This window comes from Papaver somniferum, chromosome 3 (genome assembly GCF_003573695.1).
Source record: "Papaver somniferum cultivar HN1 chromosome 3, ASM357369v1, whole genome shotgun sequence".
Taxonomy (NCBI): domain Eukaryota; kingdom Viridiplantae; phylum Streptophyta; class Magnoliopsida; order Ranunculales; family Papaveraceae; genus Papaver; species Papaver somniferum.
In genome coordinates this window covers 152,498,462-152,570,550 of record NC_039360.1, presented here as the reverse complement: position 1 = coordinate 152,570,550, position 72,089 = coordinate 152,498,462, and the positions used below count along the sequence as shown (strand labels likewise).

Below are 72,089 nucleotides of genomic sequence, written 5' to 3'. Positions count from 1 at the left end.
AAAAATATTCTAGCTAGTGAACCCTTAAAGAATTTCACGTACAAGATGAAAAAAGTGTCCAAGAACATATTAAATTTGTCCCTTAAATTAGATTGTGAATAAGTGCATAGTTCGCGAACTCTTAAGTTGGTTCGTGAACACAAGAGTAAATTTGCAAAATGTAAAGTAACACCTTGAAATTGCATAGTTCGGGAACTATTAAGTATCGTAATGTCTTGTGAATTTTAGGGTTCGGGGACATCAAGTTTTGTATAGCTCGCGAACCCTTGTTTTAGTTCGTGAACAATTTGATGTTTTCAAATATATATAAATTCGCATTCATAGTTTCTTGAACAATAAATAGTTCTCAACCTCAAAAGCGATAATCCTATGATATACATTGCTTGAAATTATGTCTCCTGATTTATCAAGTATAAGCTTCAACTCAAAATTTCGCTTTGCAATTCATCAATTATATTAAAGTCATACGACATTGTCTCAGTAAATGGTAAAAATGATGAGTAAATAGGATAGTCAGTCTTCACATACCTTTGTTGATGAAGTCTCCGTAGATATATTTGTTGTTCTTCTATCGTCAACTATTCGGTGAGTTCTGATGCTCAGTCCGAGACTAATTTTATTAGAATATAAACCAAGATATAGTCTTATGCAACTAACATAAATAACAAGCTTGACATACAAAAACTTATGAGTTGAACTGAGTGATGCTTTAACATGGTCAACATTACCTATTACAACACACTTGTGCATTGAACAAGTAGCAGACCAAAAGGTGCACTATTATATAAGTGGTTCAACTTGTGCATTGACTAATTTAAAATGAAAAAAAAAAAAAACATGTGGCTTAGCCAAGCATTATGTTAGAGCACTGCTCGGTCGAACTCGCAGGCGTTGATATCTCAAGCTTGTTTGTCAAGTTTAGTTGCCAAAACTATAAGTCTTGATATCTAGTCTACTTATAGCTAAGTCTCAGATTAGGATAGAAAGTGTAGTTGAGCATTATACTTCACCGCGTTCATCAATTGAAGACGAAGAACTACTAAGGGGAGCTTGTGGAACTTCATCAACAAAAGGTATGTGGAGACTTGAACTCATATATCACTCCAAAGTCTATCTACTTTATCTCCTATTTGAGACAATAGTCATATAGATATATAGACTTCAATTATACACATTTGATATTTCGAGTTGAGTTTAACTCGCTTACATATTTCTCGAAATATGTGTTGGTAAGATTTCTCTTTAACCAAGTTCATCTTATATTCTTGACGAAAGTCAAAAGATGATCATGTGAAAATCTCCTTGTAACATCTTACATGATGTGTGTGAGATAGTCATTTGATGTAGACTCGGAATGTTTCGTATTGATCATTCGATCACTTGAAGATTGCTTTGAAGCTAATAGTTTGTGTGAGAAAGCTATTGTCGTCTTCCGAGAATGTTTCAATGGTTGAAATGAGAGTTTAGAACAATTGGATATAAGCACAGTATGCTTACTTGCATATGTGTGATACAATTCCGGGAACCATGATATACATGCCCGTATGCATACTGATTGGTTTAGTAGAGGTCCGGGAACTAAGTACGCATACCGGTACGCGTACTGGCGTGAGGTTCAAGTTCCGGGACTTTACTGAGTTTGGTGGTATGCGTACCCGTTCCTATACTGGCGAACCCAAACTTAGTCCGGCCACTAAGGTATGCGTACCCGTTTGCATACTTGAGTGGATAATGTTCTAAAATCGGTTTGTTCATGAACTAATATATTTATATAATAAAGAATACAATCTTTTGCAAACCGTGGCTATAATGTTCATGACTTGATTCGAGTGAATCAAAATCGATTTTGCTTTAATTGTGTCTTGTATAATTCTATGAGAATATAAACAATTGAACAACTATAGAACTAGTTTCATTTGAGTCATTTGAACTAGTTATGGTTAAGATGAATGAGGTTGATATGAAAGTGTTCATATGGATATCTATTGTTGAGCCAACAAAGGTGTACACGTTTAGGTACGGTTACTCATATCTAAATGAAGTCACTTTTCACTTGCGTGTAACATGCTAAGTTCGATCTAACGGTTTATAGATATTATCTTGAGTCTAATCATGTTTTCATCTAACGGTGAATATTGAATGCTTTGTTACCAAGGTAACTTTGATTGCAAACCCTGATTTCAAGACTATACACGGGAGAACTCGAGCAACAGGGAAACCTAATCCACACACCTCCTGTGATACTAGTTGCGACTAGAATCGATTCTCCTTTAACCCTAGGTTTTTTTCCGAAACCCTGTAGGTTAACGACTTGAACACTTCATTGGGATTGTGAAGCCAAACCCAATATTTTATCTGTAGTTGCGTGTTCTGATCTTGTTGTTTTCTATCGTGATTGAGTACTATCTTCTCTAAGATTTGCTCGAGATTTAATCTCCGATAGGCAAGATAAAAAGTAGTCATCTTCGTATCATCGTTTGTGATTCCACAATATCTTGTTTCACTACCATACGATAAAATTTTTGTGAGGTGATTGATATTCTAGGTTATTCTTCGGGGATATAAGTCTGGTATATCAATTGGTTCTTGTTCACCTTGATTTATCAAAAGACGGAAGAAAACTCATAGGTTTATACATGGGAGACAGATTTATCTATTCAATAGACTTTTATGTGTGAGACAAATTGGTTTATCAAGTCTTCGACTTTGGGTCGTAGCAACTCTTAGTTGTGGGTGAGATCAGCTAAGGGAATCAAGTGTGTAGAGTCCTGCTGGGATTCAGAGACGTAAGGAGCGCAACTGTATCTTGATCAGTGTGAGATTGGTTAGGGCTCAACTACATTCCATTCCGAAGTTAACTTGGAGTAGGCTAGTGTCTATAGCGGCTTAATACAGTGTGGTGTTCAAATCTAGACTAGGTCCCAAGGTTTTTTCTGCATTTGCGGTTTCCTCGTTAACAAAACTTCTGGTGTCTGTATTATTTCTTTTCTGGATTATATTTGTTTATATAATTGTGAATCAATTATATAAACAACCTTTGGTTGTTGATTAAATGGATTGACACTTGGATATTGGTTTTTGATACCGTCCAAGTTATTTCTTATATTAAATCGGGCTCGCAAATTCCTATTTGTTTGATTGCATATTGAATTGAGAAATTGAGATATAACTCTTTGATATACTTTTCTTAAGATTGAGTCTGATTGTCTAGTTGATTCTCTTGAAAGTATATTGGAGTTAGGCCATACAGATTTCTAAGAGAAATATTGGGTGTGGTTGTTAGACCCCCTCTTTTTCAATTTGGTATCAGAGCAGGAAAACACGTTTAAGACCTCATAAGTCTGTGTTTGTAGCAATCTGACTATATGGATGAGTCTATCTCTAAAAACGTACTAGTTCAGAAATTACCAGATGATTTTCAAAGCTTGGTTTCACCTGAGAGAACTGTAACATCTAAGTCAATATATAAACATTCTCTTAATGTAGAAACTGTTGATAACTGGGAAACACGCCTAGAAGAACAGTTGGATGAACTTTCTGTTGAAGGTGATTCAGATATTGATAGAGATGTTGATGAGGAAATCTCAGAGTATGTGAAGGTTTTGAATTCGTTGGAAAATAAGAAGATGACAACTTCTCATGTCACACCTCTTCTGACTTCTCTCTGTCGAGAAAACAAGAAATTGAAAAGGATTTACGGAGGTCTTTATGGTTGGAATCGCTCTTGTGAATCGGTACTTAGAGATTTCGAGGAAAACTTGAATAGAAAGTCACTTGAATGTGATAATGTTTATCAAAAATACTTCTTGTTGGAAGACAAAATTGCAGAAACTGAAGCAAGAATTAACTCCCAGCAAGCAAGTTTTGATAACAGAGAAAGCGCTTATCTCGCTCGAGAAAAATGCCTTGAGGCTGATTTAGCTGCTGCTCTTGATAAAATCAAGATGTTGGAAGATGAATTGAAAAAGTTCAATACTAGTTCAAGCAAATTAACCACTATGCTAGGAGCAAGTAAAAATCATCGTGATACACGAGTATTGGTCTATAAGGGAATAAATGCTCCAAGTATTAGCAAAGAGGTAAAATTTGTCAAGGCTAGTGATTCTTCTTAACAAAAGGTTCCCACTGATGGAAAAAGTGAAATACCTTCACCGGTGGTTAAAGTTCGAAAGAGCAGTGTATATCAACCTCCAAAGTCAGCACATACAAATCGAGGTAAGAACATTCCTTATGTTTTCCACTATTGCGGAAATAAAGGTCACCTGGAAAGGAGATGTCGTTTTCATATAAGGAATGAGAAACTTCATGGTGTTCTTGTTTGGGCATCACAAGAAGTTGTGAAACCAAGATCATATGCTAAGGCTAATCCCACTAAAATTACAGGTTGTAACTTTCCAATCTTTAGGCAAAGGAATCATTGCTGTGATAAACCTTAGATTTTCCTATAAACGTCATACGAAGCCTTTTCACAATCGTAATGGTTATCAAAAGGATAACTTCACAAAGACGAAGATAAGATCCGATGCTCCCATTTGGAGAAAGACTAACTTGCAAAAGAGTAGTCAATCCAATTCTCTTTCGAGAAATCTTGAAAAGAGTAATGGGAAGAAGGTTCCAGTTGTTTTTAAACGCACTTATAAGTGGGTTCCAAAGAAAGTCAATGATGCTTTGAGTGTGAAAAGGAATGGTCTCACAGAAAATTCCATGACTATAGAGAAGGCAGTATCCATGATGTTGGAACTTAAAGAGTTCTTTGAAAAGATGGATTTGGATGTGAAAGGTTCTAAAAGCGATCTCTTTCATGACAATCCAAAAGTGAAATGGAATAATCCAAAAACCATAGATGGTGAAAAGTCCATAGTTGCGGAAAAGTCTGTTTCAGTCACTTGTGGTGAGCAAGACATTGTTCACCTCAGCACAACTTAATTGTGTTGTAAGTGCATCCTCACCAAGGAATGCTCTGTTATGTATACGGCAAGGGAAGCACGAGAATTGGGGCACACATATTGTGTCAGGTATGATTTTGAATCTTTGGTAACGCCATAGAATTCGATTGGATTCTTCTAAAAAGGTATGTCTATAAACTTCATAAATATTTGTGTTTTTATTTATTTGCTTAGTACTTATAATGATCCATGTACCTTGCTTATCGTGCATTTCTACCTAACTTGATATGTGTTTAAGGTTCTTAAATGTTTAGGTTTGAAAATAGTAGTTCGGGATGTTTGGACTTCATGGTACACATACCAGGTATGCATACCATCATTTAAAATCAAAATCCAGGGATTTAGTACGCAAACCTGTTTGCATACTGCTCCATGTCACGAAAATTCGTTTGCAAACCGGTATGCATACTGGCCTGTAGACGTCGATTTTCAATAAACTTGTTTTGGCCGTAATTTCTTCGCCCGAACTCGGAATGACCTTATTCTTTTTGAATTCTTTTTTTCTTTGAATTCTTTTCAAAATGGTGATGAGAAGTCCTGAATTTGGATGAGTTAAGATTGGTCTTTGTCCCGACTCATGTTTTTGAGTGTTTTGCTCCGTTTCATCGCACTTGTTCCACTTCTATTGGACTTGGGCACTTGAATTCTTGGAGTACTTCTCTTCTAAACTCATTTGTAGTTTTTGGAAGATGATTTTTCAGTATTAATCTTTATGGTTTTATATTGCAACTTGTTATGGGATATGTGTGTTTGCGTCCGTGAACTATGATTGTCCCATATTTGCTTAAAAGTTAAGTCTATCATATGTCTTTATTGATAAAAGATAGAATGAAATTTTGACAACAAAAGTTAAGCCAATTATGTCATTATGTAAATATTGATGGAAGATAGGATGAACTTTTTTTTACAAAGATTAAGTCTATTACATGTCTCTATGCAAATATTGATGAAAAATAGAATGAATCTTTGAATATTCCGCAATATTGGTCTTTCCCTGTTCCACATCTTTGTGTAAATACTGTGCGGCTCCGTAAGTTCTCTTTTGTGAGCATTTCCGATTAAATTAATCATGGGTTCTCTTGTGGTTAATTTGATTGAATATTTTGGATAAAAATTCATGTTTCGCGTGATTTTTTAATGTCCAAAGAAATCCTTCTTTTCTTGTGAAAGTAAGGTCGCTCTTGTTTTTCTTTCGGGAATGAAATTTTATGGGGGAGAGTTCTTAATTGAACTTGTGCTTAATTGCCAAATCTTTGTGGGGAGTGCGGTTGTGGAATATTGTAGAAGTTTTCTTGTATCTTTATAAACTCCTTGATGAATACACTAGTTTCGTCTATGTGAAATCATCAAAACAAAGTTGATATGTTCTCTTTTGTTCATGAAGTATCTCTATGGAAATTTCATTAGGATCCCACTAGTTTTCGTACCTTTGCCTATTTATATTGACTAAAGGGGGATAATTAATGTGTAGTTCACACTATAAATACATATGGTCTACGGATCATTATGTAAGGGGGAGTGGTTTTCATGTGAGATGAATTATTGACTAAGGGGGAGTTGTACATATCACCATAGTATTGTTGCCAAAGTTGTGATACAATTGGACTTTGATGATGTGTAATAATACTATGACACTGTATAACAATGATTGAGAGCTACTGTTTTCTCATTGTTAAAGTTGCGGATCTTCAACAACTATAATGCTGAGTTGAACACGTTCAGAATCACTGGAGTACTTGGAAGTGACGAAGATTTCGAGTAATGTTGAAGAACCAAGGAAATCAAGCATTTGGATGAAAAGCTACAAAGTTTATTTATTTTGTCATCCATATGTATTGATAGTTTTGTCACTAAAATTGACAAAGGGGGAGATTGTTAGAGCACTGCTCGGTCGAACTCGCAAGCGTTGCTATCTCAAGCTTGTTTGTCAAGTTTAGTTGCCAAAACTATAAGTCTTGATTTCTAGTCTACTTATAGCTAAGTCTCGGATTAGGATAGAAAGTGTAGTTGAGCATTAGACTTCACGGCGTTCATCGATTGAAGACGAAGAACTACTAAGGGGATCTTGTGGAACTTCATCAACAAAAGGTATGTGGAGAATTGAACTCATCTATCCTGGCATGAAAATATTACTCTAACTGGGCCTTATCCTAAATAAAAAAAATTCATAGCAGGAAAGCGAGCAACAAGCTGCGCCGCAAGCCCTTTTTGAATAGCAAATCTTATCCTCTTAAACACAAACTCTCTCGAATCAGGAGTCATGACATTACGATGCATGACTTTTTGAACTCTCGTGAGAAGTCCAACCGCCTCTAGTGCCAGGTACCCAAAAGTTTCAAAGGAAAAGTGAATAAAAGCATGTCCATTATCAATACACGCTTTTTCATGCTTCACTATCTTACCCGAGGAAGCTCTCAAAGTTGTCTGTTCAACTGTGAAAGAACCGTTTCCAATACCTACTAATGGAGAAACCCCAGTAAGGTCAACAAACGCATGTTTTCCGATGGCCCACCCAAAAATAAGAACATTTGCTGGCCTGAGTGTTGATCTCCCTTCAAGTGGATCCATCAAGAAGTTGACAGCCGCTTCTTTCTTTGCTGAAATACCAGCCTTCCATAATACATCATATAAGGTATCTCTCACATGATCATGTCTATATTTAAAACTAGGATCCACCTTACAATGAACTGCATGTTCCCCATATGTATCTAAGAAACCTGTAATGCAAGTAGGAGAACGTGAATCAGGAGGGTATAGGGGAATCACTAACCTGTATTTAAGGATGGACCGGTACTCAAGGGTGACATCTTCTGCCCAAAAGTTTATCTACTCAATCTCCTATTTGAGACAAAATTCGTACAACTATATAGACTTCAAATATACACATTTGATATTTCGAGCTGAGTTTAACTCGCTTACATATTTCTCGAAATATGTGTCTGTAGGCTTTCGCTTTAACCAAGTTCATCTTATATTCTTGAAGAAAGTCAAAATATGATCATGTGAAAATCGCCTCGTAACATCTTACATGATTTGTGTGAGATAGTCATTTGATGTAGACTCAGAATGTTTCGTATTAATCATTCGATCACTTGAAAATTGCTTTGAAGCTAATAGTTTGTGTGAGACAGCTATTGTCGTCTTCCGAGAATGTTTCAATGATTGAAATGAGAGTTTAGAACAATTGGATATAAGCATAGTACGTGTAATTGCATAAGTGTGATCCAAGTCCGGGAACCATGGTATGCATACCCGTATGCGTACTGATTGATTTAGTAGAGATCCGGGAACTAAGTACGCATACTATTAGAGCATTGCTCGGTTGAACCCACCAAGCGTTGGTATATCAAGTTTGGTTGTCATATTTTAGTGAATCAAAACTCATTTAAAGAGTCGCTTGATTATTTACTAGAGTCAATGATAAGCACGTAAGTGCTGCATTTTATACCCATATTTATTTTAGCTAGGACTCAATATTTTAGCTAATGACACTATTTTAGTACTTTTGTAGAAAGTACAAGTGAATTCCAACAACCCGTAGAATAATAGTTGAATCAGGATTTAAATTAGCGTTTGCGGCTAAATTCACCAATAAGACTCACGGTATAGAGGAGTGACTAGGCTAGCTGTATTTTCATTGGTGCACCAGCTTATGAATCTCATGGTCAAGGCAGTGAGTGGGGACAAAGGCTTTCTTATCAAGCGTGCTAATCCAATGAATGGACATGGCATCGAACTTAACATCAAAAGAATTTGGACCAGGAAATCAGTGAAGGAAATCTCTCGTTTTGCAATGGATTTGTATGTTTATGAATGGATGTGATGTCGACGGCAACAGAGCAATAGCGAGATAAAGTGAAGTGAACTTTCCAGGAAGTTAGATGGAAATAAGAGTTTGCTGGTAATGTTGTCATGGGTATAACCCATTTGCTGAAGCTGAGAGCAAGCTACTGGTAGAGACGGAAAATAAAGAATGTTTAGGTAGCATGGATGTTTTCAGAAAGGGTTTTGAGCTCGAACTGAAGTTGGAGGAAATTGTGAACACAGAAATAACGATGGTATCATCGTGTTCACAAACAATATTCACATTATATACAAAATCATTGAAGAGAGTAAAATATATGTAAAATAATGTAAGTTCGAAGCCTATCAGACTCTGAGCCTTCGGGCTCGTCCTCGTTTGGACAATGGAGAGTAAATTAAGTTATTCATACGATCATACATATAACACAACAAATCTAGATAAAACATATAAAACAGAAGATAAAGTGTTGAATGTAAATGAGACCGTGATTTACGTGGTTCAGCACTAAGGCCTACGTCCACGGGGGTAGTTGTTTCACTATGCATTTGGAGATTACAAAGATAGTCGAATGACTTTGAAGTGAATAACAAAGCTAGGGAGAAGATAAATCTACCACTTACTCTTACTATTTATATCTCTTCTGTTCTTATCTCTCACTCTCACTAACAATTGGTCGACCCCTTCTCTCTTAGAGGAGAGGGGTATTTATAGGCATCCTTAGTGGGGACCTCTTCTTTATGCAGCCAAATCCTTATCATCTTGATTTGCGCACCAATCCCGATGGGGTCTTCGTTATATTCCGATGGCTCCAGCGTTAATATAGGATGACGAAGAGTTACCTTCTTCTCCACCATAGGTAGCCGACACGTACCCTACGTTCTTAGAGTTTAATGAGGGTGGTTGGGCAGCCTGTGTGCGCCAGACAGATGTTTGTTGCCCCTATCACTTCCTTGTCAGTGAGACTCATCCCGGCCCTTGATCTTGGATCTTCCTCGGGATGGAGTAAAGCAGATCCTTGAGTGTTCTTCAGTACTTCGCGGTAGCCTATTCTTCCACTATCCCCTTGATTCTTAGTCATTGGATCATCATGATGATGATCATATGCAAATGATAGATGCCCCTTGGGTGTTGAGACGTGGTATCCTTCTTTGATGTTCAGGCGCCAGGTGTCTTCCACGTGTGATATCTTGGAGAATGATGAATAATGTGTATACAATTTGCCCCTTTTCTTCTAAATTGGATGTTAGTCAAAGTTAGAAGAAAACTGTCTTCACAGTTTCTTCCTCTCTCCGCAATAACTTCCCCTAGATTTTAGGGCACGTCTCCCACCCCTGGAAATAACTTCTCCTTGAACCGTGTGACGGTTTTGTGTTATAAATATGAGAGAAGTTGTGAGTGAAATAAATTTTATTCTCTTCTTTCATTCTCTAGTAAATTCAGAAACTCTTCATTCTCCCTCTTTGTTCTTTTGCACTTAACTCGATACCTTTCTGGTCTGAGTCTGACAAAATTTTCAGAGGTTTATTAATTTAATTGTTCATCAGGTGCTTGTCGATCTCCTTTGATTGCTACTAATACTTCTTCTTCAGGTATGATGTTCTTACTGTTCTTCTCTGATCGATTTCTTCTCTGTTATTGTTTCTGGGTTTTGTGATGAAGAACATGATATACGAAAGTACATATACTTACCCCTTTTCTTTATCACAAAACCTAGATCTTCTCCGTGAATCGTTAGAGTTTGATTCCCTCGTATTCTTGTGATCATATTAGGTTTGGGGTTTTTAGATTTCCTAGAATTTATCGATATTGATTATTTGTGAAAAATATCCCTGATGAACTGTGGTGATCATGAATTTGATCTTTGCTGATTCTTCTACCCCCAGGCATGGGTGATCATCAACGGGTTCCACACCATACTCCACCATCGAGTCCATATCGATTTCCTTCATCTAGAAGTCCTGACATATCGCCGCCGAAGGGTGGTCCACCTAAGTCTTCTCAACCAGACCTTCATACTCATAGGACTTCGTCATCGTCAGGTCACAGGGTTTCATCTACGAAGAAGGGGGATACATGGTTAACCGTCCCTCAACTGATCTTTCTCCTAAACGTACTGAACCGACGAATGTGCCGCCTCCTTCTTCTCATCGTGCTGAGTCGCTAAATGTATAGCCTATTCGTTCTGTTGCACCGGATACGATGCCTTCTCATAAGCCTACGGTTCCATCATCTACTGCTCCCCTGAGAGGAAAATATGCTAAAGGTGTTGCGCCTAGGGCAGACCCGTCTAGGAATCAGTCGACCAAGAGGAAATCTTCGGATATGAGTCCTCCGAAAAAACCGTCGTCGACTAAAGATGCTGGTTCTGACGTTGCCCCAGTTATACGAAGTGTCTCGGTTGGTAAGAAGAAGGTTACTTATAAGCACGTAGATATTGAAGTATTTAAGGTAAAGCATGACCTCGAGGCTTTTGACGTTAAGTTTTATGCTCCCGATGATGATCTTACTTATGATATGATTACGAACTATAAATACGATGATTTCCATTTGTTGACGACCGTGGGGGCCTTCGAAGCTGGCCTCATGTTTCCCCAGTATAAATCGGGTGATTCTTTCTATTAAGATGCTTTGGCTCGTCGTGAGGGTTCTACTCCACATACTCACTGCCGCTCGGTGGGACAGCTGACTGGGAACTATCTTCGAGCGCTTAAGGAGTGCTACCTTCGTAGTAAGGGGAAGATGATGATGACCTGCTATGTTCCCAACCTGGCTGAGAAAGATTGGTATACTCCTGCGAACATCAATGCTTCCTTCGGAGAGTAGGAACCGTAAACCATGGAGCGTCGGCCTTCGTACTATTGCTGCTTCTCAGGGTGAAATTCGTCTCCTAAGTGAAGTAAGTGATTCAAAGCTCCGATACGTCTCTGGTGCCAAAGGGACTCCTCAGCGAAAACTTTTTCCTGCTCGTGAGCGGCTCAAGCGTGATCATGATTATGAATGGCATGCCACCGTTATCGAAGTTGTTGGTCCTTGGGCTTATGGATTGGGTACCTGATCAGCATGGATGGCGCCCCATTGCTGGTAGTCAACCTCGTGATAGTGCTCAAGCTCGTTATGATGACTTTTGTCCTTGGCAGTTAAACTTTGCCAGTATGAAATTTTAGTACGCCTTCGATGCTGCTGATGTAGACGAAGAAGAAAGTTCCGACGCTACCCTTCCTCCGAAGGGTGCCGCCACTGTCAAGGTATGGATTTTCGTGAGAATTTAATGTGTATACTTGCCCTTTTTTTCTTAGTTTGATATTAATCAAAGTATGAAGAAAATTGTCTTCGTGATAACACGATGTTATGTCTTCAGCTAATGAAGAAGAAAAAGATAGGTCCAGTTCAGTCTTGTACCGCTGCTGTTAAGGAGACAGAAGTTCCCGGTGAGGTTACCAGCCCAGTGAACGATGAGTACATTGAGTAAGAAGAGGAAGATACCGATGATGAGGAACGCACAAAGACTTCTCCACACAATCATGAGGATGGTGAGAATATTGGTGGCGGAGCTACTGAAGAGGAGATTTCCCCTGGTGGTCAAGGAGATATTCCTGCTGATGATCCTAAACTTCCCCCTCCCCGAATCAGAGGAACGAAGATGTTAATCTTCAACCAAAAATCCCTGCTGGTTCGGCTCAGGAGTTCTCTTTTGGCAAGATTTATTCCTCTGAGGGAAAAATTGATATTGGTGCTGCCTTGGGGATAGCTTCGCACTTCTCTATGGTCTCTCCAAACGATGAGTGGGACGTCCTTGCTGAGACCGGTAGTGAGAAAGCAACTGAGATAGAAGAGAGGTCTGATGGTGAGGACGCCGAGGCCCTTGCTAACAAGGTGGCCGAAGCCAAGAAGGATTCCGATGGTCGAAGGAACGTTGCTGATGGTGGGACTTCCACTGATGCATCTTCGGAGAGTTTTAAGAGGGTCGTGATGCATGATGGTGATGATGCCACGCTCGATTGGTTGATGAAGAAAAATCTGATGTTCGTGCCTAACCCTGCTCCAGTAATCCCTGGTGAAAAGAGTTCTGACGCTTTTACCCGTCAGAGAATGCAGTTATCGTCCCATGATGAGGTTGCAGAGATCTGGGAGAAGGATTTGGGGGATACTTCTACTAGTCTTCTAGTCGATCCACCATCCTCCATTGCTGATATGATGGCGATAGCAGACGGGTATCATTACGGTTTCCCTCAGCAGCGTTTTCTTGAGGTAAGTCGTCGAAAATACCTCTAAGCTGAATGATGTTAAGTTTTTTTACTAATCAATAATTATTTGTTTGTTATCAATGTAGATGATGAGGAGCGAACACTGCAACCATACTCTATACCAGTTTTTTAAGGCGAAGGCCCTTAAACTGGAGGCGAAGCTTCGTCATAGGGAAGAGGAGTTGAATGCTGCTGAGGCGCTCATTGCTGCTAAGGACAAGGAGATATTGGATTTGAAGAATCAGCTGAAGGGGAAAGAGAAGTTCGGTGCCTCTGAGGAGAAGCTTCGTCTTGAAGTTGCCTCGGTTCGTAGTGAATTGGAGAAGGTTCGCAGCGAGTCTTCGTCTTCCAAAGGTTCGTATTCTTTCCTAGCTCTCCTATTTGTCTCTCCTTTTCGTCTTCTTAGTGTGCTGTCTGAGTCTCCCGTCCCTATCTTCAGCGGGTGATGTCAGAGAGTTAGTATGGCTTCGAAGTGAGAGGACTCTACAAGCTTCTCGGATCAAAGATTTGGTGGAGAAAATTAAGGACGAGGGTGAAAAATGGAATTCCCGGGCCGATGAGCATAATGTCCAGGTGGCTGAGTGGCGAGAGAGGCGGATCCAAATGGTTGATATGCAGAATAAGTATAATATCGATCGTCGCCAGTTCAACAGTGTTCTACTGTGGACTCGTGAGAATCTGCGTGAGGCTCGTGAGGATATTTCTCGTTTAGAGACCAAGGTAATAAACTTGGAAGAAGAGCTGCGTCAAGATCGTTTGTCTCATGACCCTGAAGTTAAGGATTATATACATCGGCTTGTTCGGGAGAGGTACGACGCTAGAGATGAGGCCCACACCCTTAGTAATGCTATAAGTGCTTCTCAGGCTGATGTTGCTCGTTTAGTCGAATCTGAGAAGGACCTTGAAGTTAATTTGTATAGGCTAACTAAAGGTATAGAAGAAATGAGTAACGAAGTCAATCGTCTTCACCATCTAGACTCCATGAATCAGGTAGAGTTGGATGAGTGTCAGTTTGCTCTTACAAATCTTCGATTGGATTATAAGAAAATTTCAGATGAGTATGACTTTCTTGAAGAAGCCTGGGACGCTGTAGTTAATCAATATGAGATAGCTTCGGCTAATGTCGAAGGTATATATTTGTTTGGTCGTGGGTGACTTTATAATTCTACTTTTCTAACCTTGTTTGTGCCTTCCTTTTTCAGAGCTCGAGGGACAGCTTAACCTTGCAAATGAGAATCTTAAAGAGGCTCAATCTTCCTTAGTGCGCCAGGAGGGTCAGACTAAGTATTATGAAGGGTTGGCAGGATCCCGAGACGAATCAGCAAAAGAGGCAGCTAAAGAAGTATCTCGGTTGAAGTCTTCGTTATCGCTGTCTGAGCTCAGGGCCGCCGTCATTGCGCATAAGGCTCATTGTCAGCTTGCCGAAGAGATTAACAAGACCTTATCTAAGTTCGAGCAGGGCCTTCTGAAGGACTATAACATTGTCAAGAAGTACCCCCGTCGTCCTATTCCTGAGCCCCTGACTTGTATCTCTGATCCTTCTTCGGGAGGAAGTGTCCCCTCGTTTCAGAAGAAGAATCCAGATGATCACGTCGGATCTTCTAAGGAGAAGTAGGTTTCAATGCATGTTATAGAAAGTTGATCTTTGTTGATTACTTGGCTTTGGGTCATTTTTTGTGTATCTTGTTTTAGCTCTTGTTTAATTCTTGATTAATTCTCTGAGCTTGTAATCAACTTTTATGGAATGGATCATCGTTTGTTTAGATATATACAACTCTGGATCATCGTTTGTTTGGATATGTTCAACTCTGATTTATCTGCATGGTCAATTCAATTACTTTTTTATATGGTGAGCAAATCTAGTTTAAATAATAAATAAATTGAGTAATAGGAAGTGTTTGATGGCAATAACGAAGATAGGCACCTTCGTTACTGACTTTGGACCTGTCACCCCGCTGTCTAACCCTTGGCCAGAGGATTACCAAACGGTGGGAGTTGATGCAGCGTTCCCGGATATGTAATGCGTTATTGAAATATTTACATGCATTCATTCCGCTGAACCGCTGCCTTTTTGATTGGTTGGGTATCTCTTTCTGCTGGAAGTCTTCCCCATGGTCCTACACTCATAGACGCTGATAGGGGAGTCCCGAGAGATTGTATATGGTTACTTTCCCCAATAAGAATTTCTGCAAAAAGCTTGTTTGATTGATAAGGTGAGGTCTGCTATTCCTCGTACAGAGATAGAAACATGTCAAGCGGGCACGCTTCCTTCTTCTTCTGGTGCTCTTCACGCAGATGCAGAACTGTGTTGCTTTATGGATAGTATGGCTTGAGATATTTCGCATTCCACGGGTGTCTGAGGATTTCTCCTTTTAGGTTGCGCAGGTAATAAGATCAATTTCCCGCGATATCATGTATTACAAATGGTCCTCCCCATGTTGCCGCTAACTTGCCCCACTTTTTCTCTCGTTGGTATTGGGGTATAGTTCTCAGCAAATACTGTCCTTCTACAAAATTTCTAAGCTTAACCTTTTTGTTGTATTCCCTTGATAATCTTCGTTGATAATTCTCCATATTTTGTAGCGTTGTCTCTCTCCTTTCTTCCAGATCATCGAGTCTTTCCAACATCATGTCCGTTGTGAGGTTCTTTTCCCATGCTTCGGTCTTTGTGGTTGCCATGATAATTTCTGTTGGGATGACTGCTTCGGCCTCGTAAGTGGGGAGGAATGACGATTCACATGTAGCGGACCTTCGTGTGGTTCGGTATGTCCATAACACGTTGTGTAATTGTTCACACCATCGTCCCTTGTGTTCGTCCAGCTGTTTCTTGAAAATAAGAGCGAGGGTCTTATTTGTAGCTTCAGCCTGGCCGTTACTTTGGGGATAGATATGAGTTGATTTATTCTTCCTGATTTTGAAGGTGTCAAAGAGCATATCTATGTTCTTTCCCTGCAGCTGCTTTCCGTTGTCAGAGACGATCTCTGCGGGGATGTCGAACCTGCAACTGATATTCTGGAAGATGAATGTGAATACGTACGAGTCTCGGATTCTATCCAGGGCCTTGGCTTATACCCATTTTCTAAAGTAATATGTAGATACAATCAAGAATCGTCTTTTCGGATCAGGGGTCAAACGATGTATATGCCCCATTTTGAGAAGGGCCAAGGACTATCAACCGAATTCAGCTTCGTTGCAGGAGCATGGATCCTTTTAGAAAACCGTTGGCATTCCTCACACCTCCTAGACATCCTTGCGGTCTCTTGTATCATTTGTGGACAATATATCCCAGCATTTTTGCTTTGTCCGCTAGTGGTCTCATTCCACTATGGTTTCCCGCGTCTCCGTAGTGTATGTCTTTCAAAACCCGATGTCCTTCTTCTCTTGATAGGCAGCGTAGCAGCGGTCCGAGAAAAGACTTCTTATATAAGATTCTGTCCCGAAGATCGTATCTCCCCGCCTTTGATTGCACCTTTCTAGCTTGCTTCAAGTCCGCAGGCAGCGTTCCTTCTTTAAGGAAAAGATGAACTTCGGTTCTTCAATCTTCTTCGTTTTTGAAGTCTTCGTCTTCGTTAGATTTTGTCATAATATCATCTTCGTGAAATTCGTCGGCGATGTGCTCCCCTACATCTTCGTCAGTGATATCCTCCCCTACATCGTCTTCACGATTTGTAGCGAAAGATTCCCGTGGAGTAATCGAAGGATCGTATACTCTCGTTATCTTGATTGCCTTGACGCTTTCATCTTTCAACGTGGATGATATGTATGCTGAAGCATCAGCATGCCTGAGGTCTCTTCTGTATAAGTGCCGGAACTTGATGCTAGGTGCTTGGGATGCTAGAGTCTAGACCAATGCCATGTACGCTGAAAGGGTCTTGTCGTAGACATTGTATTCTAGTCATATTTATCGTATGACCAGTTGTGAATCGCTTGTCAGGCATACATCGGTTATTCTCATTTCTATTATTAAACGAAGAGCATGTATTACGGCTTCGTATTCTACGATGTTGTTGGTATGCCCCTTGAATTCCAACCTCAGCGCGTGTACGATCCTTTCCCCAGTGGGGGTGGTGATTATGATGCCTATGCCCGCACCTTCCCTATTCCTTGATCCGTCGATGAAGACCTCCCATCGTCTTTGGTTTGAGGGTTCGAGAACATCTACTGGATCTTTCCCGTCCTCTGTTTCTGGTATGCCCCTTACTTCCTCGTCATTATCCAGGGGTAAATCTGCTAGAAAATCCGCCAGGACTTGTGATTTTTGGGCATGTTGAACTGATCAAGATGAGTATTCCATTTTGCTATCCTTCCTACTTTCCCAACGCTCTTGAGAACAACCTCCAACGGTGCTTTGCACGGAACACGAATGTAGTGAGTCAAAAAATAGGTTCTTAGCTTTTGGGTTGCCCATACTAGTGCCAAAATGAGCTGCTCGATCTTCGTATAATTTCTTTCTGCCGTGTTGAGAGTCTTGCTGACGTAATAAATTGGTTGCTCTATCTTCGTGTTCGTCTTGACCAACACTGCGCTGACTGCATCCTCCGTTGCTGCTATGTAGAGAGCCAATACCTCATCGGCATCAGGCTTTTGTAGGATCGAGATCGTGGCTAAATATTCTTTGATCTTTTGGAAAGCTTCTTCGCATTCTGCGGTGCATTCAAACTTGCTCCCTTTTTTGAGGATGCTGAAGAAATGTTTGCATTTTTCCGACGACCTGGCGATGAATCTACCCAGAGCCTCTAAGGATCCATTGAGTTTTTGGACTTCTTTCAGGTTCTTCGGGGATGGCATCTCTACGATGGCCTGGATCTTGGCGGGATCTACTTCGATGCCCCTCTTCGTTATTAAGTATCCGAGGAACTTCCCTGAGGTGACACCGAATGTGCATTTTTCCGGATTTACTTTCATGATGTGCTTCCTCATTGCTTCAAAGATATCCCTCAGGTCTTGATGGTGGTCCTTGCGCAGCTTACTTTTGACAAGCATATCATCAACATACACTTCTAGGGTGTTCCCAATCCATGGCTTGAAGATAGCATCAACCATCCTCTGGTATGTTGCCCCTGCATTTCTAAGTCCGAAGGGCATCCTTGTGTAACAATAGAGGTCGTGCGGGGTGTAGAATGATGTATGTTTTTGATCTTCTTCTGCCAGGGCTACTTTGTTGTAACCAGAATATCCATCCATGAATGATAGTTCTTCGTATCCTTAGACGGCTTCCACCAGTTGATCGATGCTTGGGAGCGGGTAACTGTCCTTCGTACATGCCTTATTGAGGTTGGTGAAATCGATGCATATTCTTACTCCTCCGTTCTTCTTTGGCACTATGACCATGTTTGATATCCACGTTGGATATTTGACTTCCTTGATGAATCCTTCTTCAAACAATTTGCAGAGCTCCTTTTCGATTGCTTGGTGATACTCAGGTGCTACCTTTCGTACTTTCTGCCTGAAGGGTGTGGTGCCTGGCTTAATACGAAGTTCGTGCTGGATTATCTTCGGATCGATTCCTGGCATGTCTCCCAATTTCCATGCGAAGATGTCTGCGTATTCCATGAGTAGCTTGATTAAAGCTATCTCTCTATCTTTATCCATTAAGGTTCCTATCTTGATCATCTTCGGGTTTTCTTCGGTCCCTATATTGGTCTCCTTCGCGGGTTCTACTGATGTGAACGTAGGATTCGGTTCCCCTAGGAGAGGGACATTCTCTCATTGCTATTTGGTAGGCTCTTCAGCCTCCTTAGTTGTTGAGATACTTGCCTCAGTATTTAGAACGATGATTTCCTTCGTCAGACTCTTTCCAGAGATTTCTTCGAGATAAAGATCAATTGCTTTTTCCTTCACAGCCTCTTTGTTTCGGCTTCTTCGGGATTTTCGCTGCTCATCTTGTCCGTTATTGAGTTGATTTTGTAGAGCCTGGCATTCTCGAGCAGAGACCAGATCTCCTTTTATTTCCATTGCCCCTTCGGGTGTTGGAAATCTAAGGTACTGATGATAGGTCGATGCCACTCCTTTGAGCTTGTGCACCCATCTTCGGCCAATGATGGCGTTGTAGGGGGAAGGAGCGTCCACTACACTGAATCGAGTGTCAACTTTCATCGGTCCTGCGTTTACTTGCAAGACAATATCCCCAAGGGCTTTGTAGGGCCCCGTTGAATCCGTAGATGATATAGTACGAACACATCAGTTGTTCGTTGTTAAGCTCCATTCGTTTGAACGTGTCATAGAACAGAACATTAACCGAACTCCCTCCATCGATGAGGATCTTCTTGACATTTCACCGGTAATGTGAGGACCAAAGGATCGTTGCGGTCTTCCATGTCTTCTTCGACATCCTCAATGTCAAAAGTCATTGGTGCATTCATCCACTGTTCGTGTTCGTCCTGATCTTGTACAGCTCACAGTAGTCCTCGAATTTCTTTCTTAGCCTTTTCCCTATCTGAGCCGTCAGTGAGGGTCCAGTAGCTTCGGAGCATGAGATGGTATTGAGTGTTCGATTGCCCTCTGGGAGATGGACTTGCTTGCTTCGCTTTGCCCTATCATCGGTTTCTGCCTTCTGAATATATTTCTTGAGATCTCCGGCGTCAATCAACTTTTGGGTCATTATTTTTAGATTTTTTCATTTCTCGGTTTGGTGCCCAGTGAAGCAATGGTACTCACAATAATCTCTTGACTTCTCGGATCTTGAGGGATGCTTTCCTTTGGACCATGGACATTCTAGGTTTTCCCGATCCTTGATCTCCCTCAGGATGCGAGTGTAGTTGGTGTTCAGCTTCGTGTAAACTTGATCTTCGAATTTCCGGTCATCACGCCGTCGATCGTCTCTTCTTCCTCTCCTATCTTCGATAGGACGTTCAGTTGAGCCGCCCCTCTTTGATCCGCTGGCTTGTTCTACCGAATGAGTCCGGTGAGATCTTTGAGTCTGGGCTCTGGGATTTTTCCGCTGGATTTCTTCTAGCCTGGCGTGCTTTTCGATGATTATTCGAAGGTCTCCTTCGGTCGTTGGAACGCTTCCATGAATCTCGACAAATAGCGGGCTCATCCTATCCAATCCCCACTTGTAGCAGTTAATGTTGACCACTGGATCTACATTTCCTATTGCTTGGAAAATCTTGTGCCATTTGTCAGTATACTCCCTGGTTGTCTCCTTGTAGGCGATCGCGGATGAGAATAACTTGTCCATCCCTGCGTTAACAGCCTTGTTGTACATATATGTCCCTAGGAACTTCTCAGTAAGCTGGTCGTAGGAGTCGATGGAGTTGGGTGAAAGGTTATCGAACCAGGATAGGGCCGATGCTTTCAAACTTGAAGGGAAATATCTGCAGAGGATTGCGTCATCTTGATCCCATCGTGCCAGCATGCGATTGTAATACCAAAGATGGGTCGCGGGATCGCTGGATCCATCGTAACACTGAAACGCTGGGATAAGGCACTTCTGAGGAATGAGAGCTCTGGAGAAATACGGAACCAGTGGGGTGGTGTTGGCTTCTTTCATCACCTCTTCTAGTCTTCCTCCCCCTTGTCTTGCTTCCAGTTGCTTGATTTCAATCATCATTTCAGTATGAAGGTCCTCCATTGCACGATGGTGGTCTTCTCGGACTGCAAATCACTCTGATCTTCGGTTCTCACTATCAAAATAGTCTGAATTCTCTAGCACGTAATCTGGTCCGGATAACCTATTTCCTATGGTTGCTCCTTGGTTTAATGGCTCGGGATTTGTCACGACGATCCTTCGGTCATGGTTCGGCTCTGGTGCTTTAGAATTTGATTCATCGTGCTGATGCGCTACTCCAATGCTTTGGGCAATCTTATCCTTGAGCTCCTGATTTTCTCGAGCTAATAATGCCACAGCCTCTGCATATGTCTTCTGGTTCTTCTTTAATTCTTCGAGCTCTGCTATCAGCTGGGGGGAATGATTCAATCCTTGGTTCGGAGTTCCGATACGCCCTTTCCCCAAGGGCCACAGTATGATCTTCATCAACTGTTTGGATTAAGGGATGGGGTGGATCGGAATTCGACAACAGCAATTCCACATGTGGAGGCGTTGGTTGTGTAGTTGGCAGAGTCTGGTTCTGATCGTTCGTTGGCGGCATCCCAAGGGTTGGCTGCTGCATCGTTGATTCTGCAAATCCTTCTTGTTGTTGGTGAGCACGGGAAGCTGTGGATGCCTTTGCTGCTTCAGATTTGGCTGCCATAGCTTTGAGTGCTGCTGCTGCTACAACGTTGAAATCTAGGGGTGAGGGGATTTCCGCTGTGTCTGGATTCTGGCTTGGTGTCTTCGTCTTTTCACCCTTTTGTTTACTGCGTGTCATAACTGGTGTTGTCCTCGGTGTCTCTTTGGGCGATGCCTTGGTTTTTCCCACATCCTTTGCTTTCTCCATCTTTGATTCTTTGCAAAAACGAAACGTCGTCGGAGAAACAGAATCCACATTGGTTTTGTTAGCAAGGTTAAAGGAGAAACATAAATTTCAACGCACACTCAAAGATTCTCAAGGAAAACGAGGCTCGGGGAAAACTCTGTTAACAAAGTGCAGATCCGATCCTTGCAAGCATAGATTTGCACAAGGGTTTTTAAAGCGTGTTGTAAATGCAATCATTATAGAAAGGCAGAAAAATAAAACATTCATCTAAAGGTTTTTGGGGAGGTTATTTTAAAGAAAGGAAAACTTTAAAAGTCGGATCCAATAATCAAAGACATAGATCTACTTGCGGATCTAAAAAGTTGTTCGGTAGAACCCAGATCCATGGGTTTTTAAATATGAAGGCCTGACAACGTAGATCAGGTGTCCTTTTGTCAGCAAGCACACGATATAGACTTTTTAAAACCTTTTTTTTAACGTAGATCCGCTACGTATGGTGGTTTCGTTGTATAAGAAACCTTGGATCCGAAGATAATTTCAAAAATGAGCACAGATCCAAAGAATTTTTGTAATGGTAAACGCGGACAGAAAAACTTTTGAAAGGTAGATAAAGTGTCAAGTTACTCAGAACACCATTATTCGGAGAATAGCGCTGAGAACCAAAAAATAGGTAAAATCACAGGATAAGATAAATCTTTTACCGGGACAGAGTCCCTGTTTCTAGTGCCAGATTGTGAACACAGAAATAACGATGATATCATCGTGTTCACAAAAAATATTCGCATTATATACAAAATCATTGAAAGGAGTAAAATATATGTAAAATAATGTAAGTTTGAAGCCTATCAGACTCTGAGTCTTCGGGCTCGTCCTCGTCTGGACAATGGAGAGTAAATTAATCTATTCATACGATCATACATATAACACAACAAATCTAGGTAAAACATATAAAACAGAAGATAAAGTGTTGAATATAAATGAGACCGGGATTTACGTGGTTCAGCACTAAGGCCTACGTCCACGGGGGTAGTTGTTTCACTATGCGTTTGGGGATTACAAAGATAGTCGAATGACTTTGAAGTGAATAACGAAGCTATGAAGAAGAAAAATCTACCACTTACTTTTACTATTTCTCTCTCTTCGGTTCTTATCTCTCATTCTCACTAACAATTGGTCGACCCCTTCTCTCTTAGAGGAGAGGGGTATTTATAGGAATCCTTAGTGGGGCCCTCTTCTGTATGCCGCCAAATCCTTATCATCTTGATTTGCGTACCAATGCCGATGGGGTCTTCGTTATCTTCCGATGGCTTCAGCGTTAATATAGGATAACGAAAAGTTACCTTCTTCTCCTCCACATGGTAGCCGTCACGTACCCTACGTTCTTAGCGTTTAATGCGGGTGGTTGGGAAGCCTGCATGCGCCAGACAGATGTCTGCTGCCCCTATCACTTCCTTGTCAGTGAGACTCATCTCGGTCCTTGATATTGGATCTTCCTCGGGATGGAGTAAAGCAGATCCTTGAGTGTTCTTCAATACTTCGCGGTAGCCTGTTCTTCCAGTGTCCCCTTGATTCTTAGTCATTGGATCATCCTGATGATGATGATCACATGCCCCTTGCGTGTTGACACGTGGTATCCTTCTTTGATGTTCGGGCGCCGGGTTTCTTCCTCGTGTGATCTCTTGGACACATGCCGAATGATGAATAATGTGTATACATAAATGATGAATGGCAGCAGCTCGTTGGAGTGGTTTAGGTGGATAATGATAAAAACAGGGAATGATTGAGATGACAGTGAAGAGCTCGAGCTGGGAAGATTAGAAGTTAAGGTTCGTGTATTGTATGAACCAATTCTTGTGATTCATATTAGCTTTTCGCAGCCGGCAGTTCACGAGATTTGGACGGACAGAGAACAAGGAGGTTGAGATGAATGCCGAGACGGACGGAGAGGAATTTGGAGTAGGTGCAGTCGGTGGTGAGATTAAGAAAGTGGTGCTTGGCCGGACTTGGGAACGAGCTTGACGGTGGCTGTTAATGGTTAGATGAAGAGGGGTGCTGCTGCCATGGTTGTTGCTGGCTTTTATAGACTATTTGGGTTGCGTTATAAGCTCGTGTTTGTTGGGTCAGGGAAGAATCAAAAGCTAAAAATGTTTGGATGCAATCTGAGATTACTGATGGCAGTGAGGTGTTTGGTATTTTCATACGAGTGTTGGTGTTGGTCTTGGTAGTCGTATACAGATTTTAAAGGCACGAATGAGAACGAGTTTTGCATGCAACTGGTGGAGCTGTTTGTTCGGTGTAGGATGGACAGTTTGGCGATCGGAGTTTATGAAGCTGGTGTTGTTGGCTGGATAAACTGACAGAACGGAGATTGGTTGTCGTGGATGGCTTCAAAAAAGGAAGGTGTTGTGTTCGTATTTGTAGCTAGTAATGGACCCGAATGGATGGGCCTAACCAAATTGGGCTAGGTCTAATTTATTTTTAGACTCTCGCAGCATCAATAAAGAAGGAAAACAATCAGAGCCAGAGGAGGAGGCCGGCTGGAGTTCAGTTTAGAGAGGAGTTGCGGCTACAGGCCGAAACCAGAAGAGAGGAGAACGACGACGTAGCTGCAGCTACAGAACCGGACAGAGAAAAAGAAGAGTTTGAAGTTTAATTATCTCGATTCCATTTTGACTTGCTAGTGATTCTTTTTTATTTGTTTATGACTTTTGAGAAAGCCATGTCTAGCTAAATCTTTATAACTAGGGTTTATGTCGAAACCATATGGAGTATTAGGCTATTTTGAACCGGATGATATTTAGCAAAAGACTATTATGATTTGAATAGATTACTTCTATGATTTTATTTATTGATTTAACGATGATATGAGTTGTTGCTTCACCGGTTACAATAACCTTTGTGTGTAATTGTTAGGTTCATAATATATTTTTGTCTTATCATTTGATAATTCCATGTTTGGGTTAATATCTTTGATGGGTTATTCTTCGAAGAGCCATATAATAGTTGTGAATCAATATTTTAGTTTCGTATAACTTTCTCGCTAATGCAATTTGATGGTGCATGCTTCGGTTTAATCTTTTGATGTGGCATGCTTAGGGCGTCCCAGTGATATTTGCGAATATAATACATATAATAGGTGATGTCGATAGAACGAACGATAAATAATTCATGGATTATGTTTCATTTCAGTAATTGAATAGAAGTTGTGGTGGATACTATAAACTATGGTTACCAAGTTTCCCATTGGATTTATTTTATTAGTTTAATTTATTTTCTTTGTTTTTAAAATTCTAAAAATATCAAAAACATCTTTTATTGGTTAGTCGATTAGAGATATTGATTACGGTATTTCCACCGCTCGCTGTGGGTTCGACCCGTACTTGCCTCTGTCTACTAATTAGACACCGTGCAATTGCGGTTATTACATATAGGCATTCCCTGAAAGCCTATCAGTCAACTTCGTATAGGTTAGCTAGAAATTTACTAGGATATGAGACTTACAAGTATTACATGAAGACTTGAAGAATGTGAAGAAGTAAAGAGCTACAACGACGACATCATCCCTCCACTTGAGGTTAGTAATATTTGACTTGAACTGTTTCATTCCTAACGTATCCTTCAAGTCGTGCATACTGAAAACATAACTGCGAAGCTGTAAATGATTATACTCTAGTTAGACGTAGTATTAAGGAATTAGAATACGAAGTATAACGTCTATCTTTTGAACTTCGTATATAAGACATCGACATAATCGTATGAATGCTATTGTGATTATGTGTATGGGTATGGGTGAAGATTTCGTCCTAGGAAACATGTTTTACATTCATTTAAAGGAAGTACAATTCATAAACTTGTTTTATGAATCGAAAGGGAAATCGCTAGGCTTATTAGTGAAAAAGCGGGGATACAACAACCACACCCAACAATTCGATTAGCAAACTGTATGGACAAACTCCAATATACTTTCTAGAGAATCAACTAGACAGTCAGACTCAATCTAAATAAAAAGTATATCGAAGAGTTATTATCTCAATCTCTCGATTTGATCTTTACTCAAGCAAATAGAAATCCGCGAGTCTTTATCAAAGAGAGATAACTTGGATGGTACCAAAGACCAATATCCAAGTGTCAATCAATTTAAATCAACAACCAAAAGGTCGGATATTATAATTGATTGAACAATGCACAACCTGTGATATTTCAATTATATAAACAAATATAATGCGGAAAAGAAATAACACAAACATCAGAATTTTGTTAACGAGGAAACCGCAAATGCAGAAAAACCCCGGGACCTAGTCCAGATTAAACACACACTGTATTAAGCCGCTACAGACATTAGTCTACTCCAAACTAACTTCGGTCTGGACTGTAGTTGAACCCCAATCAATCTCACACTGATCCAAGGTACAGTTATGATCCTAAGCCTCTGATCCCAACAGGATGTTACGTACTTGATTCCGTTAGCCGATCTCACCCACAACTAAGAGTTGCTAGGACCCAAAGTCGAAGACTTTAATAAACAAATTTGTATCACACAGAAAAGTCTACGATAATAGATAAATCCGTCTCCCTCGAATATACCTACGAGTTTTGTTCCGTCTTTTAATAAATCAAGGTGAACAGGGACCAATTGATAAACCGGACTTATATTCCCGAAGAACATCCTAGTATTATCAATCACCTCAGAATAATCTTAATCGACGCAGCGAAAAAGATATTGTGGAATCACAAACGATGAGACGAAGTGTTTGTGATTACTTTTTTTTATCTTGCCTATAGGATATATAAATCTCAAGACAATTATTCCAATTGTACTCAAAACGATAGAAACAACATGATCAGATCACACAACTACAAGAAAAGTAGTATCGGTATGGCTCCACAATCCCAATGAAGTCTTTAAGTCGTTAACCTGGTTTAGAAGAAGAAACCAAAGGTTAAAGAAGAATCGACTCTAGCTTAGCACAACTAGTATCACACGTAAGGTGTGGGTATTAGGTTTCCCAGTTGGTAGAGTTCTCCCTTATATAGTCTTCCAAATCAGGGTTTGCAATCAATGTTAGCTTGGTAACAAAGCATTCAATATTCACCGTTAGATGAAAACCTGATTAGATTCAAGCTAATATTTCTCAACCGTTGGATCGAAAATTTAGCTTGTTACACACAAATGAAATGTCCAATTTTGGGTTTATGAACCGTTCCCAAACATTAACATTTGTTGGTTCAACAATAGTTAACCAAATGGTTAGCCATATGATCACTTTCATATCCACCATATTCTTCTTCGCCATAACTAGTCCAAATTACTCAAATGCCCTAGTTAGAGAGTTGTTCAATTGCTTAGATCTTATATAACTACACAAGACACAATCGAAGCAAAAACGGTTTGATTCACTCGAACCGGCTCATGAACTTTATATCCACGGTTTGCAAAGGCACTCCTTAGTTTATATAAGCATGAGTTCAAGAACAACCGATTTTAGATATAACCTACTCAAGTTCGCGGACTGGGTTCGCAGACTTAAGCTCACGGAAGGAGTTCACAAACTCCAGCATAAATTCTCGGGTCGAGAACTTCCGCTAGTTCGCGGACTTGGCTCACGCCACATTTCGTTTCTCTTGATCAACAAAGTTCGCAAACTTGCACTACTTGGAGTTGGTAAAAATTTAAATGCGCTGGTCAAGAAAAACTCCAGGTTGACACGAATACTGAGGTGCGGTGATGTTAAGCAAGGTACACCACTCGTCCTAACTATAACAGTAAACAAGAAAACAATGAAGAGTTGGTTTGATGTTCTGTTAAATCATCAAATTACTGAAAGAAAATGTTTTGTCAACCAAATTCAAAGTGAAAGTGAAGAAATTTATGGTCGCTACTGACAGGGTTAACACTACTACCACCACTATTAAGAATAACCTTGCACAATTGCAAGCAAATGGCATTGATGCACAAATTGCATCTGGCGGGGACCGTGTTTATATCACAATGGACCGTGTGTATGTCACAATGGACCGTTGCGAGAATGACTGGGATGTTGTGAAAACAGGATGGGGTGCTCAAGTTCCTGGTGAAGCACCATACAAATTTAAGAGTGATTTGGAAACATTTAAGACTCTGGGGGTAGAACCAAAGGCCAATGACCAATACTTGCCTCCATTTGTTATAGTTGTTGATAGTTGCAAGGCTGTTGGCCCAGTTTTGGACGGTGATGCCGTTGTGACTTCAATTTTCGCGCAGATTGTATGACTATGCTTACTAAGGCCCTTGAATACGATGACTTCAAGGATTTTGACCGCGTTAGATTCCGAAAGATCCGTTATGCTGGTATGCTCCAGTATGATGCAACTACCAAGTTTACTATTAGAGCTTTGGGTACTACTGCCAGCTGTTTCCATTATAACTTTCAAGTTACAAATTTATGTAATTCAGAAAGACCATTTGAACTGAATATGGCTGCGACGACTGTTGAGAATTTTAAAGAAACTTCGGAAGAGATTTCTGCTTTAGCGTTAAACGTAACCAACTACAAGCTTCAAGGAAAATGTAGTGTTGTGAGTTATGAATTACTCAGAAGTGTGAAGGAAAAGATAATTGTCAAGACATTGGATTCATCCATATATAACAAGAAAAAGCAGTAGAAACCACAAAAAAAAAATTATGCAGAATTTGAGAATAACTGAACCTGTCATCAGAGCAGGTTCGGTTATTCTCAAATTCCGCATAATTTTTTTTCTTTCTATATCATGAAGTTTCCAAGTTTTGATGGAATTGATCGTGAAGGATGTATCATTCAAGCTGATCAATATTTCAGCGTACATGGTACAACAACACGTACTAAAATGCTAAAGGTTATTATTAATCTTAAAGGTGATGGCATTGATTTGTATGAATCGGTAAAAAAGTCTCTTACAAAGCTAACTTGGGAAGAATTTTGTTCTGAACTTCGTTCTCAATTAGAATCTCGCAAGCAGGACTTTCGTAAAGATGCAATAATTACACGCCGATCGCGCTTAGCTGCTGCATTAGAGAATTATCGACGTTCAACTAGAGCGATCAAGGCTACGCTTGGTGCGTCACCAGCTCCACTGGAAGGACTCTTAGCCGAGCAAGAATAAACCGATGAGATCGCCAAGAAGATTGCTCCAGTAGAAGAATTATTATATGACAACAGTGAGGTTTTAGAAGTAACGACAAGTGAAGAAGAAATTACTATCAATGATTTGGTAATTAATCCAATTTTACCAGAAGATGAACAAAATATTGCAGAGAAGAATGCCAAGAAAGACGCGGAACAACTTGATGAGAAGTTTAAGTCCGTCAATACACTTGCTACTTCAAACAATCCACAAGGACCCCCACCATCCAGTTTACACATAGTCGGAAATTCGGAGGCGTCAACAACTGTTCCAGTTCAAATAGGAGCTGCTGTTATAAAAACAACCATTTAGGAGATCTCGGATTTCAGTCGTGAGTTTTCCATTCCTTCATAAATTGATGTTTTCCCTAATGGTGTGAGCTACCAAACTGAAAAAGTTGCAAGGGTGATTGCGGAAGACTTCAACAAACTACGTCAATCCACAATCGTTGATATGGGTTATAAACAACTTGAAAATTCCAAGGTAGTACTCAACAGCAAACTCGATGGTAACGACTGTGTGACTACTCGTTTTCTCGTAGCCTACGTGATGTGTACAACTCAAAGGATCTGATACTAAGGAGTATCGATACCTCTGTTGAACTGATTAAGCTAAGCAATAAATGGTATCTAAGATCACAATAATAACAAAGAACATAAGAGTAATGTAAAAGCCTCTAAGTTATCATGAGACGCAAGATGTAACGTGGTTCGACATTTGTCTACGTCCACGGGGTAATGGGTGATAGAATCTTATTAAGTATGTGGTGGTTACAAAGATCTTAAATGCTTCCAAAGTAATAGAGAGAACTCAAGTTGAAGTAACTACTTAAGTTCTAAACATTAAAGAGGTATAAGCTTAAGACTAGATCTTCTCTCCTAGATATTGAATGCCCGTAATTTGTTGATGAAGCTTGGTATTTATAGCCCCTTCTGCTCCTGGTATATCTTTGATGCCTCTTGTTCCATCGTCTGCTGATATACCTTCCGTACCAGTGGTACCTTCGTCCACCGCATGCTTTTCCAGTTGTATCTCGCCACCTCAGCTTACCCACGTTCCTTTAGGAACTACCCAGCCTCAGTGCGCGTTGTACCTTCGTTCACCGCTTGCTTCCGCCAATCGGGTTCTGACACGCTTCCTCTCTCCACGTGCTTTGACTCATGCGTGTAGATAAGAATCAATGCATTTAATGCTGATTGGATGCGTCATCTACCTCTGTCCCTTTGCCAGCTGACCCTATGTAGACTAGCCTTTTTCTTCCTTTATCTTGACCGTTCACGTCCTTTATCTTGGGATGATATAAAGCAGATCTGCGGAGGTATCCCTTGCTACTCAGGCTCCTCTGTCTGGCGAAGGCTATACAGTTTAGACACGTATGCGACCACTAAGATCGTGACATGTGCTCTTCAAAATATTGGTATTCACAGTTTGCCCTTTTCTCTGCCGCCATTGTTGATGATGAAGTTTTTCCTGATGGTGTTAGGTATAATGAGGCTTCCGAAGAAACCTACGTGTAAAGGGCCGAGAATGTCTTCGTCGACTGATCCTCCTTCGCGGATGGATCATCCTGATGCTACGCCATCCCCTCCTCCTGAGGATACTGACGTGCATGCGATTGCTGATATATCTACGGTTTCTGAGGAGGCCGTGGAGTCTGGGGCTGAAGAGTTTGATGTTGAAGATCTTCCTCCTCCTCCTCATTATGAGCTGCAGAGGCTTCAATTACGTGACAAAGATGGCTACGGTCACTTGTCCCTTGCTGAGATTGCAAAGAACTTTCTTCTTCACAAGTTTGAGATCTTTTTTGTTAACGGCCCTGATGTCCTCACTGAGTCTCTCATTCGATATTTTCCCTACGATGAGAACAATATTTTGATTAGTGTTGGTCAGCTGGCCGCTGGTATGTTTCTTTCTCTTTATAGTAGAAAGGATTCTTTCTATTATGATGTCTTATCCACTAGGGCTGACCCGGCGAACAAGACTCAAGTTCGAGGAATCTATCAGTATACTGGTAATTACTGGCGTGCCCTTCGTGAATGTTGGTACCGTAGTAGGGGCAAGACCACCTTGGAGTCTTATGATCCCTTTGCTGAGGGGAGATCTAAGCGAGAAGATTATACTCCCGCCAACTTCAATGTCTCCTATGCTGATGCCATTCAAAAGAATAACCTTCTTCCTTAGAGCGTTGGTCCTCGTCGCATCCATGTTACTGCTAGGAAGATTAAGGAAGGTAACAACCTTCATTTTCTAGAGGAAATTGACAAGACCGGTTTGACTACGATCCCATACTCCGCTAGGCTGTCTCTGCCAAAGTCTGACCGTATTCGTCTTGATCATGATGACCGATGGGCTCGTACTCCCCTTCGTGTGGTTGGTTCTTGGGCCTATGGTTTTACCACTGCGGACCCTTCGGTTCCTCGCTCATCTCGTTCTCTGCCTGAGAAGTATGATGGTTATCAGCCTTGGGTTTTCAATCTTGCTGCTTCTCACGAGGTACCCTTGTTGTAGCGCCTTTGTCCTGCTTAGATAGCTTCGTCTGCTATGGTATCTTTGCTAACTTTAGCATCTTATTTTCGATGGCTTCCAGTCTTCCCCTGCTTCTTCTGCTGGGACTGCTCAAGGCTCTGCTGGTAATTTCGTGGCCACCAGGAATAGGAAGAGGAAGGCTTCGTCTGGTACACCTGCAGAGGTAAGGATCATACCTTTGTGTTTATATATTCCTTAGTACCTTGCCCCTGATTTATAGTTGTCGCATGTGTTTCTTTGCAGTCTTCTCAGAGGAAGGGAAAGCTGAAGATTGTGGTTGATCTTGATGCCTTGGACGATGACCCTAAGGCCTCCGTTGAGGAACCTGTTGACGAAGATATGGAGGATATCGAGGATACTGGCTTTAGTCCTCACTTGGATGACATTGAAGAGGATTTTTCCAAGTATAACCCTAGACTAGTCCGAGTTGCTTCCGTTGAGGGTGAGAACCTCCCTGCTGGTGCTGGTCCTCAGTTGATGAAGCCTGTTAGTATTCAAGCGCCTGCGCCTACGTTGTCTTTGAAGATGCCTTCGCTTTCTTCTCCCTGCAAGGCTTTGCCCACCGTTTCTGCTACTGCTGGAGCTGCTGTTGTAGATTCGAAGAGCCTTCCTTCGTCTCTCGCTACTTCCCTCCAATCTAGCGGTTCATTTGCTAAGGTTGTTGCCCCTTCGGCGAGGGCTAGTAGCTCAGATTCTCAGCAGAAGAAGAAGTTTGTGATTTCACTAGCCAGCTTCTCCTTCGATGCTGCTGCTGCTTCACTAGGGAGTGCTCGGTCTGTTTCTATTTCCCATGCTAGCAAAGCTATTGGAGTTCCACCTTCGTCACCAGACTGGACCATACTGGGAAATCTTCCTTCTGCTGGTAATATGGATTTGGGCGTCTCTCAGGCTATTCCTTATGTTCCTAGATCTTCCACCATGCCATCCCTCCGTCATGGTGAGGGTTCATCTGTCGTTCCCCTTGCTCGCGTGCAAACGAACGAGGGTGCAGTTGCTGAGTCTATCCAAGGTCGAATGTCGGAGAGCTTGAGCTTAGGTAGCTCTGATGATGCTATTCTTGAGGCCATCCTTTGTAATTCCAAGGGTCCCTTTGTTGTTGGAGTTGACCATCATCATCTTGGTAGTTCTTTTGAGATAGCTTCGCAGTTGGATGTCTTGTCTGCTCAGTACCGTGCTGCCAAAGACTTGTTCTTTGATCCTGATTGTCTTCGCTCTATTCAAAGCTTTGGTGAGATCCGCCGGGGTAACATTCAAGAAATGAAAGCTTTTATGGATACATACGCCAGCTTTCTCCCTCGTCTCTCATCATTCTCGGTAAGTGATTCTTACTTTGTCGCCTTTCTTCTCGATTTACTCCCTCGCCTGCTATCATACTGCCTTGTTTGCATCTCTGCAAGCAAATCGATGTTAGTTATACCTTGTTTAAGGTATATAGGGCTAAGTGTAATCATATGAGTGCCCTGCTGGAGCGTGCTCGTCAAGACAATTCCCTTTCTATTGCTCAGCAGCCTTCGTCTAGTGATGCTGCTTCAATTGCTAGGATATCTTCGTTGGAGGGTGACCTGAGGAAGACGCAGAGGTCTATGGAAGCTTGCTTATTGGCTCTTGAGAGAGCTAATAACGCTGCTAAGGTTTCCGAGGAGGGTCGTAAAGATGCTTATTCTGCCTTAGCCACTGAGTCCTCCAAATCTAATGGTTAGTTTTTTCCTTCTCCTTAGCTTGTTTCTTTACTTTGTGGTTGCTTGGTTCTGAGACAACCTTCTTCTGCCATCCAGTAGTTCTAATGAACGTAGATATCTCCAAGATCAAGTGGCTAAGCTAACCTCTGACATCTGGTATTATCAAAAGAAGTCTGATAGGTTGATGAATGTGACCGTCATAATGAGGCCCATCTTTCCCTTGAGTCTTCCCATAATGCTGATTTAGTGAAGCAGATGGATGTGCTTCGTAAGGAGTGTGACGAAGCCCTTAGATGGAAAGAAGGTCTTATTTTAAAGAAAAAGGAGGATATTGACTTAGTTGAGAAACGTCTCTCTGCTCAAGAAGTTATTCGTAAGAAATATCATGCTGATTTTGAAAATGCTTGCGCTTCTTTAGCCAAGGTCACTGCAGAGCGTAATGTATTGACCTCCGAGGTCTGCTCCCTTAAGAACAAACTTGTCGACACCGGCTCCGTGCCTTCTTCTATGTCTCATGCATCCTTAGTAAAAAGATTTGAAGAGTTAGAGAATGTGTACCGAGCTTTATCTTCTGAGAATGCGTCGCTCCGCATAGATGTTGACGATCTTCGGACTGAAAGGGATACCCTTTTGGATGATCTTGATACGGGTGAGGTGGACCTTGCTGAAGCTCATCATGTTTAGAAGAGTCTCATATGCATGTCGGGGGTACCTTAGGATGATTATTCCCTTAGTAGTATTCCTCGTATCTTTAGTGGCTTTTCATTGTCTCTAATATCCTTCGTATCCATAGGTCTCCAAGAGCAGCTGGTGGGTGCAAATACTAAGATCAGCAACCTCGAGGGTCAGATATCCCAGTTGGAAATATCTCGCCAGTTTGATGCTGCTGCTAAAGTTAAGGCTGAGGAACTTCAGCGAGCTAACGATCAACTCAGTGCTCAGCTTAGGGAGCTTCGTCAGAAGTCGGCTTCTGATCTGTCAGCTCAGGCTTCTGAGATGGAGGCGCGGTTTAAGCGTTCTCCCATCGATTATATCAACAATGCTTTTGCGGAGGCTGAGCTCCAAGCGGAGGGTGTCACCTTTCCTTGTCTTTCTTATCCTTGATTGTGTTATGCTGACTTCGTTTTTAACCGAACTCCTTTGTTGTATTATTCCCCCAGCTGAGGGGCATTCGTTGTCTCCTTTCTTTTGAAACAATGCTCTGTTATTTGTAACTGTCAGACCTTTGTCACCTGCAACTTTTGGGGTGCGTTAGTCTTCTTTTGGTAACTCTATTATGGTACATTTAAATTCATATATATATATATATATATATATATATATATATATATATATATAGACGTATTGTGTCTAATTATTTGCACGTTCGAGTCATCACTAGGTGCTAAGGTATTTTTATCTTTTTAACCTTTGGTGGAACATTCATCGTTCTACGTTAGTATCCTTTGGCCAGAAGGTACCGTGGTGGCGAGGGTTCCTACGTGGGCAATATTTTTCCTGTAACCCTACGCGTTCAGCGTGATTGCCGCTTTACTTCGACAAGGTATCTCTCTTTATGGGATATATTGCTTATTATTTGCCTTTTGGAGGGATTCGTTTGCCCTTAGGATCCGAGATTGACATATCCGCAGTTATGTCGTGCCTTGTCTCATCGTCAATTCTGACGTAGGGTGTCTATTCTAACCCACTTTGTTTTAATCAACATACACTTTCTCTTAGAAAAAAGTTTCTTTCATTGATTAGTTAGGTTTATAATACCTTTGATCAGGGATAGAACATGGTAGGCTTCCGCCCCTTCCATTCTTCTCCTGAGTGATAACCATTCCCTTACGGGTAATACTTCTTTAGGTACACTGCGTTCCAAGGGTGTTTTAATACCTCCCCTTTGAGGTTCCTTAGGTAGTATGAACCTTTCCCAGCAATGTCGTGTATGATGTAGGGTCCGTCCGACGTTGGGGCTAGCTTTCCCCATTCCTTCTTCCTTTGGTATGGTAGTGTTTCACGTAACACATATTCTTCTACCACAAAGTTTCTAGGGACTACCCGCCTTCGCTGATAATTCACCATCCTTTGCAAAGCTACTTCTCGCCTTTCTTCGAGGTCGTCGAGCTTTTCCAGCATGAGGTCAGTTGTTAGGTTCTTTTCCCACGCTTCTATTTTTGTCGTTGGCAGTATTATCTCCGTTGGAATGACTGCTTCGGATTCGTAGGTTAGTAAGAACGGGGATTCTCCTGTGGATGCCCTTCTTGTAGTGCGGTAGGCCCATAGGACATTGTGTAGTTGTTCGCACCATCTCTTCTTGTATGCCCCCAGCTTCTTCTTTAAGTTCATCGCTATCGTATTGTTAATGGCCTCCGCTTGTCCATTGCTCTTAGGGTATATCGGAGTGGACTTGTTTTTCTGAATGTTGAAGGCGTTAAAGAGCATATCTATGTTATTTCCCTCCAATTGTTTGTCATTGTCAGAGACTATGGATGCTTGTATTCCGAACCTGCAGATGATTTGCTCGAACAAGAACTTGAAGACATCCGTGTCCCTAATTCTTGCCAAATCCCTTGCTTCCACCCATTTGGTGAATTAATCCGTAGCTACAATAAGATATCTTCTTTTTGACGACCCTTCTATCAAAGGTCCAACGATATCAACACCCCATTTGGCGAATGGCCAAGGGATGATGACTGAGTTAAGCTCCATTGCTGGAGCTCTGATTTTTCTTGCGTAGCATTGACATCTTTCACAACGCCTTGCTACATTCTTCGCATCTTCGTCCATGCTCAGCCAATAGTATCCTTGCATTTTAGCTTTGATTGCTAGTGACCTTCTTCCGCTATGATTGTCGGCCTCTCCGTTGTGTATATTATGCAATATCCTTTTACCTTCGGTTTGTGAAAGGCATCGCATCAAAGGTCCAAGAAATGACCTTCTATACAATACCCTGTCTCGTAGGCTGTCATTGCTGCTTTTGACGTGAGTTTTCGTGCCTTCTTGACATCTGCTGGTAAAGTACCTTTGTCGAGGTATTGGTGAATTGGAATTCTCCAATCGTCTTCAACTTCATATTCATTGTTTTCACCTGACATGGGTTTATCTTCATCAGACTCCTTGGCTTCATTGTCTGGTTCCTCCATTCTTTCATCTTCTTTTTCTTTTTCTGCTTCCCTCATAGCCCTGGTTTGGACAGCTAAGGTACCTTCGGTAGCGGAGGTTAATCCATCTATCGAAGGTTCATAAATTCTCTCAATTTGGATTGAGGTAGTATTTTTGTACTTCAGCATTGATGATATGAATGCTAAGGCATTTGTGTGTATGTTGTCTTTTTGGAAGACGTGCCTAAACACAACGTTGTTGATCTTTGCCGCGTGCTCCTGTGCCAACTTTAGGTACAAATATAGTATTAGATCCAAAGTTTGATACTTGAGTTCTATTTGTCTAATGACCAGCTGCGAGTCACTAGTTAAACGAACATTTGACAAGCCCAACTCCTGTGCCAATCGTAGGCCATGTATGACTGCCTCATACTCCGTGATGTTATTGGTATATTGCTCGAATTCTAACCTGAATGCATAGATGAGTCGGTCTCCAGTAGGGGTCGTTATCACGATCCCTATGCCTGCTCCTTCTCCGTTTGAGGAGCCGTCTACGAAGATTTCCCACCTTCGTGCATTCTGCGGTTCCAAGAGGTCTTCTGGTTCCAGCTTTTATTCCTCCATTCCTGGAATGTCGTCTATCTCCGCTTTGTTGTTTAGAGGTAAGTCCGCCAAGAAGTCTGCCAAGATTTGTGATTTCTCCACTTTCCTGGTTTCGAAGATTATATGGAACTGTTTGATCATGGCATTCCATTTTTCCACTCTTCCGATCTTCTCCGTGCTGTCAAGGATTTGGCTTATTTGAGCTTTTGTGAAAACTCTGATGGTGTGCACATCGAAATATATCCTTAGCTTTTTTGTTGCTACTACTAAGGCATATATGAGTTGCTCCACCTTGGTGTAGTTACGCTCCGCCGAACTGAGTGTCTTGCTAACATAGTATATGGGCTTTTCTCCTTTCCCTTGGTCTCTTACCAATACTGCGCTTATAGCGTAGCTCGAAACTGCTAGGTATAGGGTGAGTGTCTCACCTGGCTCTGGTTTTTGCAGGATGGGTACTGATGCTAAGTATTCCTTGATCTTGTGAAGAGCTTGCTCACACTCTTTGGTCCATGTAAACCTGCTTCCTTTCCTTAGCGTATTGAAGAATGCTTTGCACTTATCTGACGACCTGGATATGAATCTTCCCATGGAAGCTAAAATTTCGTTTAGCTTTTGTACTCCTTTTAGCGTTTGCGGGGATGGCATCTCCATTATTGCTCTGACCCTTTCAGGATCTACTTCGATTCCTCGTTTGGTGACCAAGTAGCCTAAGAATTTTCCTGAGGTAACTTCGAACGTACATTTGTCCGGGTTTACCTTCATGTGAAATTTTCTCATAGCTTCAAATATCTCCCTTAGGTCTGAGAGATGGTTTTTTGCTTATTTGCTTTTGACAAGCATGTCGTCTACGTAGACCTCCAGTATCTTGCCTATCCATTGCTTGAAGATTTTGTCTACTAATCGTTGGTATGTTGCCCCCACGTTTTTTAGTCCAAAAGACATCCTTGTATAGCAATACAAGCCTCGTGGGGTAAAGAACGTAGTGTGCTCCTGATCTTCTTCTGCAAGGGCTATTTGGTTATATCCTGAGTATCCATCCATGAAAGATAATCTTTGATGACCATCTGTTGCATTGACCAGTTGGTCAATATTTGGCAGTGGGTAACTGTCTTTGGGGCATGCTTTGTTAAGATTACTGAAATCGATGTAAATGCGTACGCCTCCTTTCTTTTTTGGAACGATGAACGTGTTGGATATCCACGTGGGATATTTGACTTCTCGTATAAATCCTGCTTTAAGTAACTTTTGCAATTCCTTTTCTACCCCTTCATGGTATATTTCCGCCACCTTACGTATGCGTTGCTTGAATGGTGGTATCTCCGGCTTGAGCCGAAGGTGGTGTGAGACCAAGTTCGGATCAATTTCTGGCATGTCTTCCATTGACCATGGAAAGACATCTGCGTATTCCTCTAGTAACCTTTGTATCTGCACTTCCTCTTCATCTTCAAGCAACGTTCCGATGCTTAACATCTTTGGTTCTGCCTCCGTTCCGATGTTGATTTTCTTTGTTGGTTCAATTGACGAGGAGATGTGAGGAGTGCTTTTCTGTAATTGTTATTTGGTGGAGACGTCTGCACCTGGATTGGTGGCGGTGTTTTCTTCTGGTGCTGAGACATCCTTGTGTGTGGAGGCGTCCTTGTGTGCGGAGGGTGCTGCATTCTGCACTTCGTTAGTATTTGATTTACGCCTCTTTCTTTCATGTTGCTGAGCATCAGCTTTTTCTTCGTTGAGTCAAATTTCTGCTAAATTGCATAGCCTCGCGTCTTGCTGGTCACCTTTGATCTCCATTTCTCCCATAGGTGTGGGGAAGCGTAGGTACTGATGATACGTTGAAGTTGTTCCTCGTAATCTATGGACCCATAGTCTGCCCATGATCACATTGTAGGGTGAAGGTGCTTCTACCACGCAGAAGCGTGTGCTGGTTACTAAGGGTCCTGCGTTTACCTGCAAAACAATTTCTCCTTTTGGTCTAGAGACTGCTCCGTTAAACCCATATATCGTGCAAGTGGAAGAATCCATCTTCTCTGCTGTCAGTCTCATACGTAGGTATGGTTCGGAAAATAACACATTTAACGAACTGCCTCCGTCAACGAGGACCTTCATAACATTCCATCCATATATTGGGAGGGTGATTACCAGTGGATCATTGTGCATTTCCACTTCTTGGTTGACATCTTTTGTTGAAAAGGTTAATAGTGTAGCCATCCAGTCCTCCCAAGTGCTAGAAGGTGGTCCGCTTAGCTTGAATACTTCGTGGGATTCGACCTTCTTTCTGTTTCGAGCTAATTCAAGGATATATTCGAGCATCTCTTCTTGACCTTCGTTGGAGAAGGAGATCATGTTGATGTATTTCCCATCCTGGGGTAGTTGAACCCGTTTCTTTGGGATGTCCTCCGTCTCTGTTGGCTGCAGTTGTACGTACTCCATGAATTTACCTTCATCAATGAATGTTTGAATCACATTACGGAGGTGGTAGCATGAATCAGTGGTATGCCCATAGTATTGGTGGTATGCGCAATACTCCTTAGATTCCTTCGTTCTGTCAGGATGCTTTCCCTTAGTATTAGGGAAGGAAAGCCCGGCTTTGCTCCCTCCTTGCTGAGGATGTGAGAAAAAGTTGTGTTCAGCTTCGTGTACACTTTATCTACAAATTACTCTCTTCCTTTGCCTCCTTTTCCATCTCCATGTTTGGATCGCTTGTCTCGAGAGCTGGCTCTGCCCCCTGCTTCATTGTGTCGCTTAGGTATCTCCGGAATTGGTTCTAGAGAGTTGGTCTTTTGCGGAGCTGCTACTGTCTTTGTTTGTGCCCTAGGGTTGTCCTTCTGGATTTATTCGAGTCTGATGTATCGGTCTTGGACAACTCTGAGCTTGCCTTCAGAATCTAAGGCTTTGTTGTGGAGCTCCACGAAGATGACTAAGGTTCTGTCAAGTCCGTACTTATAGAAGTTTATGCTAATTTCTGGATTGACTTTCCCAATTGCTTGGCATGTATTTTGCCATATGTCTGTGTACTGCATCAGTGTTTCGCGGGGTCCGATGGCTAAAGCAAATAGCCTATCTAACCCAGCCTTTGTTGATTTGTTATACATGTACGTCTCCAAGAACACCGTGGACAATTGCTCGAAGGAGTCAATTGAGTTTGTTGGTAAGTTGTGATACCATGCTAGTGCTGATCATGTTAAGCTTGCTGGGAAGTATCTGCAAAGTACTACCTCGTTTTTCTCCCAATGGGAAAGAACACGAGTGTAATACCGTAGGTGAGATGCGGGATCGGAGGTACCATTGTATGCTTGGAACGTAGGTACCGGGCATTTCGGAGGGATGGACTCCCTCAAAATACGAAAGGATAGCGGAGACGTAGTTGCTTCCTGTAGTACCTCTTCCAATCGCGCGCCTGCGTGACCAGTTTTTAAGCCTTGGATCTCCTTCCGCATTTTCTCCATTTGTTCCATGACCATGTTCACATTGTGAGCATCTTTAGAAAATGCTTCGTCGTAGTAGCTTTGGGAGGACTTGTATGTTGAATCTGTCTCGTCTGGATCGTGATGTGCTTTATTTTCTCCTCTAGGTTGATTCTCCTTTGGTGGTTTGGTATCCACCCTTCGTCTTCCTGAGATAGATCCGTTGTCACGCCTCCGTTGCCGGGGATGAGTTTGGGAACCTTCGATCTGTGTGTTTAACATACCTTTGAGGTTCTGATTCTCCTGAGCCATGTTGTGCATGGAATCTTCGTTTTTCTTGTTACGGAGTAACAAAGCTGCTATTTGTGCCACCAATTGATATTCATTATGGGCTCCACCTCCCTGAGGAGTGTTGTCGCCTGGATTTTCGGAGTTTTCCGCTCCTTCTTCTATAATTGGCGCGTCTGGATCTATCTGAATTGGAGTTAGGTTTCCCAACCCTCGTCCCCTAGGGGATAAGGTTCTGGACAACCCTGTGTTGGCCGCAGGTAGCTTTGTCGTAGTTGCATGCTCCGGTAACAGCATGTCGTAGATTGGTTGAGCTCTTGATGTTTGCCCCATCCCTTCAGCAAGAATAGGTGATTTATTAGCAACTGTTCTTCTTGCTATTTCACTTTGGCGGTCCTCCGTTTCATTTCTTTGGTTTGCTTGAGATGGCTTTTGGGATCTCCCTCTTGTGATAGCTGGTCGTGAGTTTGTTGGTGCATCAGTTGGTTTCTGCGTACCTTTGGTTCTTGGTAACCTGCGGTGACAGAAAAGACGAATAATTTATGCTACTTGGGTGCCTTCGTTAAAAGTAGCAATTAATGTTCTGACACAGAAGACTGTTAAGTAGCTTTTTCAGAAAATGACTGAAATAAAGCTTTTGAAAGACGGGTATTAAATGCTTATGACACCCTTGGGAAAAACAACCTTAAAACGTCGAAAACCAATGAAAAGGGGTGTCCGATCTTGCGAAAAACAGGGCTATTAAATGCGTTAGAAGATCTTTTATCCTTAAAATCTTACTGAGATTCCTATATCAGTCAAAGGTTCTCAGATCTGAAACGTGGTGTGTTGTTTTAGTAAAAAACAAACATTTTGGCATTTTGTGAGTGTGTTTTTTGAAAGTTTTTTGTGGATCTGTAGTGTGGCACGGTTTTAGAGGCTATGAACTCCAGAAACATACATAAGAAATGGATGAATGAATCACTAGAGAGTGAAATTCACCGCTGAAACAAAGACCCCTTCATTTCAGAAGATATATAAGCAAAATATAAACTCTGTCTAAACTCCGGTGCGTGAGCAAAACACGGTGGGCGCCAAACTGTGACTACTCGTTTTCCCGTAGCCTACGTGATGTGTACATCTCAAAGGATATGATACTAAGGAGTATCGATACCTCTGTTGAACTGATTAAGATAAGCAATAAATGGTATCTAAGATCACAATAACAACAAGAACATAAGAGTAATGTAAAAGCCTCTAAGTTATCATGAGACACAAGATGTAACGTGGTTCGACATTTGTCTACGTCCACGGGGTAATGTGTGATAGAATCGTATTAAGTATGTGGTGGTTGCAAATATCTTAAATGCTTCCAAAGTAATAGAGAGAACTCAAGTTGAAGTAACTACTTAAGTTCTAAACATTACAGAGGTATAAGCTTAAGACTATATCTTCTCTCCTAGATATTGAATACCCTTAATTTGTTGGTGAAGCTTGGTATTTATAGCCCCTTCTGCTCCTGGTATATCTTTGCTGCCTCTGGGTCCATCGTATGCTGATATACCTTATGTACCAATGGTACCTTCGTCCACCGCATGCTTCTACAGTTGTATCTCGCCACCTCAGTTGACCCACGTTCCTTTGGGAACTACCCAGCCTCTGTGCGCGTTGTACCTTCGTTCACCGCTTGCTTCCGCCAATCGGGTTCTGACACGCTTCCTCTCTCCACGTGCTTTGACTCATGCGTGTAGATAAGAATCAGTGCATTTAATGCTGATTGGATGCGTCATCTACCTCTGTCCCTTTGCCAGCTGACCCTATGTAGACTAGCCTTTTTCTTCCTTTATCTTGACCGTTCACGTCCTTTCTCTTGGGATGATATAAAGCAGATCTGCGGAGGTATCCCTTGCTACTCAGGATCCTCTGTCTAGTGAAAGCTATACAGTTTTAGACACGTATGCGGCCACTAATATCGTGACACGTGCTCTGCAAAATATTGGTATTCACAGATTGTTTTTATCTTCTTTATGATTATTATCGAATACTGTTTGATCGTGGGAAGTCCGTAGTCATATCATCATCGAATTGTCGTGGAGAAACTTTTACTGATAAGTCTGTGAAACTATTGGGTTTTATTGTTGACACTAGGCATCTTGTTAGTGCTAGTGAAGATATGGTTCATTGTATGGAGGTTGTTTAGAGATAGGTGTCGTAAACAACTTAATATTTATCTATTCTTTATGCTTTCTTTGATACTTTTCGTGTGAATTACGTATCTTAGGTTTGCTTTTGAATTTCATAGGTTTTTTGGAGTCATTGGAGCAAAAACGAAGTGGAACTAGCTCAAATCCAAGATTTCTTCTCATCATCTTGAAGACAACGAAAAGACGAAGCCAGTGGAGAAAGAATGAGATCATCCCGACGTTGTACGAAGAAGCTGCGAGCATTTGAAGCGGATCAGAGTTTCAGAATTTGTTAACTGAGCTGAACTGTCAGTCCCGCAGAACCGACAGTTAAATGGAAAATATTTTCATTCTTAGGTGGTCCCTATCCAAATCCGGGGTGCCTATACCAGTTTCAGTTCCTACACCTACCCTATAATTCAGAGAAACCATTACTCTCAAATCTCAATCAGATTTCGTCTGAGATTCAGAGAGAGTAAAGAGGATGGAGGCTTGAAGAGAGGAAGGAAGACGAGAAACATATGGGGTTTGTGTTTGAACGATGGAAATTAAGGCTCTGATGTTGGATCAAATAAAGGAGATGATAAACTGTGTTGTTAAGAAAACAGGGAGAAGAATTAGAAATTAAGATCCAGAGAATGAGGGTTTCTGAATCTGAGATAGAGAGGAAGGTACTCATGTTATGAATTATGAGAAGATTCTGTGTTGTTGGTGTTTTCAGTGAGGAGTTAGAGATAGGTTTTTCTTGAGAATCAAATTTGCAGCGGAAATTGAAATACAAATGGGTTTAGGGTTCGAATCAGAGAAGAAATGGTTGATGTTGATTACAAATGAGAAGAATTTGGGTTTGCTGTGAATCTGATGCCAAGTTGCAGCCAAGGATTGATTTACTGCCATGGGTTTGAGCATCTGAGGATTATGAGTGGTTGTTATTACTCATCTGGGTTTGAAACTGAACTGCAGAAATGGTTTGGTTCAATGTGCAGGGAAGCAATGAGTTCAGGGAAGAAATCGTAGACAAGGGTTAGATGTATGTTTAAGTACAGGTTGTGGAGAATGACTCAGGGGTATGAATGGTGCTAGGAAGAGATAGTATGGTTGTGACAGAGTTGGTGGCGCTTCTTCAAGGAACTGACATGGGTAGATGTTAGTTAATGGCTGAGAAGATGCAAGTTATGGTGAATGTGCAGCTGGTTAGGAGGTTGAAGTGAGATGATGGTGTTTGTGTGAAGTAAGAAAATGGAAATCTGGGTCTGGTTGATTAGTGTACTGGTGATGAAGCTGATGCAGTAATGAATCTGATGGAAATGGGAGATGGCAGGATTTGAAATGAAGATACAATGAGCTGTGAATGACAATGGCTAATACATGGATTAGTAGGCCACCGGATGATGGAGTAAAACAAAAGTGCAGCTGTGAATGAACTTGAAGTGTTGTGTTGTTGCTGCCATGAGTTGTGTTGTTCTCGTGATGTGATAATGCTGAGAGGATATAGCTACAGTCAGGTCATGATGTTAGAAGCTGCAGTTGGACAAGGTAATGGTTGTTTGCAGTGTGTATGTGTTGGCTCGCTGATGGCTCAAGTAGTTCTATGTTGGTGGTTTGTAGAGCTGAGAAACTGAAATGGTGGTGGTAAACTGTGTATGAGCTATTGAGTCGCACAGAGAACATCTGTTGATAATGAAGACTGCAGGGTTTTGTTTGCTGTCATCCATTGAGTTTGAGATTGATATATTGACGTGCCAGGAATTGGTGGTGATTATGAAGTGTGGTTAGAAGTTATGGCCTGAGCAATGGTGATTTGATATGAGGCAGTGATAATGTAGGTGGCTTATGACTTCAGTCTTAAACTTGAGATGCAGATGTGCAGCTGCAAGTAATCAATTGAGCTGGCTAGTAATTATGACGAGAAATAGAATTCATGCATTGGTTGAATTCAGGACTGCAAGGGAGTGAGTTGCAGTTGCATCGCAAGTGGATATGGAATTGATGGCTATGAATGAATGAATGTGAGCATTGAGCAGGTAGTAGTACAGAGAGCCTGTGATGTTGCAGGTGGAATAGGGAGACTGCAGTGGTATGTGTTGTTGCTGTTGGATTTGCAGGAGTTGCAAGATGGAGCTGTGTGATTCCTGAGTTGTAGCTTGAATTTGCACTGTCAGTTCCAAAAAACTGACAGGCACGTCAAGTAATGGACCTAATGGGCTGGACTGGAGTTGTGGGCCGAGTTAACACAAGTATGTGGTTGAGTTGTGACTGGTCTAAGCAATTAGCAGAAATACAAGAAGTATAAAAGGGTCTCACATCTATCCGATCTTTTTTGGGGGATCTCATCTCTTCTTCTACTTTTATTCTAGGGTTTTGAACATGATAGTTTTATTGCTTCTTCTTGTTTATGAACTCCATTGGTATGATTAGATAACTCTCTTTTGGTTAAGGAATAAGTTGGAATCTCAACCATGATATTTATGCAATGAATTAGTTTTGTCTCCATACTTTGTTGCTTATGATTCACTATTAATATTGTTATATGATTTGAATGCATGTTTAGTCGAGTCGCGAATCGGTTGAATTAGTTTTCTTCTCTATTGCTGGATTAGGGTTATTATACGTAAAAGTGATAACTCCTGATTGCAAGTAGCATAATTGTGAGTATTGCTTGTAGTGATACATCCTAGTAGTCACAAGTGGATCATAACCTTTGTTAAATTGGATTAGTACTTTTACATGTTCGATTGCTTTGATTGGCCTGATTTCATAAAACTTAATGCATCTAGGGAATTAAACATCATTAGTGCTTTTACACGTTAGGTTGTTCACTTAGGTAGAATTCATATGCGCATCTTTTAATGTGTTTGTTGATGATAAGAGGAAATTAGCGGGATATTCTTGCGATCAAGGTATCCTGGGGCCTTTGATAAAAGTTGAGATTAAAATATCAATTCTAGTTATTGTGTAGAAAACATGTTTGTGAATGAAGATGAAATCCGTGACCAATACTTTCTCATCCTTGATTTGATTTGTTTACCTTTATTGTTTGCTTTTATTTAGTTTATTATACAAAAATCAGAAAACCCCCCATTGTTATTTTTAGGAAACCGAAGCATATTGACAACCTAAGTCCTCTCTGTGGGAACGATCCTTTCTTTCCCTTGCTATATTTATATTTTGAGTAGTAAGAAAGTGTAATTATTTTTGACGCATACGACAACGATCAAATTTTGGCGCCGCTGCCTGGGAGGGCAGCGGTTGTCACTTGATTTTGGTTTCTTATTTTTAGTTTTTATTATTTTCTGTTTTTGACGTAGTTTTGAGAACTCTTGTTTCAGGTACTTATTGTCACATGGAAGGAGCATACTGGAGCAATGGATACGGTTTTCAACCTCCTCAACACTATGACGATTGCCCACCATCTACGGAATACGATCGGAACCAATTTATTGGCTATGATTAATATCCAAGAGCTTATGGTGATTTTCATACATACCAACAACAACCTTGCAGTGGGTATGTAAGTCAAGCACCTAGGTGGGACAATTCTACTTCCAGTTTGCTTTATCAGATGCATCAATGCTATAAATGGACTGAACATCGCACAAACCGATTTCTGCAACATATTTTCTTACCCGACTCTGGATCGTAATTATGATCATTCACCCATTCAAAGGGAAGAGTCATGGGAAAGAGAACATATTGTAGCCAATGGTGGTAAGCGTGTGAACGTCAGGAAATTTGCACAGAAATTATACAAGTTGGAAGATGATGGAGCCTCGGAAGAGCTTGTCGATGAAATTAGTAGGACCATTCACATGTAGCTTAAACGGCGTCGTGATAAAGGTTGGGAAACTGACGACAATTCTTATTATGGTGAGTCTGAATATGAAGATGATTGTGTTGAAAATGACCAAACTTTGGAGATATTTGATGACATTAGTGTAGTTGACTCAACTCTTGATCTTTATAATGATCAAACACTTATTCAAAAGGTACAGAGTATGATGAAACTAGTGTTTTACAGAACTTCCTTACAACAAGGTTTGAGCCTAATGATGACGAGTGTGTTGAGAATGTGACCAATTTGACCAATATTGTGGAAGACCCAATTGAACTTGCAAAGAATTGTAATGATGATGTTTATGTCGAGAGTTTGGTTAAGGCAGAAACGAACGAAGAATGGTTGCAAGGTTTGATAGAGGACCATGATATAAAAGAGGTGAGTAATTCACTTGAGTTTTTCAAGGATGAAAAGGATTATGTGATACAAGAGATTGTGCAAGGTTTGTCTAACCCTTTGCATATTGTTTCTTCTCATTTACCTCTTATTGGTTTGAATGTATGTGCTTCGAGAATATTATTGAATGACTTTATTTCTCGATATCCGCCATTAGAAACATTTGATTCTCATACTATGCAAGTTTGCAAAGAAGAAACCATATAAGTTCCTGAATTTTATGTTCTTTATACACTTCCAAGCGTGGACAAGAATAAGTGTGGGGGAAACTTCTATTGGGCTATAGCTTCACTTTTGCTTTATTATACTAATGTTTGTATGAAGTTACTATTTGTAAAACAGGTTACATGGAAGGATCCCCAACTTTTCAGATTATTGGTGTATGGGGAATTCGTCGTGCAAGTCGGGCTGACGACTTTAAACCAAGCGCTAAATGGGAGGCAACCCATAGGATGAGTATTTCTTGTCTTGTCTTATTTTTATTTTTGGTTTTTGTCTTGTATTTACTTTTCCTTTTCGCATATTATTATTATAAATTTCCCACCTTGACTTTCTTTGGACGATTCAATTTACATTGAGGACAATGTAAAGTTTAAGTGTGGGGGAGTGGTTAAGCATTTGCATTGTAAATTTTTCAATTTTTTTCAACTTTTGTGTAAATTAGTGAATAAAGAAACTCCAACTTTTAGTTAGTTTAGAGTTACATAGTATACATGTCGCTAAGATTACATCGAGATTCTCATAAGAGTGACTGAACTTAGAGATGACAGAGAACATGATCGAGTTTCTTACTTATATGAGAGTTAAAGTTGGATTTAACCATGTCAGTGGCAAATGAGGTGCAGACTGAATTCTGTATTAGAGTAGTGGTCCCTTATAGTGGATACTACCCATGTCACATCATGTGAGGCACCGACCCTCAATTCTTTGTACCTGTCTAAATTTGTGCTTTTAGAGTGTGTGTCACCGTACGTAAACTCCGGGTAGAATGGTGAGCTACCCAACCTCCCACAAATAGAAGCACTACTTTGATCTCTTGAGTGATATTTTGTTAATCATGATGGTGACATCGAATTGCTAACTTACATACCACTTTTAATCTTGTTCGCAGTTAGCACCATCCACTTTATCTCTCTCTACACCAACAGGTCCATAGAAACACCATCATCGTCAACAAGAGGAGCATCACAAATTCGAAGGAAAGTTGAAGACGTTCAAGGTTTACAAGCAACAATACAAAAATGAGCAGATTTCATATTCAAGTAAATCAACAAGACAAGGAGCATAATTTTTACAAGTTGAAGACTATTGTACAAGAGCGAAGATTATTAAGATGAGAGTTCAAGGAGTTTATGATATCGAGACATACAAGTTGTGAAGAATCAAGCGGTAAAGTACTTACACCATGGCCTTTGTACTTGCATTTTTTATTTTATCATATTTGTATATTATTTTCTCTTGTTCTAAAAAAAAAACTTGGGACATGGTCTTCATTATGCTAGGTCTCTTGTCAAAAAAGAAAAAAAAAAGAGAAAAGAGAAAAGTTCATTAGGTTCATCATTAGTTTTAATATTTTGTTTGTTTTCATTTTGTATTTACTTCATTTATTTTGCATTTAAAAAAAAAAAAGAAAAAAAAAAGAGTTCATTGTATTATATTTGGTTTGTTTTAGTTCATTTTTGGTTTTGTATTCATTCAATAAAGCCAATGGAAAGAAGGAATATCAATAATGAAGTTTCGAGCAACAAGGAATTAGAGGAAAGAATCACATTGTCAAGATTCTACGAAGTTCAAGATTTCATCATCAAGAGTTGAAGACCGAAGACGAAGATGAAGACACCGATTGAAGACCGAAGACGTTTCTATGGATGCTGTGAGAGTGGTGCTAACTGCACGCCGAACGGATAACGAGGTAAGTAAGCATATTCCCACCTTCGTTAAGTGGTTGATTTCCTTTCTTAAAGATCGTCAGGAAAAAAGGGTTTTCAAAATGAATAAAAGATGTGGGTTTTCAAAAAAATTCAGAGGGTTTGTGCCTTCCTACCATTCAAGGTGTTGAAGGATTCTCTCTTCACTCCTACCTCGACACATGTGTGACCCATAAAAAGCTATTTATTATTGAGAGCAACTTCATAAAACCCTTTCTTGTGAGGCAGAGTCGAGACTTTCGATCACTCCGAACCCGAATTTCTTTCGATAAGGGATGGTTATTTCTCTCTCAACTTTTAAGGATGAGATTGTGTTCATTTATGTGTCTAACTTCTTATGACTAGTGTACATAATCTTTATGTCTTCTTAGCGCGTTGGATGCTATCATTTCAGAGAACTTGTAAGTTGGAAAGTAGGTTTTGTGGGTATATCTCTAGTAAACCCTCAAGATACTATAACTCGTCCACTAGGGACACCTGGGGGTTTAAAAGCTTGTTATACATGCTAAGTGTGACCGTAGCCTCAAAGACATGGAGTTGTATGTATGTTTTAGAATTGTTTTGTTTGATTTGCTCGAGGACTAGCAAATTCTAAGTGTGGGGGAATTCGATAGGTGTCGTAAACACCTTAATATTTATCTATTGTTTATGCTTTCTTTGCTACTTTTTGTGTGAATTATGTATCTTATGTTTGCTTTTGAGTTTCATAGGTGTTTTGGAGTCATTGGAGCAAAAAATAAGTGGAACTAGCTCAAATCCAGGATTTCTTCTCATCATCTTGAAGACAACGAAAAGAAGAAGCCAGCGGCGAAAGAATGAGATCATTCCGACGTTGTACGAAGAAGCTGCGAGCATTTGAAGCGGATCATAGTTTCGGAATTTGTTAACTGAGCTGAACTGTCAGTCTCGCAGAACCGACAATTAAATGGAAAATGTTGTCATTCTTAGGTGGCCCCTATCCAAATCCGTGGTGCCTATACCAGTATCAGTTCCTACAGCTACCCTACAATTCAGAGAAACCATTACTCTCAAATCTCAATCATATTTCGTCTGAGATTCACAGAGAGTAAAGAGGATGGAGGCTTGAAGAAAGGAAGGGAGACGAGAAACATATGCGGTTTGTGTTTGAACGATGGAAATTAAGGCTCTGATGTTGGATCAAATAAAGGAGATGATAAACTGTGATGTTAAGAAAACAGGGAGAAGAATTAGAAATTAAGATCCAGAGAATGAGGGTTTCTGAATCTGAGATGGAGAGGAAGGTACTCATGTTATGAATTATGAGAAGATTCTGTGTTGTTGGTGTTTTCAGTGAGGAGTTAGAGATTGGTTTTGCTTGAGAATCAAATTTATAGCGGAAATTGAAGCACAAATGGGTTTAGGGTTCGAAACAGAGAAGAAGTGGTTGATGTTGATTACAAATGAGAAGAATTTGGGTTTTTTGTGAATCTGATGCCAAGTTGCATCCAAGGATTGATTTACTGCCATGGGTTTGAGCATCTAGAGGATTATGAGTTGTTGTTATTACTCATCTGGGTTTGAAACTGAACTACAAAAATGGTTTAGTTGAATGTGCAGAGAAGCAATGAGTTCAGGGAAGAAATTGCAGACAAGGGTTAGATGTATGTTTAAGTACAAGTTGTGGAGAATGACTCAGGGGTAGGAATGGTGCAAGGAAGAGATAGTATGGTTGTGACAGAGTTGGTGGCGCTGCTTCAAGGAACTGACATGGGTAGCTGTTAGTTAATGGCTGAGAAGATGCAAGTTATGGTGAATGTGCAGCTGGTTAGGAGGTTGAAGTGAGATGATGGTGTTTGTGTGAAGTAAGGAAATGGAAATCTGGGTCTGGTTGATTAGTGTACTGGTGATGAAGCTGATGCAGTAATGAATCTGATGGAAATGGGAGATGGCAGGAGTTGAAATGGAGATACAGTGATCTGTGAACGGCAATGTCTAATACATGGATTAGTAGGCCACCGGATGATGGATTAAAACAAAAGTTCAGTTGTGAATGAACTTGAAGTAATGTGTTGTTGCTTCCATGAGTTGTGCGTTCTCGTGATGTGCTAATGCTGAGAGGATACAGCTACAGTCAGGTCATGATGTTAGAAGCTGCAGTTGGACAAGGTAATGGTTGTTTGCAGTGTGTATGTGTTGGTTCGTTGATGGCTCAAGTAGTTCTATGTTGGTGGTTTGTGGAGCTGAGAAACTGAAATGGTGGTGGTAAACTGTGTATGAGCTATTGAGTCGCACAGAGAACATCTGTTGATAATGAAGACTGCAGGGTTTTGTTTGTTGTCATGGGTTGAGTTTGAGATTGATATATTGAAGTGCCATGAATTGGTGGTGATTATGAAGTGCAGTTAGAAGTTATGTCCTGAGAAATGGTGATTTGATATGAGGCAGTGATAATGTATATGGCTTATGAGTTCAGTCTTAAATTTGAGATGCAGATGTGCAGCTGCAAGTAATCAATTGAGCTGGCTAATAATTATGAGGAAAAATAGAAGTCATGGATTGGTTGAGTTCAAGACTGCAAGGGAGTGAGTTGCAATTGCATCGCAAGTGAATATGGAATTGATGGCTATGACTGAGTGAATGTGAGCATTGAGCAGGTTGTAGTACATAGAGCATGTGATGTTGCAGGTGGAATAGGGAGGCTGCAGTGGTATGTGTTGTTGCTGTTGGCTTTGCACGAGTTGCAATATGGAGCTGTGTGATGCCTGAGTTGTAGCTGGAATTTGCACTGTCAGTTCCACAAAACTGACAGGCACGGTAAGTAATGGACCTAATGGGCTGGACTGGAGTTGTGGGCCGAGTTAACACAAGTATGTGGTTGAGTTGTGACTGGTCTAAGCAATTAGCAGAAATACAAGAAGTATAAAAGGGTCTCACATCTATCAGATCTTTTTTGGGGGGAACTTATCTATTCTTCTACTTTTATTCTAGAGTTTTGAACATGATAGTTTTATTGCTTCTTCTTGTTTATGAACTCCATTGGTATGATTAGTTAACTCTCTTTTGGTTAAGGAATAAGTTGGAATCCCAACCATGATATTTATGCAATGAATTAGTTTTGTCTACATACTTTGTTGCTTATGATTCACTATTAATATTGTTATATGATTTGAATGCATGTTTAGTCGAGCCGCGAATCGGTTGAATTAGTTTTCATCTCTATTGCTAGATTAGGGTTATTATACGTAAAAGTGATAATTCCTGATTGCAAGTAGCATAATTGTGAGTATTGCTTGTAGTGATACATCCTAGTAGTCACAAGTGGATCATAACCTTTGTTAAATCGGATTAGTGCTTTTACACGTTCGATTGCTTTGATTGGCCTGATTTCATAAAACTTAATGCATCTAGGGAATTAAACATCATTAGTGCTTTTACACGTTAGGTTGTTCACTTAGGTAGAATTCATATGCGCATCTTTTAATGTGTTTGTTGATGATAAGAGGAAATTAGCGGGATATTCTTGCGATCAAGGTATCCTGGGGCCTTTGATAAAAGTTGAGATTAAAATATCAATTCTAGTTATTGTGTAGAAAACATGTTTGTGAATGAAGATGAAATCCGTGACAAATACTTTCTCATCCTTGATTTGATTTGTTTACCTTTATTGTTTGATTTTATTTAGTTTATTATATAAAAATCAGAACCCCCCCCCCCCACCCCACCCCCCCCCCCCCCCCCCCCCCCCCCCCCCCCCCCCCCCCCCCCCACCCCCCCCCCACCCCCCCCCACCACCCCCCCCCCCCCCCCCCCCCCCCCCCCCCCCCCCCCCCCCCCCCCCCCCCCCCCCCCCCCCCCCCCCCCCCCCCCCCCCCCCCCCCCCCCCCCCCCCCCCCCCCCCCCCCCCCCCCCCCCCCCCCCCCCCCCCCCCCCCCCCCACCCCCCCCCCCCCCCCCCCCCCCCCCCCCCCCCCCCCCCCCCCCCCCCCCCCCCCCCCCCCCCCCCCCCCCCCCCCCCCCCCCCCCCCCCCACATTGTTATTTTTAGGAAACTGAAGCATATTGACAACCTAAGTCCTCTATGTGGGGACGATCCTTTCTTGCCCTTGCTATATTTATATTTTGAGTAGCAAGAAAGTGTAATTATTTTTGACGCATACGACAACGATCATTTAGAAAGTGACAATCCGCCTTTCTTCATCTCGAGTCACTTGGTCATGCTCTGATACCAGATGTTAGGGTTCTAACCCAAAACAACTATACAAGAACCTTAAGATAGAATTTACCAATAAAATAACAAATAAAGAACTGAGTTTTGTATTAATTCATTGATTGATTGGTGAAACCCTAGAACAAACTATGAATATATAGTGAACTTAGCTTGAACACTAAGCAAAATACTAAACAAGGAAACGTATGCTAATTCCTAAAATAACTAGACTCTCCTGATTGGTGTTGGTGTCCCAACAATATATCTATGGTAGACGGGTACCCAAGATTCTCAGATGTCATACAAATCAACTAGCCATGTATTGTCGCTTAAATCAAACTCTATGATCATCTTTTTCCACCTTTCTTCAAACTCTTGTATTTTGTAAGTATGATGAATACATGTTTTCACATCGCCCTTGAACTTTGACTTCTTAAAATAAACATGTGATAATTTCTCTAGGAACTTTTTATTTATATGCCAAAGCCATAAACGGTGGCGAGTGTTTGGGAAAACCTTCTTTATAGCACCAACCATTGCACAATCTTGATCAGTTATGATGGCAAAGGGATATTTCTCTCCCATAGCTTCAATCTGGATACTAAACAACCATAAAAATGTAGGTTCAGTCTCATCTTGTAAAAGTGCACAACCAAATTGGATAGTTTGATAATGGTGATTTACCCCCGTGAATGGTGCAAACTGAAAAAGCGGGGGTCTAACAACCACACCCAATATTTCGTTTGTCAATCTGAATAGACAAACTCCAATATACTTTCAAGAGAATCAACTAGACAGTTAGACTCAATCTATAGAAAACTATATCAAAGAGTTTTATATCTCTATCTCTCAACTCAATCTGCAATCAGCAAATAGGAATTTGCGGCCCCGATTGAATATAAGAGAAATAACTTGAACGGTACCAAAGACCAATGTTCAAGGATCAATCAATTTCAATCAATAACCAAAGGTTGGATTTACCAATTGATCGATTCAACGCACAACCTGTGATATTTCAATTATATAATAAAATATAATGCGGAAAGAAATAACACAGACACCAGAATTTTGTTAACGAGAAAAACCGCAAATACAGAAAAACCCCGGGACCTAGTCTAGATTTGAACACCACACTGTATTATGCCGCTACAGACACTAGCCTACTACCAATGAACTTCAGACTGGACTGTAGTTGAGCCCTAATCAATCTCACACTGATTCAAGGTACAATTGCGCTCCTTACGTCTCTGATCCCAACAGGGTACTACGCACTTGATTCCCTTAGCTGATCTCACCCACAACCAAGAGTTGCTACGACCCAAAGTCGAAGACTTGATAAACAAATCTGTCTCACACAGAAAAGTCTATAGGAATAGATAAATCTGTCTCTCACAGAAATACCTTCGAGTTTTGTTCCGTCTTTTGATAAATCAAGGTGAACATGAACCAATTTATATACCGGACTTACATTCCCAAAGAACAGCCTAGAAATATCAATCACCTCACAATAATCTTAATCGTATGGTAGCGAAACAAGATATTGTGGAATCATAAACGATGAGACAAAGATGTTTGTGACTACTTTTTATCTTTCCTATCGAAGATTAAATCTCGACACAATCTTAGAAAATATAGTACTCAAATACGATAGAAACAGAAAGATCAGATCACGCAACTACTGAAATAATAGTTGGGTATGGCTTCACAATCCCAATGAAGTTTTTAAGTCGTTAACCTACAGGGTTTCATGAAAAACCTAAGGTTAAAGGAGAATCGACTCTAACTTATACAACTAGTATCACACAAGAGGTGTGGGGATTAGTTTTCCTAGTTGCTAGAGTTCTCATTTATATAGTTTTCAAATTAGGGTTTGCAACTAAGTTACTTGGGTAACAAAGCATTCAATATTCACTATTAGATGAAAACCTGATTAGCAAGCTAATATATTTCAACTGTTTGATCGAACTTAGCTTGTTATACACAAATAAAATGTACCCTCATTTAGGTTTAGTAACCGTACCTAAACGTGTATACCATGTTGACTCAACCGTAGTTAACCGAGGTTAGCTATATGAACACTCTCATATCAACCTTATTCATTTTAACCACAACTAGTTCAAATGACTCAAACGAAACTAGTTAAACATTTGTCCAATTACTATATTCTCATAGAAGTATATAAGAACACGATTGAAGCAAAATCGTTTTGATTCACTCACATCAATTCATGAACATTATAGCCACGGTTTGCAAAGAATGCATTCCTTAATATATAAATGTATTAGTTCATGATCCAACCGACTTTAGAACTTTACCACTCAAGTATGCAAACGGCTACACATACTTAGTACACTTCCAAAACCCATCAGAAATTCTCGGGCCTATACCTTACGCAAGTATGCGTACCGGTATGTGTACTTGGTACATAGAATTTTACAACTACAAGTATGCATACTCGTATGCATACTTTGGTTCCGGTCATGGATCACATACATGCAAGAATGCACACTATGTTTATAATACAATGATTGTTAAATATTCTAAACTCTTATTTCAATCATTGAAACTTTCTTAGAGGATGACAATAGCCGTTTTCACACACTATCAGCAACAAAGTAATTTTCAAGTTATTGAAATGATCATAACGAAACATTCCAAGTCTACACCAAATGATTGTATCACACAAACCATATAAGATGTTACTCGGCGATTTTCACATGATCATCTTTTGACTTTCGTCAAGAATATAAGATGAACTTGGTTGAAGCGAAAGCTTACCAACACATATTCTGAGAAATATGTAAGCGAGTTAAACTCAACTCGAAATCTCAAATGTGTATAATCCACAACTATATAGTAATACGAATTTTGTCTCAAAATAGGAGATAGAGTAGAAATAGACTTTCCAAGTGATATATGAGTTTTAGTCTCCACATACCTTTTGTTGATGAATTTACGCAAGCTCTCCTTAGTAGTTCTTCGTCTTCAATTGATGAACGTCCTGAAGTCAATGCTCAACTACACAATCTATCCTAGTCCGAGACATTAATATAAGTATACTAGAAATCAATACTTATAGTTTTGATCACTAACATTGACAAACAAGCTTGAGATAGCAACGCATGCGAGTTCGACCGAGCAGTGCTCTAACAATCTCCCTCTTTGTCAATTTTAGTGACAAAACTATCAACACATATGGATTACAAAATAATAAACTTTGTAGCTTCTCATCCAAATGCTTCATCTCCTTGGTTCTTAAAAATTACTCGAAACCTTCGTCACTTTAAAGTACTCTACTGATTCCAAATGTGTTCAACTCAACATCATAGTTGTTGAAGATCCGTAGCTATAACAATGAGAAAACAGTTGCTCTCAATCATTGTTATACAACGTCATAGTATCATTACACAACATCAAAGTTCAATTGTATCACAACTTTGACAACAATACTATGGTGATATGTATCACTCCCCCTTAGTCAATAATTCACCTCACAATGAAAACCACTTCCCCTTACATAATGATCTGTAAACCATATGTATTTGTAGTGTGAACTACACATTAATTCTCCCCCTTTTTGTCAATGTAAATTGGCAAAGGTATGAAAACTAGTGGGATCCTCATGAAATTTTCATAGAGATACTTCATGACCAAAATAGAACAACATACCAACTTGTTTCGATGATTTCGCATAGTTGAAACGTAGTGTATTCATCAAGGAGTTTATAAAGATACAAGATAACCCCTACAATGTTCCACAGCCACACTTCCCACAAAGATTTGGCAATTAAGCACAAGTTAAATTAAGAACTCTCCCCTATAAAATGTCATTCCCGAAAGAACAACAAGAGCGACCTTACTTATACAAGAAAAGAAGGATTTATCTGGACATTAACAAATCACATAAGAATATGAATTTGTATCCAAAAATCTCAATTGAATTAACCACAAGAAAAATGATCAATTGAATTGGTCATGCTCAACATAAGAGAATGTTAGAGCATTGCTCGGCTGAACCCATCAAGCGTAGGTATGTCAAGTTTGGTTGTCATATTTTAGTGAACCAAAACTCATTTAAAGAGTCGCTTGATTATTTAATAGAGTCAACTTCATCTAGGTTAGCTAGAAAGTTATTAGGATATGAGACTTACAAGTATTACTCGAAGACTTGAAGAATGTGAAGAAGTAAAGAGCTACATCGACGACATCATCCTTCCTCTTGGGGTTAGTAATATTTTGACTTGAACTGCTTCATTCCTAGCGTATCTTTCAAGTCGTGCTATATTGAAAATATAACTGCGAAGCTGTGAATGATTGTACTCTAGTTAGACGTAGTATTAAGGAATTATAATACGAAGTATAACGCCTATCTTTTGAACTTCGTATATAAGACATCGACATAATCATATGAATGCTCTTGTGATTATGTATGGGTATGGGTGAAGATTTCGTCCTCGGAAACAATGTTTTACATTCGTTTAAAGGAAGAACAATTCATAAACTTATTTTTTGAATCGAAAGGGAAATCGCTAGGCTTATTGGTATTGTTATTCATTGCAAATCTTTGTATTACCAATATGTCTGTTTAGTATAAGCGCTCATAACTTGTTTATGTATCTTGGTAAAACTATTCACAATGCCTGACTTATATATCGGTATGACTTTTATTAGTGAAACCAATCTTAAGTAATCACCTGAGATAGTATGATCGATATTTGTAATTGGTGTGACCATTCCTATTTATTGGGTAACAGATCCTAGAACTTGGTGGGACTAATCACAAGATGTGTAATCGATCCTTGTAGTAGGTTAACAAGTTTTAGTAATTAGTGTAACCGATCCCATAACTTGTGCAACCGATCACAAGTAAGTACCATAAATAAATGGTAATCGATCCTGGTACTTAGTTAGCCATTTTATGGAAACTAGTGTCACCGATCCTAGTAGCCACTTGGAGGTAGAACCGAACTTTGTTTTTGGTAGAACCGTTAAACCTATGAATGGTGATTGAATGTTTTTGATCAATCACATAGTTCTTGGAAATCAGATGAACCAATTCTAAACTCGTTTGGAATTGTGGAAAATCGGTTCCAAGATTGTAAATATGAAAAATCATTTACAAAGTAAAGATGTCGACATACTTTGAACATGTACAGTAATTCTTATCTATTATTGTTCAAAGATATTCCTTAATAACTAAAGGAAAATCCCGGACCGAAATAAATTGAGAATCTTTTAATTAAGGTTTTAAAATTTATATGCTTTTAATTTCCAGCAATTAAATGCTTATCTTTAGAAAATAAAAATTGGTAATGTGCATTTACTAATTGGAGATTTTTTACTGAGATTTCGGTCAATATTTGGACAGAGCATTTCCAGGAATTATGAAAACCGATTTTGGCTTTATTGCATATCTTTGAGAATATTCGGTTTTGGAAATTCCTTTGTGTCCAAACTTCCTCGGTCTATAAATATTGAAGTTTGCATTTAGAGCAAACTAATCCTCAGAGCCAGTAAAAGTACCTAGTTTTGTTGTTACTGGTGGATCCGTCTATTCGGAGAGGAAAGTACCCTAATTAGGCGAAATCTCTTACGGCCGCTCGTTTTAAAGACTTCTTTGGTATTGAGAAGCTCTACGAGTACCGTTGGTGGGAAAATAGATAATTGCAGTTTATTATTAGTTTTCAATCGATTTGATTGACTAACGGTTGTTGAACTTTGATTGCACCTAGTTTGTTTATGCTTGAGAATCTTCTCTTATGATATAAGATTCACTCAAACTAGATCGAAGTATCGACGGGGATCTTTAGACTGTTTGTAGATCTAAAGACATCTTGTGATAATCCATCGTTAATAGATTCCGTTCTGTGTGTGATTGATCACAAGAGATTCAAGTTGTTTGTGTGCAGGTTTTTATTGAAGATCTAAGAAGATTTGAAGACAAAGAAGATTTGTTATTTGAGTTCATAATCTTTGATGTGCACAAAACTTGATCGGCTGGGGATCCAACTATAATCGGTTTATCTTTTGATAGATTGGATTGATTAGTTGCGTAGATCGGCATCAATATATTTCTTTGTGATTCATAGTATTGATTGCATAGTCTAAACAATTACTTTGGTAATTGTTGAATAGATTGATCTAAGAACCCGACAAAGGAGTTTATTGGTTAAACGGAAGAGCCTTTTGTCAAACTCATATCACGTTGATTGAAAAGAGATGTTACCGAACAGATTTGTTGTTCCTTTACTGTTTGGAATATGAACCAGAAATTTTTCCAAGTGCATGACTTATTGCAAGTTGGAGGTGCAGGTATACTGAGGGAACTAGGTGAACTATAGGTTTAGTTGCTTGGTCTCAACTGTACGAAGTTGGTTTAGATTTTGTATAACGGCTTAATTCTGAGAGTATTCAATTCTGGACAAGGTCCCAGGGTTTTTCTGCATTTGCGGTTTCCTCGTTAACAAAATGTTGTTGTGTCTTTTACTTTTCTATTTCCGCAATTATAATTGATTTATTATAATTAGAAGTAAAATACACAAATGTTAATTCCTAATTACTTGATAGTAATCCTATAGTGTTTAGTTAAGTCCAAACCTATTATCAAGTAATCATACTTCGTTGTTGTATTATCTCGATCTTGTACCCATAGTCAATCACGCAAGTTATCTTGTTGTGTATTGTCTCGATCTCGTATCCATAGACGATCACACGAAGTGTGAACCGATTCGTTGTATTGTCTCGACTCAGTCCATAGACAATCACTTTCGGAGAAAGGACTTATAGGTGGGAAAGTTTTAGATTAAGGTATATTTGGGTACCCTCGTCTTTTCAGGGAACTTATGGAGCAACACAGTATGTACACAAAGATGTGGATCTGGGAAGGACCAATACTGCGGAATAAACAAAGATTCATTCTATTTTCATCACTATTTCCACAATGACATATAATAGACTTAATCTTTGTAAACAAAAGTTCATCCTTTCTTCCATCAATATTTGCATAATGACATAAAAGGCTTAAATATTTGTAGTCAAAATTTCATTCTATATTTTATCAATACTTTTATACCGACATATAATAGAGTTAACCTTTGAACAAGCATAGGATAGTCAAGGTTCACGGACGTAAACAACATATCCCATAACAATTTGCAATGTATAAAACCATAAAGATTAATACTGCAAAAATCATCTTCCAAATAAACTTTAGAATTTAAACAAATAAATCTAAAAACATTCTGAGATGAAAACGTTGGAAATAGCTATGTGTACTCACAATAATGGCTATTCCAAACCCTTGTTATCCTTCTGTTTGAGGGTGAAAACGGTTTCTGCTGATTTTGGTAATTTCGGGTGTGCGGGTGAGAAACGAGTCTAAACCCTAAACAATGTACTGCAAGGGAGTACTTTAGATTCGAGAGATCAATCTGTACAAATCCGGCCTAAACCAAGAAATGGCCGTTCCAGACTTGCTTCGGTCACAAAGTGGAGGAGAAGGGTTGGTTTTGGGGAGGGAAGCGAAGAGAGTGTTGATACCAAAATAGTTGATTCTAGAAGAGTAGTTGTTTTACGACTTGCATCAGAAAGTGGGAAGCTAACAGATGGGAAAGCTAGCAAATGTTTTATGAGTGTTGTATGCTCCTGACCAGAACTTGTTGTTCGGTGGAAATAGGTAATACCTATTTATACAAGTCGAAGTGAAACGTACTCTGGTCTCGTAAGAAATGGAAAACAGATGAGTAAATGGGAGGAGGTGATAACCGTTAACGCCTGGGATTGATGTTCCATAAAAGAAAGCGTTTCACCATTACTCCCTGTATTTACTAACCGCCTCATCTTTATGACATTGTCTTATAACGGGCGTAGTGTACGCCGCACGCTGTAAACCGCCAAACCAATACCCAATGAGCATCCCCCAGTTTGTGACATGTGTTGATGTCTAGAGTGTTTTCGTGGAAAATATGTAGCATGTTATTGTTGTCTGGAAAGTTGAGCTTGGGAGACATGTCGGTTCGGTGGTGACCTTCGACAGTCGAGATTTTGCATCTTAAGAGGAAAGGTAGTCGTTGATTATTGCAACCCTTCGTTTGGTAGCTAGTGGCGTGAAAGCATGATCGATATGGATTTAATATGGCCTAGTTTAGGCGCGACCAAAAGTTAGGGTTTTGGCTTTGTTTAGGCGCGACCAAACTAGGGCCAAAGGTTGCCATGCGTTAGCTGGTAACCTTGGACGGCTAAGATCTGCATCTTAGATGAAAAGGTGGTCGTTGATTATTGCAGGCCTTCGTTTTGGAAGCCGTAAAGGGAAGGCCGGCATGGTATGGCGCGACAAGGTGGTTGGCATGCCATTGTCACATGTGGCATGGCCGGCATGCCTTGGCGCGGCTTAGGCGTGGCAAAAAACTAGGGTTTTGGCGTTGGGCCAAAGGTTACCATGCGTTGGCTGGCGACCTTGGACGGCTAAGATTTGCATCTTAGATGGAAGGATGGCTGATATTATTTTTCAATGATGTTGTAGTAAGATGATTCGTTCACTCAGATTTTTTGAGAATTTGTTTTAAGATTTAATAAAGAAAATAAGGAAAAATATATATACAAAATTTTTCACAGGATGAAGAGAGACCGGGACTCGGGATTTCACTACTTTTCATATTGTTGTGGTTCAGTCATTACTTCTAGACAATATAGCTCAACCAAAAGAAGTTGTGACTCTAATTCTTTGCCAAAAATAGATTTCGTAAAATATTATTTGTAAGTTAAAAGCATGACGCATCTGAAGTAATTAAAACTAAGCATGCGGCATCTAACAAAATAACAAGTAATTAATATAAATCATAAATCAATTAAATCTATGCAAAAAGTTAATAAAAGAATTAATTCATTTACCACAATCATGAAAAGTTGCTTCCTCTGTTGTCCCGGTGGTGGGGTTTAGCTTCTCATAGTGAAAACACACTCAAAGGAATTTTTCATTGCTCAAAAAGGTGCTTACAAGGATGAAAAGGGAGGAACAACAATTAAAATCGGGTTTGTAACAATTATATTTGTTACAAACCAGAACGACCCACAGTATGTGTCACTGATATTGTTGCTCTAAGACCCTCGTTTCTGTATCGCAAAATCTGTAGCAAATAATTCTGCCTTCTTTTGTCGTATTCACTGTAACATAAATGACTGCTTTCCGTGGGTCTTATGTTCTTCGTCTTCTAGGGTTTCTGCAGCAGCAGAAACAACTCTGCAACTTGATCGAACTCCTCTATTTTCTTCCCCTCACTCTCCATCCTCCCTTCTATGAACCCCGAAATACCTTTATATACCCATCAGCAACACAAAATCCCGGTAATAACTCTTCATTACTCATCTTTCCAAATCTGCAGCAACACGAGAATAATCTCGTGTTTACTCTCCTTTCATGCGTCTGCAGCTGTCTAACACACTCTAGCACAATGATACATGAATCAAAAGACAATAAACACGCTGCTGCCACATGATATCTTCCCAAAATAACAACCAAACTCCCGTAATATCCTCGAGTAAACATTCTTCCCCTGTTTTGTTCCAACCGAAACAACATCCCTTAATTATCGAATCTAAAGAGATTACCACCTTATGTTGACCATGGCAGCTCGTTCTCAAACAAAAACGGCAAGAAAATCTAACCAACTCTACTCGGGTGTAATTGAGAATATCTTCTATGCATGTACTCTCTGTTTGCTCCCATGCGTGATTACAATCCTCTATTTTCGAATCGAATTCCACTACCAAGCCTGTATACCCTTAACAGGCCCAAACCGAACTAAATCCACAAGAAAGTTGCATGAAATTACGTCTGAAATCCTTCCTAAAAAGTCTGCATGTTACCGGAATTTCAAACAACACTTTTCCCGCCAAAATTCACTTAAACCATGAAGAAGAAGGTCTCCCCCTATCCAGAGTAGGGGGTGCTGATAGCACCGGATTGTATATAGTAAAGAAGGTGTCCCTTATTAGTTGATGTGTCCCTTAGTAATTGGGGTGCCCCTTATACAAATTTGAATAACATGTGTCCTCCGGGAGCCTCTATCAACTTTTCGAGCCGAATTTTCCAAAAATAATTATTTCCCAAAAATACCTACAAACATATAAAACACCATAATAAGTACAAAATCGAGTACCAACAATGCAGAAAATTGAGGACAATTTAGACACAAAATTGTGTCTATCAAATACCCCCAAACTTATTATTTGCTAGTCCTCGAGCAAAACTAATAAAAAATAAAACCGAGTTATTCTCGAGAGGGTTTACCATAGGTGTACCCAAAAAACCTTGACTTCTAATTGGTCACAAGTATCCAAAGAGCTATGAGGACATACATATTCTCAACCTATCTCCAAGTAACTAGAATGCCAGAGAAATTAAAGGTGCCAGCTCTAAAGTTGACTAAAGCAAAGGGGAGACACATCTGCAACACTGCTAGATAAAGAGATATCCGCTACACAGCTAGATAAACATCGCAAGATGCGTCCGTTGATTTACAGTTGGATAAGATTAGGAGAGAGATAAAGATGAGAGGGACATATGCTACACATCTGGACTAATTACGTGTGATGAGTTGAGCCAGTGCTAGAAAGATCTTGTGCCAGATGGAAATCGGACTAACAAAGCAACCAAAATGCATCTCTCTTCGACTCTCTCATAGTGCTCAGTAGAAACAACGTCTTCTTCGGCTTCAACAGTTGATGATAAACTCTCGAACCTCGTAGAACCTTGACAATAAAATTTTCTCCTTAATTTCTTGCTTGAAACTTCTTTATAGATTTCTACTTCCCTATGGCCTTATTGAAAAAAACTTAACGATGATTTTTTTCCATTTTCCATTTTCCATTTTTTCATTTTTTCATTTTTTTTTTTTTGTAGACAAAAATAACAAGACAAAAATTTAAATGGCCATGAGAGAAGGACTTTAGAACTTGGATCTTCGCGACTTGTGATGTCTTGGTATCATGAACTTCAACAACTTATATCATTTGTTCTTATAACTTTTTGTAACTAAGTCTTCAACTTTGATTTTTGAAATATTCTTTTCTATTGTTACTTCTAAACCTTAAATGTCTTCAACTTTCTTCATATATTTTGATGTCGCTCTGCTTGTTGATGATGATAAGTTTCTACTGAGAGAAAGTCGTAATAATCTAGTAACTAAGACTACATTGTGAGGTTGCTTTGTCTTTCTGGCATTTCCTCCTGACCTACTCGCTTTTCCATCATGGATGGTTAGGTCCATCACGGTTACCCTCTTAAAGGAACAAGTTCTCTCCTGAATTTCAAGGATCTCAATGTCTTTTTCTCTAATGTCTCAATAGGTTGTTATCTCTAGCATTCCAGTTTCTATCTTTTTGGTGAGAAACAGTATGTAAACTTAGCTAACCGGGTACTATGGACGCTAGAAGTTTCAAAAATGCGACTAAAATGTTTCTCCCATACCCCTAAACTTAAATCTAACATTGTCCTCAATGTTCTAAAGATAAAATTAAAAGCATGAACAAGGAGAAACTGTTACCACTTGAAGCAAAAGAGATAAGGAAAGATATTACCGTGTCGCAAGAATATTGGGTTGCCTCCCAAGAAGTGCTAAGTTTAAAGTCTTCAGCCAGACATCGGAAGGAATTAGTCACCTCATAGAATCATATAGAAGTAGTCGGAATAATTGTGGGTCATCTGGATCAAAAAGTATTACCCACAAGAAGAGAAAACTGTAACAGACCAAAAAGATACCGAACATACCCTTCTTTAAAACAACTACATCTAGTTGTGGCTCAGGTTCAGGTTCTATAACTGGGTCTAGATAACAGGTTTTTATCGGTTGGATTTCCTCAAAGCTAAGATCCGGTTCAGGTATTAGAGTCTGGAAAAACTCAACTAAGAACTTAGAAGCACATAACAACAACCTGAATAATTGGGGATCCTCTAAGTCAATTATATTTGACTCACACAGCTGACCACAATGAAAGAGGTGGTCTTCCTTAAGAAAATGTGTCGACCCTAATATCCTAAAGTGATTAGGTTTAGTCTCAAAACTTAATAACCGATACATCTTAAAATCAAAAGTTCCCACAATTGGAAGAAAAGTTTTTGGTGGGAAAACAAAGTCAATCTTGGTATCATAGCCTGGGTTAACCACATCAACCAGAGGATGGGTTTCTAACAACTGATCTTCTTTCTGGACATCATTAGGTTCGGGAAAACGTGTATGAAGATAATCTTGTAAGATGGTTGAGGCACAAATGTCAAGTTCTACAGGAGGGTACTTTCTAAGAGTTAAAGCACACGGAGAATGATAATCACCCCCAAACTTAGAGTTTTCTGTGTATCTAGAAAGACTAGTCACAACTTCCCTAATTTCTAGGTCATAAGATTCCTGAAAATGGTCAATTGCTTCTTCTAAGTCTGGTTCATCCTCACTCATTTCTACGAGTTTATCATCTTCTAAGACTAGTGTTTCTAAATCGCTAGATTCTAAAACAGTATTCTCAAGGTAAACTCTTTCCTCTAAACCATCATCACAATCATATAAAGGATTATCAGTGGAATTTTCTAGTAAAGGCTCATTAACTAAGGTGTTAATCATAATAACTTCCTCTGATTCACTGATAGGCACATCAAATAATGGATTATCCAACACACAGCAGGCTAAAGGATCATGTACTGCATCGTCTAAAACGGTGGTATCTCTAGTCAAATCCTCATCCTTTTGAATAGGTGAATAATTATTAAAATTATTTGGATTTGAACTAGAAACAACACTATCATTATAAAGCTCAATTGGGGTAACAAATTCCTGATCACTATGCCTACATATTTCATGTTCTTCATCAATACTATCCTCATCATAGTCATCATTATTATAACATGAAAATGATTGAACCTTATCAAAACAAGTAATGTTACCAATTCTAACCTCATCATCTTGATTATGTGAATATAAACTATCCTTATTTTCGAGGGTGGTATTGGGAAAGCTACACTGGAAATTAAGACTATCCTGAGCAAGTTTTTCCGCAATCCTATTTGTATTCTCAGTAAATTGCTTGAGGGTCTCTTCTAGAGATAACTTAGTTGACCGCTCTACGGACTCTTCTGGGAGAAGAATATTATAAGTATCTTTCATAAATAACTTCTGTGCTGACTCATTGAAACTCTTGAGAGACTCTTCTAGAGAAATAGAAGGATTGTTTTGCTCGTATGACCTGTGGGTACGTGGATAGTAATTGGGCTCAAAATGGTATGGACCATAACCTTCAAAGGTTTCGCGTTCCCAATCACTATTCACACTATGGTCATAAAAAGGATAATGTCTAAGCTGCTCGGTCGGATACTCATTGTATTGGCTATTATAATACCAGTTCGACATCCTAACTGCAAGGGAATTCTAAACAAACACAAAGAAGGCTGACTCGACCACAACAAGCCTATTTTATCTAGCAAACAAAAAGCATGATGGCTCCACTTAGGTTGTTTCTAGACCAGCTTCTAATCCTTCGAAAGGGAATTCGTTACAATTTGAGCAAACCCCTCTGGAATCAATCCGAGTCAAAGTAAGTTGAATAGAGGCGAGGGAAGTTGCGTAGAGCTTTGATACCCAAGGCCTCACCGCATTACAAGGCGGCGCAGTCACGCATTCAACTCACAGAAACCATCATGAACTTTGAAGTATGCTTAAAAGAGTAACCAATATTTTTCGAATGACTTTCCTATTAAGCTCGTTACCCTATCGGTCTCGTTCTAGTCAAAATTTTAAGGTTTAGGTTCGCGTAGGTTACGTGTTCCTAAGGCGGGCAAGAAGGAAACAGTGATGAAATCTGAGTCCTTATCTTGATTTGGCCAGGCCTTTCCCTTTACTAGAAAATTAAATCTGATTTCAGGTCCTCAACATATAAGCATACAAAATCATCCAGTAAACCCGCTGACAGGAGATTCGCGGGTGTTTAGAATTCTTACCTCCCGTTCCAGACGGGGGATGAACCGTTGAAGTCGACTCGGGCCACAAATCCAATGTCGTGTACGAACCCGAGGGGCCGAGACGATATCGTAATCGTCGTCCTTATCTGCACACAGTTTATATTTAAAACTACCCTTCCGTAGGGTTTAAAAATAAAGTCCCAAAGTTCAATGTCCGAAAATTAAAAAAAAATTAAAAAATTACAAAAATAAAAACCTTAATTACAGTTTCTAAAAAAAATAAAAAAAAATAAAGAATATCTTATATACAAAAATTTTCTTCTTCACTCATTTTGGATTCCTCCTTTCTTTTCTTCTTTGGCTTTGCTTTTGTTTTCAGCACTTTCTCCCCTTTTCTTTAGCTCAGTTCCAAATCTGAAAGCAAACAAGAAATACCAAAAGGCGTAAAAAGGAACAAATAAAAAAAACATAAAAACAAATTTATAAACAAATCCGCGTCGGCGGCGCCAAAAATTGATATTATTTTTTCAATGATGTTGTAGTAAGATGATTCGTTCACTCAGATTTTTTGAGAATTTGTTTTAAGACTTAATAAATAAAATAAGGAAAAATATATATACAAAATTTGTCACAGGATGAAGAGAGACCGGGACTCGGGATTTCACTACTTTTCATATTGGTGTGGTTCAGTCATTACTTCTAGACAATATAACTCAACCAAAAGAAGTTGTGACTCTAGTTCTTTGCCAAAAAATAGATTTCGTAAAATATTGTTTGTAAGTTAAAAGCATGACGCATCTGAAGTAATTAAAACTAAGCATGCGACATCTAACAAAATAACAAGTAATTAATAGAATTCATAAAGCAATTAAATCTATGCAAAAAGTCAATAAAAGAATTAATTCATTTACCACAATCATGAAAAGTTGCTTCCTCCGTTGTCCCGGTGGTGGGGTTTAGCTTCTCATAGTGAAAACACACTCAAAGGAATTTTTCATTGCTCAAAAAGGTGCTTACAAGGATGAAAAGGGAGGAACAACAATTAAAATCAGGTTTGTAACAATTATATTTGTTACAAACCAGAACGACCCACAGTATGTGTCACTGATACTGTTGCTCTAAGACCCTCGTGGTCTGTGTCGCAAAATCCGTAGAAAATAAGTCTGCCTTCTTTTGTCGCATTCACTGTAACATAAACGACTGCTCTCCGTGGGTCTTATGTTCTTCGTCTTCTAGGGTTTCTGCAGCAGCAGAAACAACTCTGCAACTTGATCGAACTCCTCTATTTTCTTCCCCTCACTCTCCATCCTCCCTTATATGAACCCCGAAATACCTTTATATACCCATCAGCAATACAAAATCCCGGTAATAACTCTCTATTACTCTTCTTTCCAAATCTGCAGCAACACGAGAATAATCTCGTGTTTACTCTCCTTTCATGCGTCTGCAGCTGTCTAACACACTCTAGCACAATGATACATGAATTAAAAGACAATAAACACGCTGCTGCCACATGATATCTTCCCAAAATAACAACCAAACTCCCGTAATATCCTCGAGTAAACATTCTTCCCCTGTTTTGTTCCAACCGAAACAACATTCTTTAATTATCGAATCTAAAGAGATTACCACCTTATGTTGACCATGATAGCTCGTTCTCAAACAAAAACGGCAAGAAAATCTTACCAACTCTACTCGGGTGTAATTGAGAATATCTTCTCTGCATGTACTCTCTGTTTGCTCCCATGCGTGATTACAATCCTCTATTTTCGAATTGAATTCCACTACCAAGCCTGTATACCCTTAACAGGCCCAAACCGAACTAAATCCACAAGAAAGTTGCATGAACTTACGTCTGAAATTCTCCCTAAAAAGTCTTCATGTTACCGGAATTTCAAACAACACTTTTTCCGCCAAAATTCACTTAAACCATGAAGAAGAAGGTCTCCCCCTATCCATAGTAGGGGGTGCTGATAGCACCGGATTGTATATAGTAAAGAAGGTTCCCCTTATCAGTTGAGGTGTCCTTAGTAATTGGGGTGCCCCTTATCCAAAGCTGAAAGTCCGAATAACATGTGTCCTCCGGGAGCCTCTATCAACTTTTCGAGCCGAATTTTCCAAAAATAATTATTTCCCAAAAATACCTACAAACATATAAAACACCATAATAAGTACAAAATCGAGTACCAACAATACATAAAATTGAGGACAATTTAGACACAAAATTGTGTCTATCAATGGTCGTTGATCGTTGCAAGCCTTTGTTTTGGTAGCCGCGTAGGGAAGGACGGCATGGTATGGCACGACAAGGTGGCTGGCATGCCATTGGCACATGTGGGATGGCCGACATGCCTTGGCGCGGTTTGGGCGTGGCCAAAACTAGGGTTTTGGCGTTGGGCCAAAGGTTACCATGCGTTGGTTGGCGACCTTGGACTGCTAAGATTTGCATCTAAGATGGAAGGGTGGTCGTTGATCGTCGCACGTCTTCGTTTTGGTATCCGCATAGGGAAGGCCAGTATGATATGGCGCGGCAAGGTGGTTGGCATGCCATTGGCACATGTGGCATGGCATGCCTTGGCGCGGTTTGGCGTGGCCAAAACTAGGGTTTTGGCGTGGCCAAAACTAGGGTTTTGGCGTTGGGCCAAAGGTTACCATCCGTTGGTTGGCGACCTTGGACTGCTAAGATTTGCATCTAAGATGGAAGAGTGATCTTTGATTGTCGCACGCCTTCGTTTTGGTAGTCGCATAGGGAAGGCCGGCATGGTATGGCGCGGCAAGGTGGTTGGCATGCCATTGGCACATGTGGCATGGCATACCTTGGCGCGGTTTGGCGTGGCCAAAACTAGGGTTACGGGCCAAAGGTTACCATGCGTTGGTTGGCGACCTTGGACGGGTAAGATTTGCATCTAATATGTGGCATGGCATGCCTTCGTTTTAGCAGCCGTGAAGAGAAGGCCGGTATGGTAACGTGGATGGTATGGTTTTCCATTGGCACGATGGTGCGGCTGGCATGGTTGGCATGCCTTGGCGCTGAGACGTGGATGGCATGGTTTTCCATTGGCACGGTGGTGCGGCTGGCATGGTTGGCATGCCTTGGCGCGGAGACGTGGCTGGCATGGTTGGCATGCCTTGGCGCGGAGACGTGGCTGTAGGGTTACCCATGGTTCGGTTTAGTTTGGTTTTCTGCCAAACCCAAGGACCAAACCAATATCAATTATAGGAAACCAAAAACCAAACCAGGCCATATTCGGTTTAGAATATTAGAAACCAGAACCGTCCCACCGGTTTTTTTGGTTTTTCTGGTTTTTTTAATAGACTTTCATTTTTAACTCGTAAGTCAAATTTGTAAAGAAAATCATCAAAATTAGATACATTTTGAGATATAATTTCTTTATTTATGGATATACTCATTAAAACCATATATATTATACATATATAATTCAATATTATATACATTTTTAATAATATTTTCTTTATTTATGGATATACTCGTTGAAGTGTAAATATATTATACTATGATGGAAAGTTTGGTACATATTATTATGGTTTTTATCGGTTTTTTTGGTTCTAACTCTCGATATATTTTTTTTGTTTGGTTTTTTTGGATTTTTGGTTCTTTTGTGACATCAAACCAAAACCAACCACCTACAATTGGTTTTCTCGGTTTCTTGGGTTTCTTGGTTTTTGGATATTTCGGTCTCTGGTTTTCTGGTTTTTTTTGTCGGGGTTTGGATCAGTTCAGTCCGGGTAGAAAACCGAACCATAGGCATCCCTACGTGGCTGGCATGGTTTGCCATTGGCACGGTGGTGCGGCTGGCATGGTTGGCATGCCTTGGCGCGGAGACGTGGCTGGCATGGTTTGCCATTGGCACGGTGGCGTGAGAATTAGGGTTTGGTATGTACGAAGATGATGTCGGTCAATACTAAGAGTTCTGCCGTGGAACATGACACATGTATATGGAAAAAAGGTACCCTGGTAATTCTTACGTAGGAATGCTGATTGATTCAATAAATGCGCTAGTGGTCATAGTGACGTCATGTCATATGTATGATTTTACGATTTAAACCCTAAGCTAAAAACCACCATCAACATTAAGTCCCCTGCTTAGCTCGGAACAGGAGCATTGTTGCGAGGTAAGCATAAGATGGTGACAGGCGAGGACAAAATCGAAATGACAAGTCGTGAAAAGATGGTCAAGAAGACCCGGCTAACCTTTTTCGAGAGGTAAGGAGAGTTCGTGACTCTCGTGTTGGAGGCCTTGCATAGATTCTACTTGTGGTGTTGCTGGCTAGACCGTGAAGTGGTGAGATGTAGATTGTCGGCTTGGAATGAGGGCCGCAGGCATCGGTCGGCTTGGAATGGGAGCCGTAGGCGTCGGTCGGCTTGGAATGGAAGCCGCACGCGTTGGTCGGCTTGGAATGGAGGAAACTGGCTTCGGTCCGCGGAATGGTGGAAACTGTCTTCAGTCCGCAGAATGGTGTAAACTGGTTTCAGAACTTCGGATACCAAACGATGGTGATGACGCTGGAACTTCGGTTATCAAATGGTAGTGATGGTGCCTGGCAACTTTGTCTAAATTAGGGTTTGGCATGCCGAAACCCTAATTAGCGCCCCTTACTAAAATTGTTGTAGAATTCTCGTACGAACTCGGATTTTGACGGTCCGCCCCTATATCTTACTAGAAAAGAATTTCATATCTCCCTGCGTGGGAATATTTAGGTTTTGAGCTAGTTTAGGAGGTGAAAACGGCCCGACAGTGAAACTCAGGAAGAATTCAGGAGGGATGTTGCGGGCCTGGGGTAACATAGTCGCGCCGAGTCATCTATTCTCATTCATGAAGCAAGAAGGAAACTTTATTCTGTGCAAACTCTAGAAACTTTGTCCGTATGAAAAGAGGTATTGACCTTCTTCTTTTTTTTGTCGCTCGTCCAGATCCGTGCTTTCGTCTGCAGTGTCTCTCCAGTGGATTCCAAAATTTACCAAACTCCATTGCATTCTTGGGACGGATGGATGTGGTTGCGTTGTCGGTCCATCCTTGATTTTAGGTTGTTCAATGCTTGGACCTTCTGATCGCGATGACAGTATGTTGTGGATGCTTGTATGGTCGAAATCTTCCGGAGCCACTGGATGAAATAGATGAGTTGGGAGACGTTTCGTTACCGACATGCTGCTATCAAGTCTTCAAGGACTTTGTTCCAAGAGACATCCTTCGAACCATCTTCTGAATCTTGGATTATCGTATGGAATGAGATGCGGTGAGCAGTCTCCAGTTATATTTCTGTTAGATCCGATGGCATGGCCGAACATGTGAATGTATCTCTGTGACGTGCTTTTGGAGTCTTCGATGCACATGTACGGCTTTGTGTTGAGAAATTTCTGCGGCTTGTAAAACTTCGGCAGTGACGATGTTGAAATCAGAAATAACCAGGTTGAGGGGAGTGTAAGCGTCCCATGCTGGTAGTCCCCATGTGTATCCTATTTTCATCGCATCGCCTTGAGTCCATGTCCACAGGATTTGATTCAAGCTTACTACACTCTTCTGGATGTGACGCTGCGATGCACATAGACGAAATATTCTGGATAG

The 72,089-nt window shown here is 40.3% G+C and overlaps 1 protein-coding gene across 1 annotated transcript; it reads right to left on the bottom strand.

The window, feature by feature from the left end:
- Nucleotides 1-19,611: 19,611 nt before the first annotated feature.
- Nucleotides 19,612-20,568, bottom strand: LOC113360122. The gene has a single exon (XM_026603666.1). It carries the CDS (start codon nt 20,566-20,568, stop codon nt 19,612-19,614), a length of 957 nt encoding a protein of 318 aa, XP_026459451.1.
- Between the last annotated feature and the right edge of the window lie 51,521 nt (nt 20,569-72,089).

Coding starts and splice junctions, on each gene's coding strand:
- LOC113360122 (XM_026603666.1), bottom strand. CDS start 20,568: ATGGAGGACCTTCATACTGAAATGATGATTGAAATCAAGCAACTGGAA.